Source organism: Ylistrum balloti, unplaced genomic scaffold (assembly GCF_031769215.1).
Source record: "Ylistrum balloti isolate Yb309-2 unplaced genomic scaffold, AGI_CSIRO_Ybal_v1 Utg370578, whole genome shotgun sequence".
NCBI classification, from domain to species: Eukaryota; Metazoa; Mollusca; class Bivalvia; order Pectinida; family Pectinidae; genus Ylistrum; species Ylistrum balloti.
In genome coordinates this window covers 40947-112211 of record NW_026782360.1, presented here as the reverse complement: position 1 = coordinate 112211, position 71265 = coordinate 40947, and the positions used below count along the sequence as shown (strand labels likewise).

The 71265-nt window shown below is 34.4% G+C and overlaps 3 protein-coding genes across 3 annotated transcripts in view; 2 read left to right on the top strand and 1 right to left on the bottom strand.

Annotated features, from left to right (window-relative positions):
- LOC132556550 (hexosaminidase D-like) overlaps positions 1-2534 on the top strand; it is a 4287-nt gene extending 1753 nt beyond the window's left edge. The window contains exon 2 of the mRNA XM_060220961.1: positions 1038-2534. Coding sequence (XP_060076944.1) covers positions 1038-2534 — 1497 coding nt within the window. The remainder of the gene's footprint in view (positions 1-1037) is intronic.
- An 8264-nt stretch (positions 2535-10798) lies between these two features.
- Positions 10799-32215, bottom strand: LOC132556570 (transcription elongation regulator 1-like). Its single transcript, XM_060220982.1, has 21 exons — positions 32070-32215; positions 30734-31049; positions 30483-30641; positions 29228-29396; positions 28523-28576; positions 27845-27978; positions 27004-27133; positions 26540-26712; positions 25862-25956; positions 24874-25013; positions 24646-24691; positions 24197-24356; positions 23676-23884; positions 22120-22270; positions 17019-17186; positions 16398-16607; positions 15664-15840; positions 14955-15038; positions 14310-14410; positions 14104-14164; positions 10799-13605 (listed from the first exon to the last, which is right to left on the bottom strand). The coding sequence occupies exons 1-21, from the start codon at positions 32213-32215 to the stop codon at positions 13465-13467; spliced, it is 3024 nt and encodes a 1007-aa protein (XP_060076965.1). The 3' UTR covers positions 10799-13464.
- Positions 32216-32495: 280 nt separating this feature from the next.
- LOC132556565 (phosphatidylinositol 4-kinase type 2-alpha-like) lies at positions 32496-53164 on the top strand. Its single transcript, XM_060220977.1, has 9 exons — positions 32496-32923; positions 43901-44101; positions 46971-47102; positions 47626-47779; positions 48902-48966; positions 49386-49485; positions 50662-50795; positions 50910-50969; positions 51236-53164. The coding sequence occupies exons 1-9, from the start codon at positions 32588-32590 to the stop codon at positions 51404-51406; spliced, it is 1353 nt and encodes a 450-aa protein (XP_060076960.1). The 5' UTR covers positions 32496-32587; the 3' UTR covers positions 51407-53164.
- The last annotated feature ends 18101 nt before the right edge of the window (positions 53165-71265 follow it).

The following is a 71265-nucleotide window of genomic DNA, read 5'->3' as shown; positions in this document are numbered from 1 at the left end:
TTATTAGCCAAGATATGCTTGTTTCAGTAATGCTGCCATTGTTTATGGCTATTTTCTGGAAAATATTTGGCACTGAGCTGTATATTGTAAGAGATATTTGGCGCTGAGCTGTACATTGTAAGAGATATTTGGCGCTGAGCTGTACATTGTAAGAGATAATTGGTGCCGAAAGGGTTAATGCTACCTGAAAAATTGCTTTTGAAAAAATATAGTAATTGTTTGGTGCATCCACTGATATGTCTGTTGGAGCTGCTTGTAAAGGTAATTAATTTTGAATCAATACAAATGTGTGTTGTAAGGCAGAGTAGTACATTGCATACCAAATACAGTTTTATTCAGCCAATGTCAAGTTCACAATAAGATCACTGATCAAATTTTCATTGTACAAGCTACTCTTTCTAACCAAGGCAGAGGATGCATGTCATGAAATTTCACCAAAGGTCAAGGTCATATAAAAGTCATTCTCTAAATTGTATATCATGTTAATACAAAATATGTGTGATAAAAAAGCATGCTGTTGGGTCAATAGTCACAGATTTTAATTTTTTTTTTCTTTTTTTTTTTTAATTATTTTGAAAAAGTCTGATGAATTTAGTGTTTCTTAAGCATTTCCCATAAATTTTCAACACCATTTTGAAAATTTAACAGAAATGGATGAAGGGTTTCAGTTCATTCATATAATTGACCTTGACCTATATGCAAGATCTCTTTGGTCAAATGAGTTGAGATCTTGAGATCTTCTTTTTCAAAAATCAATAGGTCAGGACTTATGACACTTTTGTAGTAACATGTATAAAGAATGTGATTCCAAGTTTTGCAGAAAATGTTTTTATGAACCAACAATATCATTTTTCTGAGCTGTAGAGAAGTTGAGCAATTTGTTTTAGGCCTATTTGGCCTCTTTAATATACAGTCTATAGTTAGGCAACCGTTAAGGCCTATGGACCTCTTGTTATTTTTCTTACTGTACATGTATATGATGTTTATAAAAATCAGTTTTTGGTCACTCTTTAACCAGTATCCTTTGTTATCTACAGGAATCTCAATTGGGTCAGTATGTACAACCAATGGTTTGGAGTTCTATGACCGACCCAGCTGAAAAATTGACCACAGACATATGGAGTAAGTATAGGGTCATCTTCAAGTATATATGGGTAGCATCTTCATTTAAAGGTTCCAGAGGCAGTGGGAAGGTGATGACTGATGCTGTCTATCATCTGAAAAATAACCTCAACTGGATTCGCTTGATTGAGTCTGTAGGTCCAGGTGCCAGGGACCAAGAACAAGCAGTTAACATTATAGGTATAGGAATCATTGGTCGACAGCGGTACAATCATTTCAGCACACTGTGTGAACTCCTTCCTGCTGGTCTTCCTTCTTTGGCTGTTTCCCTCAAGGTGATGCAGCTAGGTGGATTTAACCAACCCATACACAGGCTTGTCTCTAAACAGCTTCAGTGTGAAAAACCTGTCAGACTTGAATTGCTTAAAAAATATGAAGATTATGATGGATGTAAATTCCCAGGGTCAGTCATTTACTACAAGGTGCGAACATTGTGGGGAAAGCTTCAGACTTATGCTAAAGTCCAGGAAGATATAAATAGCTTTGCCAGTGAGATAAACTATAAACATCAGTTCTTCAGTCCAGATCTACTGAAGGGCATCAACTCTACTCTAATGATGTTAAATACTAGTATAGGTAGCATGGATAAATTCATGAAACATGAGATCGGTACATATTTTGACTCCATGACAGCTAATGAGTGGGTGGAGATCAACATCAGGCAGGTTGTACAGGAAATCACACAAGAAGTTCAGGAAATTGCTGAATTTTCTAAGAGGAAAACATGGTCCAGTCGTCCAGGTTATGAGACAAGAGCAACTGTTAATACCAAGGATGGTGAGTTAAATACTGGAAAACGTGTTGTGATAAAAGCAGGTCCAGATCAGGATGCGAAAAGGAAAGAATACTTGCAAAAACTGTCTCCTCTTCAACAGCTTATGAAGATTAGAAGAAGATTTAACCAGACAAATCTTCAACAAATGGCACTTGCGTCCGCCAGACTCAGGGAAATTGCTAACACACAAAAACAGATATCTGAAACAAATTTGAAGCCAGGCATAGGTAAAGTATCGGTGAAGAAGGTTGAAATTGATACAGAGAGAAAGACAATGGGACAGAAACCTAGTGTAGAGATTAATAATGTTGACAGGAAGAAGGCTGCAACCAGTACAGAGGAACAAATATTGAGAAAGGAACAGAGATCTGGGATGAGGATGTATGATGGACAGTGGAAGAAAGATAAAACAGAGAGACAATGGCCAGAAAAGGTAGTGGAACCTGGAAAGGGGACAGGTAATCAACAGTTTGTAGATGTCAGCAGTGCAAAGAAAAACATGCCAGAAATGGGATTTAAGTCTGGCAATGTGATGGATAAGAAGAGAACCCCAAAATCTATGCAGAATCAACCTTTGGGTTTGTTAAAAGATAGAAATCTGGACCGCTTTCAATCATCTAATATTGTACAACATTAAAACAAAAGTTTTCACTAAGGCTTCTTCATCTGTTAGGGACAATATCGCATTGTACTGTGCAAAATAGTCATAATTCAGCTAGATATTCACAATTTTATTGAATTCTGATCTATGTGCCATAGATTTCCATGGTTTCTAGAATCCTGGAATGATTTCGTTATTTTTTTTATATTAAAGAGCATTTTTACCATTGTAAATACATGTAAAATGTATGGTCAAATTTCAATCTGGAAAGATCTCCAAAATGCCCAAGAATCAATTATTTTTTCACAATAATTTAGTCAGACTTCTAACCTTTTCATTTCTTGATGTAGTGTGTATGGGCGAACTTTTGCACATTTTGCCTTTTTACCAATAGGCTTAATGACATAAGGTGGTCTTAAGTATGATGTTCAAGCAATTTTTTTTCTTTTTTTTTTATGTAAATAAGGGCAGTTTTGAAGCTGGAGTCCTATGAAGAGCTTTTATAGAAGGTGAAAATAAATCAAAACCAATGTTTTTCTGTATATGTGATGCCATGACAGTCAATTGTCCAAACTGAAATTTTATCAAACCAGAAACCAAGCCTGGCAAAAGTTCGGTGTATGTGATACATTTATTTGATGTGATTCTGCAAGTTTATATCGTGTCAAAAGACCTGTTATTTCATGTTATACTTCACATATGCCCTGAAGATGATATTGTATACAAATGGTTTCTGATTGTCAATGTGTAAAGTTTCATTGTGTTTAACTGTCAGAGTTATTTTTATTTAATATTTTTCTCAGTACATGGAGAGATTTTCAGTCATAAGGCAATTTTGTATCCCTTCAATATGGTGTCTTTGTGTATCCCTGCATTTTGATGTCTTTGTATATACCTACATTGGATGTCTTTGTGTATCCCTACATTGGTGTCTTTGTATATCCCTTCAATGGTGTCTTTGTATATCCCTATATTGGTGTCTTTGTATATCCCTACATTGGTGTCTTTGTGTATCCCTACATTGGTGTCTTTGTATATCCCTTCAATGGTGTCTTTGTATATCCCTACATTGGTGTCTTTGTATATCCCTACATTGGTGTCTTTGTGTATCCCTACATTGGTGTCTTTGTATATCCCTTCAATAGTGTCTTTGTATATCCCTACATTGGTGTCTTTGTATATCCCTACATTGTTGTCTTTGTATATCCCTACATTGGTGTTTTTGTATATCCCTTCAATGGTGTCTTTGTATATCCCTACATTGGTGTCTTTGTATATCCCTACATTGGTGTCTTTGTATATCCCTACATTGGTGTTTTTGTATACTGTATATCAGCTTTTGTCATGGCTACAATGTGGTTACTTTCATGAAATCTACATTGCAGTAATTTATGGTTTTAAACTATTCATTCTCTAAATAGATAATTATAGTTCTTATTGACAAAGAGTATTTACAAAAATAATCCCTGCTCACAGTGATGTATGTAACTTTTGTGAATTCCATCAGTCATTAGAAAAATTGGTTTAAAGCCTCGGGTCTTTGCATATCCTTATAAAGTGCTTTCATTGTAAACTGATATTTTGTAACTGATGATTCACTACATAAGACATTGGTACTGGAATAGAGGCTTGAACCAGACATGGTCACACTTACGACAACAGATTGGTTGTCGCATGTTACACTGATGACAACAAATTGGTTGTCACATGTTACACTGATGACAACAGATTGGTTGTCGCATGTTACACTAATGACAACAGATTGGTTGTCACATGTTTCACTGATGACAACAGATTGGTTGTCACATGTTACACTAATGACAACAGATTGGTTGTCACATGTTACACTGATGACAACAGATTGGTTGTCACATGTTACACTGATGACAACAGATTGGTTGTCGCATGTTACACTGATGACAACAGATTGGTTGTCACATGTTACACTGATGACAACAGATTGGTTGTCACATGTTACACTGATGACAACAGATTGGTTGTCACATGTTACACTGATGACACCAGATTGGTTGTCACATGTTACACTGATGACATCAGATTGGTTGTCGCATGTTACACTGATGACAACGGATTGGTTGTCACATGTTACACTGATGACAACTGATTGGTTGTCACATGTTACACCCATGAAGACAGACTGATTGTCTTATAAATTCAATTCATGGGTGCTTGATTTTAATTCACTAAACAGCAGAATTGTAGGTACAAGTATAGGCTTGCCCCAGACATGGTCTGCCTGATGAAAAGCTTATGTGATCTTAACAAAAAGTGTCTTAAACTTCATGTGATTGTGCTGAAGTGTCAAGCAACATACTCTTACTAAATTGTAAATAATTTTCTAAATCAATTGTATATGATTAATATATATCAATTCAGTAATATGTTTATATATTTGTGATTTTATACTTACATTCTTCATAAGTGTGTATGCTTAAGGTGATAAATTTTCCTATTACAGAATGATAGTGTCCTTTTCATACATATTTTGAAGCAAAACCATATCATTATTATTTCTTTATTTAAGACGTTTTTATAAAAAAAATTATACAACTTTGATTTCCCTGTCGTACATTATAACAACTTCATACCATAAGAAATCCTGGGAAACTGGCCCAGACCAGCTTCAATCCATTAACATTGTTTTTCATTGTTTCACTCAAATATATTACAAATATAAATACTGGTGATTGTGAAATATTTCCTTGCAGTGAGTGTGTAGAGTGAATCAAGATCATAGATTGAACCCAGAAATCAATCCATATGTGACACTGACTACACTCCCAGCACTTTCATTTGTCAGATAAAAGTGAAAGACCTCAGTCAAGGTTAGGAATATATATGTGACATTTCATTGACTACACTCTTTCACCTTCATCAGGCAGATGAAAATGAAAGAACACCATCAAGATTACATGGTTGTTTTCATAGCTTTTGTCTGTTAACTTTTTGACACGAAATTCATGATATAAATAAAAGCAAGATGTATTTCAACCAAATAATTCAAAGGTACAATGTAACTCACATACTTCTCTTTTTTATCAAAGTTTTGTTGGGAGTTGGTTAAAATCTCCATATCTCAAATATCAAAATAAAAAAATATGAGAATTTATTGCTGCCGTCCTTAAACTAAAAACCGATTGAAATTTCACAACAGGATGTTTTTTTCCATCCTGAATTCAGAAGTTTTGTGCAGTCTACATAACTTGACTGTTGTCATGATTACTATATTCCAGAGCTAAAGTAAACCATGCATTTAATGAAACTGAAACTCGTATGTGATGACTGTGGTTTGGTTATATAACAATACCAGCAGTATACCACTCGACCTTGTTCTCTAGACCTTGACATGAAGGGAGATCTACCTGAATAATTGCAAGCGACATGCTGTGTGGGATAAGATTAATGGAATTTGTACATAAAGAATTTTTTTTATTACCAGATAATGGAAAATAAATGCGAGTATTTACAGAAATTTTATTATTACCAGGTAATGAAAAATAAATGTGAGTATACTGAGGCCTGCGGCTGTCTCACATGATATTTTATTGAACGCTTTGTGGTTCAGTTGTAAACCCACTTTTCCGACTCAGGTCTATACATTTAGTAGTCTTCCCATTCAGAATGGTTCTTTTGTGACGTATAAGAGAGCAAGTGAGAATGGTATAATGAATACCTTGGTGGTGTCAGGATTGGTGTCACATATAGATTGATGTAGAAGTTTTACAGTTTAAATCTTTGACATTCTACAGTATAACTGACCAACATTTACATGTAACCATTACACCACCACCACATCCCCAAAAAGGGTGTTTAGAAGTTGTAATGGTAGACATTCTCAACATGATCACATGATCCGTCCCCCCAAAGGCTATAACTTCAAAACCATTCCACCCAACTCCACAAACCTTTCTGTATATATCAGGTTAGTGCCCTTGTTGAAATTTCTTTTTCTCAGCTACCAGGGAAACAGATAACCCTCATTACATCACTAAATTCAAGATAGTTACCTGGTACTCAAAACTTGTACAGGCATCAAGCTGGTACTCTAGAAATTCTCCATTTCAATACTTTGTATGGAACAATAAAAATTAACAAATAGAAATTAAACTTGTAATATTAACACACATATATATATATATAGATATATATGATTGTGTCTTTCTTTTAAACAGTGGGGCGCAGGGGATATTGTCAGGCTTTACGTCATTATGTTTATTGATATTTCGGATATTTTTTTTACTCTTAACCTGTCTGGACCTTGATTATACAGTCAACAGCACCAAATCACCTAGCAAAGAACTTTTTACCTGCCTGACAGTTATATCCCCAACAAGGATGTTTAAAGTTGTAGTGATGTACAGCTAGAAATTCTTCACATGTATATATAATGATGTTTTATGTAAAAAAGTTAAAGAGAGTTTTTAATTAGTGGTTTTATTGTTGATATGAGCGTATGAGGGGCCTTATGTAAATGTTTGATTTGTACATTCCTCAGTACAATCGTACCTGTATATACACATTCCAGGACTTTGAATGCTTTTCCAGTGTAGATATTTTAAGCTAGTTTGTGTTTATGAGCTTCAAGGATCTTGCCACTAAATGTATGAAATATTTTTAAAAACAGGAAACATGTTATAGTAATTACATAATGTACTATATTTCTTTGTTTACCATGTGAGCTGTTTCAGCTGTTTTTACTGATCAATAAATTAACATGGTGTAACTATTATTACAACTGATTTATTTTACTCCGTTTGTGTGCGTTTACTGTTGTGATTAGTTTAGAAAAGATCATGCAGTTTTGACTGATACTGTTGGTCATTATTTTTTTGCTGGAAGTATTTTCTCATTCAATGACCAACTCGCAGCCATATCTGGAAGTATTTACTCATTCAATGACCAACTCGCAGCCATATCTGGAAGTATTTACTCATTCAATGACCAACTCGCAGCCATATCTGATTTGTTATCTGATTGTGTTCAACAAGGACTACTAGAGATGTAGATTCTCTTCTTTTAGGACTACGAGGTACATGTTTGGTTGAAACACTAGAAATACTTTTGTATGAACGGTTGTCATTAGACTCCTTTCTTGAACTTTCAAATCTGTGAATTACACGAATTTTGCAGAAAATGCTGAAGGGATCTTCTTGATATTTTACATATGATGTTCCTGTATAATCATGCAACACATATCAACACAAGAACACTCAAACACAGTGCTGAACAATAAAACATCTTAAGTATTGATGAAGATCACGATTATAAATAGATGATATTCTTTGTGTTTTGACGAATATGTTATACTTCATTTAGTAGAGTGGAAAATTTATATATATCACAAGTGAAAAAAATATCAGAAGTGTCTAACAAGACGAGATATAACTATTATACACCAGGAAACAAAGTATGTTCTATCTATTACATTCTTTTACACTTTTAATTTGCTGTTTGTTCTTTATCTTAAATGCATGCTCTATTACTACTACCCCAGATCATCAGATTTATTTAACAATATACAAGTATGGATTCATTCGTATGAAATACTCAGATTTAATTCAGATTGACCAATATTAACAAGTTTTAAGTGATTAGATTAGCCCTCCCCATGTTGTGACTTTCACAGAGATATCTCATTTGGACATCAGATTCACTGCTCTGTGTCCTCACATAAAACATACAAGAATTTTGTGCCATATTTGTCGTCATGTATCCCTTACCATTTAGTTGTCCTTGCACATAATTGTAGATTTGAGGATATTTACTACCCGGATAATAGATATATTTTGGTATATCTTATCTGTGAAATCCAATGTTAAGTTATAAGAACATCGAACTGGTAATGGACATCTGATTGTTGTTTTACCGAGAAATTTTTTGAAACAGTGAGGTGTAAAAAAAAAAAGGGGGGGTTACTTTAATGAAAATCCAGTGCAACTGCTTGTTGTTTTACTCAGAAATTATTTGTAAAATTTATAAAAAAGTGAGAAGGTAAAAAAAAAGGTCAAGTTACTTTATTGAAAATCCAGTGTAACTGTTTTCTGTAGTTACATCCTTTTGAGTTACCAGGTATCTAAATTACTGTGTACTTGTTCAAAGATTTCAAATAGTTAGTATTTTCAGAATGTCATTTTTTTTAAGAAATTGTCCTAAAACCATGAAGTGTCATAATTAAATTGATGCGAGGTTATCTGATGGCACCAAAATATGTGGGTTTGCAATTTTCAGTTTGTTCTGTTGTTCTTAAGATAATTTGTGTTATCTTATTTTACATAGTACATTTGTCTACTCCAAACAAAGGTTATTTATTCTTTTATAGATTTAACCAAATTATTGTCATTTCACCTGGTAAAAACACACCAGGTACACTCATATATAAATTCAGTTGCAAAAAATATTGTATATATTTATTAATATATGTTACATAGTACTTTACTGATCATTTCGTTCATGGGGTTTTTTTGTTTGATAAATTTAAACTGTAGTTCAGTTTTTTTTTCTTTTGTCTTGCTTTTATGTCTCAATTAGTGTTATCTATTCACAATAAAATGACAGTAAATTGATACTGTGTTAAGTTTTTAATTCACTCTCATTTTTATCAAGGCCATTTTCTTCCTCCGACTTCTTCTCTGCCTACATGAATGTCATGACCTCAAATGTTTTCTACCATGCATGCAGTATGTATGTATGACAAAGACACTAGTTGTGAAACAAGAGATCTCAGAGGGATCTTGGCACCAATTATCGCTTAATCTCTATTTTGTTATTTAAAAATCGGTGTCTTTTCCCAAGCTCTTCTTCCCTGTTTTTGCTCCTAGTTAATTAAGGTATGTGAAATTTGCTAATTCTTCTCCAAGAATTAGTGATATTAATCTTTTACCATCAAATTCAAGATGGACACCACCCCTTTGCCCCACGGGTGTCAGCCAACTCATTTATACATCATTCAGCTTCAACCAAGGATGCTTCAAACCACATTTAACAGAATCCTGTAATTCCTACAGAAGCAAAATTTAAAGAATTTACACAATTTTCCCGACTGAGCACCATCCCTCCTGCTCAAGACCGAATATTTCAGACCAAATCGGGACAGAATCCATGCATTCCTATAAAAACTATGGTAAACTTTACCCCTTCCCAGGGGGAAATTCATTCTCCCCATGAACAGCTTTGATTCAACCATATCTGGGTGATGAGAAGAACGGTTTTGAAATGATGTCAACTGGACTCCTTTTGGCTCAACACATCAGTTTCTGGGGGTCAGCCAAGATCAATGTGTGAATACCAATAAGCCTTCATCCTTTGGTCATAATTTTAACCAAGTTTGAAATATTTCCAATAGAAATTAAACAAATTATGCTAAAAGATATACTTTTCCTAGATAAAGTAAAGCAAACTTTACCCAATGTGCATTTTATTTCTACCATATCTGGCTATTAAGATTTTTGAAATTTAAGTCAGTTTGACAGTTTCTGACACTGCCCCTCAAGCCCCTGAAAGTGTGGAACATCATTCACTATTTTGGTTCATCAGGGAAGCTTTCTGCAAAATTTCATGGAAATCAATTCAAAGGTTTTTGAGATGAAGTTGAAAATGTTTAAAGTTTACAGATGCAGAACGCTAGACAAACTGCAATTGCAATAGACCACCATATGACTTTGCCTTTGGTGACCTCAAGACCCTCCATTTATACAAAATTGAGTCCCTCTTCCGTTAAAGATACTTCTGACTGAATTTGGTCGAAATCCACCAAGTTGTTCATGACTAGCAGTGATTTCTACAACAATTTGATGAATAGACAGATGACACAGTACATAATAAGACCACTTGGCCCTTTGGGAGCTAAACATTGCAATCACAAACTTTCATAGTAAGAACAAAGATGGCTGCCTTTCAGGTATTTCTTCAAAACTCAAAAGGGCACAACCAGGGACTAAGGGGAACTTACATACAAATTTGAGCATGATCCATCCTGTTCTTCTCAAAAGAAAAGGCGATAATTAAAAATTATTAAAGTATAGACAGATTCACAGCAAATGAAAAGAAATTTAAAAAGCGCATCATCTGATGGTTGACTAAAAATTTGATTGCCTCTCTACCAATGTTGCTTTTGACTAAGTTTGAATGAATTCCATAAAGTAAATTTAACGGAAGGCAGACAAAACATGACTTATGTAAATAGGCACCTATAACTAAGTAAAAAAATGTTAAGAGAAATACATTTATTGATTCTAAATTTCAACAATATCCTTCAAAATGGTGAAAAAAGAACAAAACACTTTCATCAGACGGTACATTTATTGTGGCCCATCCATGTACACTTACATATTATTCATTCAATTGTACACATATTCACATATCTACAATATCCCTGCAACAATTCACAACATAGGATTATCAATATCATTCCATTTTAAAACTCATCTTGCAATGAGAGTCACCAAAGTTTGACACTTTAAGTCGCACTATGTAACGTGACACAAAACAGAAACATACTACAGTTATAACTACAAAGAAAGCATTACAGAGACATTCACAAGTGACAATTGATTGTAAAATATAAAACATCTCAAAACTTCTATTTTTGCAATAAAAGTAGAAGAAACTTCTACAGTAAAACTTTGCTTTCATTCTCTTCCCCATTGAAAACATCTTGTGTATATTTCCATGATTTTCCAAGCACTTTGGAACATACTGTTAATATCTGTTTTTTTAAATTCAAAAGATTCCGTCCTTACATCTTCTTACAACTTGACACACACCCTATCTTTTACAATTTAAAAAATCCTCCTTTCATCCTGCTACAAACACAAATACCTTTCTGCATGAGTGTTAGTCCTTTTTCAGTCGTATTCTTCATATTAGTTTTAGAACTGATTTTAAAATTCACTTGGTCAGTCAGCTTTTTACTTTTATTTGGACTGTATTCCACAAGGAGGCATGTAGTTACTTTATATCACTGTTAAAACCTACAAATTATCCTTTCTAACAGTGATGTCAGTAAAAAATGCATTACCTTATTCTATTACAAATGGTAAATAACGTTATCAGTTGTCTCATTTTGAATGTACAACATGACAACAATCACATCAATTTTAGCTTTAAATCGTCAATATTTACAAGACTGTCAAGCGTTCTTTACACGTAAGTTGTGTATTTACAAATACAATTTTACTAAAAATGTCTTTTAAAACATCTTGGATTTGGATTTCACTGCCTAGTACTTAAAGGAATATCACAATAAAACGCTTAAAACAATGGCCTAAAAAGGATATATAATTTTGTGATCAGATTTGATTCGATAGATAGTTTAAAAAATCTTCCATGTTAATCACTGATAATGTTTCTGTCAATTCTTGTAATGTAACATTCACCATAAGGTATCGATTTATTACACCACTGAATAGCAATACTAAGAGATACCCTTTCTGATAGTACCAAATTAGTTAAATCTCTAACAGAAAATGGAAATCACTTCTGTTGTCAAAATCTCAAATAACACTTTTCGGTAAACCAATCAGGGAAACTGGCATGTTCATCCCCAGAACATAAAACACCAAAAATTTTCTATGCTTATCAAATAGAGACCTAATTGCAAAGTACAGACTGCGGCCAATGAAAAATTATGCTACATCTTGTCATGATCAATAGGTATGGCACTTGAATAATATCAGGCATGCTGTTACTGATCCACTAAATTTTTACTTTAGAATGGGCAAATTCAAGAAGTTTTTTTTCCTCCAATTTGAACCCTTTATTGTACATAACTTCTTATTGTCTAAAACCTACAATACAACAATCAAATTGGCTTGAAAACCTAGCATTTTCCCAGATTCATTTTACCCTCTTTATCATGGAATGTTTTATAATATATGAGAACATTCCAGGTAGAGATGACATGATGCTTAGTTTTTCAACCAAAACAAGTGGGACAACTCTCAATCTGACATATTAGCATGAAATGCAAACTGTGATGTGAACATATTATTAATGATTCTGGTGATGAACAAACAATAATCATGATTTCTGTCTGAATTACACATATACTTGATGTAGCAATGACTAAAACACTATCAGATCAAAATTATAGAACAGTAATGAGGTTACTCTATTAGATAATATACTCCATCCACTTTCTAGAGGAAGCAAGTTTAATTCATCATCCCAAAGTTTCTACCCACATTTTACCACAGAAAGAATATCTTCAGTGGGTGGAGCCATTAGAGCAGTCAGATTTTAAATGAACATCCTATTAAATAGTACATCAATTGACTAAGTGCAGCTCTCTAAAAGAAGCTACACTAGAACAAAAAATACATCATTCATTTTAATTTTGTATTATACAGTCACTATTTGTCCTGCCAACTTTTGGTAAAGTGAAGTTTGGCAATACAACAATGGATTCTTACAGAAGAATTGTGAAGTAAACAATGAAAAGCTTGCCTTGAAATATGTCAATGATACTAGTTCCCCTTGCAACAAAGGGTGGTATTTGTCTTACTGAATGGTATCACTACTTACCAGGCTGTGTTTTACTGCTGGAATAAGTATCACTATGTTAGGTCTAAAAAGACAAGATTTCTCAACTACCATGTCTGTGTGACTGGGTGAGTTAAAATCCACCTATTATATGTTAAGTCCGCTGACCATAAAACATTCTAAATTTGTCCACAGGTAAGAAATCTAAAAAAAGCAATTTACAACAAAAATGCTCATTACCGTATATGGACCAACAATGAATAATGATTAATGATTAAGCAGATACAAGAATACTCTGAAACAATTTGTTCATTAATGAGACCAACTAAATCTGTCTTCGTGAAGGCTTGTGTAGTTTCAGAATCAGTGGACCAACACAATGTATTTTGCAGACATGGCATTGTCAGTCAAGGTCTTGTTGGCTAGGTCTGTTACTCAATCCAGTAACTCCCATCAGGTATATGGATCACTTGGTGGACCTCCGGGAGGGTTCCGAGGCAGTAGGGGGTGGCGGGACACCTTTCCTGTCCAAGTCGTCAATATAGGACATAAGGATCTTGTTTCTTTCATCCTCCACACAGTCCAGGATCAAGTAGCGTTTGTCATTCTGAAACCACACAGATATCTCATATCAATATTACATACAGTAACACAGAAACGGATATTCTTGCATCTGAGATTCAACAAGGAAAACTTGAAAATTGATACTTAAAATAAACATATCATTTGCATTGTTTTGCTTTGTTTTCAGTAACTTTCATTTTAACATTTCAACAAAAGAGATTTGCATATTTATTAAAAGAATTCTAGATTGCTAACTCCTTAGTCAAAACATGCCTATAGGGGGAAGACATTCTATTAACTGTGGCTAGATTTAAGTTTTATTGTTGGATTACATCCTATTAACAGCCAGGGTCATTTAATGTTTGGGTGGTGTCAGAAAGCCTGAGGTCCCTGGAGATAAACCACCGACCTGCAACCTGTACCTTGAATCTGCAACCCAGTAGAGGGCTGTGATAAAGAAGCTCATAGGCCTTTTTGGCTTAATCACTTGGCCACTGTGGCTAACAGGTGATGTCATGAGCCAGACAAAACAAAGTCTTACCTGTAAAATAGTGATGATGTCCTTCATGTGTGAATCTGATTCTTCCAACAGCTTCTTAGATCTGTAAAAGAAAGAGAAAATAATGAAGTTTTAGTGCCCGCCAATCCCATTTCATTCCACTTCTTTGTTTTAATACACAAATGATTACAAGCATATTTATCACATTAAAGTACAATATATTTACCAGTATAGTCCTGTATTCTTACCTGTAAGTTATGAGTTTGGATTCCTTTAACAGTTCTCGGAAGTCAGCCTTAGCTTGTACATATTTTTCATGTAGATAATCATTAAATTCCTTTTCACGTTTCTATAAAAAGAAACATTAACTGTTAGTTGCAGGATAAAACATGTGACATTTCTACATTCTGCTGTTATTCTATCAGAGGGTAATTTCAGTATCTTACTCCAAATTTTATCACATGATTGCTGCTGCATTATTCAATAAACCCAAATAATACTTTTATTCTATTTTTGTATTGAAACAACTGTAATATGACATACTGAAATATCAAAAGGTGAAAATGAACTGACATCACCTTCTATAACAACATATGACAATAAAAATAATACAATTTATTGTAACCTTATGAGAAAGCATTTTAACAATATCCCTAATTCATCGAATGCATTATGACATCATAACAGAGACAAAATGATGCCAAAAATGACATAGCAAAGCATGGGTCTGTAATATCTCCAAAACTAGTTGTAATGTGATAAAAAGAATATCAAATTCCATTTCATATCATTTCTATAACTCTTGCCGCAAATTCCCAATAATCCAACTTTTGCATTATTCAGCATCTCTGTTTACAGACACCCATCACAACAGAAACACTTTGATATCTTACCCTGTCACTGGAGGAAAACTTCACATATCTTGGATCTTCTTTTATCTGCTTTTTTATTTCTTTCCATGTGGATGTAAGACTGGGCTGAAAGGAAATTTAAATACATGTAATCACAAAGATAAAAAACACTATCTTTACTCTAGTATTGATCATACTATTTCATGGGATGCAGACATCACACAAAGATAACACAGTCACATTCAGTCTCATGCATCCAATAACATATGGTAATTGTTTAAACTTCTAAGTGAAAAATAATCTAAAAACAGTTTAAATTTTCTGAAATTTAATATGACTGATTAATGTGGGAATGACAAAAATAATCTGAAATTAATCAAACTTCCAAAAAGATATGATAACCATTCCACTGATGAGAGACAATCATCTTCAGCCCATTTTCAGAATTTTGAATGAGGAAAAATATTTGTTGCTAATAAAGTCATCTAAGTTAACTTCATTGTATCAATGGGACATATTTGAGAACATTCCACTCAAAACTTATTTAAATGAAAAATACTTATTTTAGGATATCAAAAACATCTCTATTCCACATTCCAAATAACCTAGAAACAGTCTCTCAGTTACAATATCAGCATGTATAATGTACTACTGTATCATTCCTTCATCTCGAGATCCCTGAATCTCGGCAGATATAAACTTAAGTACCACGGTACCATCCCTTATTCGCGGCAGATATAAACTCAATTACCATTGTATCATCCATCAGTTTGTGGAACATATCCTTGTTTTTCTTGTTGAGGTTATCGATATGCTCCTCAAACAGTTTCTCCTTTTCGTCACGGTCCAACAGATCAGCCAAATCCCAGCGATGGTCCTTTCTCAGCTGCTTGCGTGTATCTCGCCAGGTTACTTCTGAGTTACGAACCTGAAACATTTGATATGCTCACTGTTGGGAGTGGTAACAAGATCTACATTTTTATGCAATTCTTTCAAGTAAAACTTAACATGTTTTCCACCAGATTCTGGTTTATTTTTTGAATCCTCAAAAGATGCTATAAAGTTTTTATATTTAACACAGAAAATGTCTGCAACACATAAATGTTCCTGCTTCCATGAATGTAAGTACCATTAAGGAGATAACGCTATTGTGTTTTGAAATTTCTTGCAGTATATTTTTATTATATTAGTGACACATAAAGGAGAGTAAAAAGATGTCTTCTGACATGTTCTGATGACATTGTTTCAGAACAGAACACACTTGGACTGGGTAAGACAGGAAGGATGGACATGGTAGCAATATATTATGCCTCCCAATACCACAGATTTCTGCTGTAGATCTTTACTATCATATCAATATACACAAATACTGCAGTTCTATAAGAGTATAGTAAGAACGGTTTCTCACTAGAAAAATGTCCACCTTTTTTCATCAATGGTACTATTGCTGAAGTAAAACATCTTTCTATATCAAAGATCACTTACCAGGTCAGAGAGAAGGGCATTAAAAAGCTGCATAGCTTCATCTTTCTTGTGCTGTTCCCTTTCCTTATCACGCTCACGTAGAGATGAAGATAAAGACCGTTGTACTTCTTCCTCACGTTTACGGATGCTTGCCTCCACTCGCTCCTGTTTCTCTCTCTCCTTCTTGTCATTTTCTCTATCTTTTTTGTCATCTTCATCTTCTGATACAGGCTGTACATAATACAGATCACTTATATGCATTATACAACACCACCAACTACACTGCAGTCTAAATCACTAGATGTTCATAGGATTTCAGCAGTAAACAAATCTAATATGTTTCAAATAAAGCAAAACTTTCATAGTTGAAGATGACTAATTATATCTAAAATGGAAACAATTATGAGCTTTATGAAAATGCATTAGATCATAGCAAATCAGTACAACCTCATGTCTTCTCTTTTCATTATCCTTTTCACTATCAACTTCTCCCTATCAAAACTTGAAACTTAACTAAGTACTTTCATGGCACATCACAAGAGCACAATATCAACCCTATATAAACTTTTTATTTTCAATCTAAATGTTGGTAAATATTTCCTTCTAATATCACTCTTCACAGCTGATGCAAAATCTACTCACATCTTCCAACTTCCTTGCATAATCCTTGAACCAATCCTCTCGTCGAGAACTGCTGTCCACTGCTTTGTATCGTGGATCAGAGTCAATCTTGCGTTTTATCTCACTCCAACGAGAGTGTCGCTCAATTTCAGAAGTTTCCCTCAAGAGTGACAAGAAGTCAGACTTCAGCTGTAAGGGACAAGACAACCATGTAGAAAAAGGAAGTTATAAATAGGCAGAAAGTACATGTTTAAGGTTTGTAATGCTACACAAATTACCTCTGAATTGTTCAACTGAACCAAAATAAAAAGACAATCTCCATGAAACAATGAGAAGTCCAGTAAGTGCAGTAAAGTGATGTCATTATGTATTTATTTGGAATTTGTGTAGCATTTCTAACACTAGCTGTTTGGAGTAAATTTCCTGAAAAGAAAATTTCATTACAAATCGAAACCTTACATTGCAAATGTTAAAATCCCTCTGAAGCTTTAAACCATTGATGATAAGGAAAACACAGATAATGTTGATATCTTTATCAGCAGAAGCAATTACCATACAAGAAATATTTTATTTAATTATAAAACAAGAAAGAACTATCATATAGCACAGTGTTACCATCATTTATAAGGATATTCATCATTACATGACTATGAAAGAAAGACGGCATAAGTGATCAAACGTTTTTAAAGACTTCATTCAAAGCTGAGAATTATATTGTCATTATGCTCTCAATAGGTAAACTTTGAACAGATGAGACATATGTAAAAGACAATGTTACAGGTGATATACAGATGTACATATGTTCTTTACATGTCACAAATGTATCAATGTTACCATGTTGTAACTGATTCTTTCAAAAGACAAGTAGTAAGATGCATTAATGTGTATAAATTGACAATAATACAATAGATGCATAGCACATTGAAATCAATATTTTTTTGTAAATGTCACATAAGTGAAAAGGGATTATAATTTACATATAATCTGTTAATACTGTTTTCGCAAATATGATCATATATCTTTAATAATGATCTCTATTTGTGACACAATGACAAAATTTATGTAAATTCATTGAGCCCAGTATTATCAACAAAAATACATGATATATGTCAGTGAATTGCTGCAATGATGTATCCTTTCCTTATCTATCAGCTATATGAGAAATCAAAGCTGCTCAATGTACTGTACACTACAACTTTGAGGGACTTCTGTCTGTGATCTTGTGATAGTTACTGCAGATAGAATCAATGATTGTGTTACAAGTACAATCAACGAACACCTTGACATATCAACAGCTAATAAATAAGTGTAAGTACACATGATCACATGTGGAAACATTTCATCACTGTAAGACACAGCTATCAACAGGTTCTTTATCAGATATTTGGTAATACTTTCTGGATCTGATACTAAAATAAGCTTGTTGTACAGTAATGAAACATTTCCAAACTGTATGTGTTACCAACACATTTAACTCAGCAGAATCTGGAATCATCAAATTATAAAATATTCCAACACAGACTTTCTTTTGATAAAGATAGGCATACAGATCTTCAAATGGCTGTTCACACCAGTTCTGTCAATCCTCAAACATAAGCATGTCAGTTTTTTTTTGGTTTTTTTTTTTTTTTTTTTTTTTTTTTTTTTTTTTTAAATATTTTAATATAATAAATAATATATTTTTTCATCTAACACTGAATAAGTGCCTGAGCTTTGTGTTGGCACCACATACCTACACAAATATAAATGCAGTTGATACTTTCATCTATTGATATCACAAATCTGTCTCTTCTCCTCTCATGTGATTTATTTATAATATCTCATTTTCATTCATTCTAAAACAGAAGTTTGTATTCTCATCTACGAAATCAATCTATGATTATTTATCAATGAATAAAATGGAAAATAAAGGTTTTAACAAAATCCTTAACATTTTAAACATAGCCATTAGCCTTTTCAAATTGAAATCTGATTTTAAATTTCAATAACAAATGCTGAAGATGAGACACAAAAATACTGTTATCAATGGTTTGACTTCTATATGCAAGGAACAATTCACTTTTTAACTCCCTTCATAGCACAGGAACATTTCAAAATAAGGAAGTAATAATGAATTTTTTCTTTTCTCTTTCAGAAATAAATTAACAGACAGAAACCCAGTACTGCTCTTCAATCCTTCAAATAAATCCCAGTTACACATTAAAAACCTCCCCATCAACGTAAGCTAGTATCAGACTAGATTCAAGATCAACCTATCTAGACCAGAGAACACCTTGCCAAAATCTACCTCTCTTCTGAAGCCAAATAAAAAATTAAGCTATATGATCGTTTTCAAAGTCAAGATAAACCATTCCCATTACTGTCTTTAGTTAAATATGGGTTTCTACAGATTTCGTTATATTTCTCAAACTTGATGCCGTAAAATGTATCAACTATCTAGAGAAACACATGCTGGATCATTCAATATATAATCTGAATCAATTATCACTAAAATAATTGAAAATCGGTAGAAATACATATTCAACAAAAACCTGTTTTTATTCTTATCCAACTATTACCTAGTTCCCAATCATGAAACAATTCTAAATCATTTCTCTATATCAAACACCTTGGAATTTACAAATTCAAATGAAAAAAGGAATCCTCCCTCCCTGATCACATATTGTCTTCAGGTTATCAGATGTGTATAAATGGATCATTTTTCCAAAATTTTCAGAAATCTATTTAATCAGTATAGCAACATTATGTAACAGGCAAACTTTAAATAGAAACTTGATCAAATACCATAAGTCTCATAAAGTCTTAGTGTCAGACACCAAAAAGCTGTTCTGGGTCGAGTGTCGGTCACGCTAAACACATAGGGGTGAGATTTCCTCACATTTCAACCTCCAAGTTTAGAGCTTGGCTCTCTTGCCGATATCAGCCTCTTTCGAAAAGGGACAAATCAAGGAATTAAAGCACATTATGTCATATTAATAATAGTTATTAATTCACAGCCTTGTGGCTCTCTTTTATCAGAATATATGGAAAATTTATGCTTTATAATCATAAGTAGACTTCAAGATATTTATATTGATATGAGATCCATTTAAAATCATCATTATATTTTTATCATCAAAAGACATAAATGATGTTTATAATAACATTTGAAAAATTATAAAAGTACTTTACAATTATCAGATCATATCGGAATTATAATAAATCAAAATAAAATTATTAAAATTCTCAAGAAACAATACAATTACAGTAGAACAAGGTAGCAAGAATGTATTCGAATTATCAGGAAATCATATAAAACATTTCAATATGTTACCAAATAAAACCATAGTAATCAAAGCAGCTTATATTATTTGAAATTGTATCATATTATAGATGCAAATATTTTGTTATATGGTCATCAATTAGGAAATCATATTTTTATAACTGATGGAAACTTTTCAAGAATAAATCTGTTGGTCTGTTATTCCTTGATAATAGCCCCAATATAAATTTTCAAAAAAATGACTGCATTTAGTTTTCCCTGTTCTAAATCTTCAATTAATTTCTCATTTTCCTTTAATTCCTTGGGGGTGTTTTTTTTCAAGAATATCAAACCAACAGAATTATTCCTTGCTGAAATAAAATTGTGTATCAAACTGAAAAGGAAAAGCATGTGACATACAAATCTGAATGATTTAGTGCTTTGTAATATCTAAGAAAAAGTTGAAACGACTATTCCAAATGTTCTCATACTTTGATCAATAATTTGTCAAACTTCACTTCAAAATAGTAATCATGGTATTTACAATATTCATTTAATCATACAGAATTCATTTCTTCTATTTCTGTTTCACATATTGAGCAGATCATTTAACAGATTTTAACCAGCAAAATGCAATACTAGACACTGATAGTAATATTAGATATTTTTGACAAAAGATTTTGAGTAATTCATTATTAACAATAGAGATTTCAGCACAGCCTTTGACGCTACAAATATTTCTCAGTTCCTTTCACAGGGATCCATCACATATATACCAGGAATTGTCACAATAAACACAAGAGAAATAATGATATAATATATATATTCTGTGTAATAGATGAAGTATTCAGAGTTCTTAGCTTATCCTTAAAGACAGGAATGTGATCTGATCAATATTCAGCTTATATCATGCAACTCCTCTGATATGTGGCTCTAACGAAGTGATATATTATCAAGTATGAAACCAAAGAAAAAGTATACAAGGAAAGACTCAGACTGACTGCCATTAAGTAAGTAGACTTTTCCCTTTTTAATGCAAGTTTAGATTAATTAGCAAGAAGATCCTTTTACAAATTCTAATCTTTTGTGATTATTCCTATCAATGACTGGCACTTTTTGAAACAACTGGTCTGTCATAATAGTGATTTGACATGATGATATTTTTGGTCAAGGTGTGTAAGAAAATATAAATAAGAGGGCCATGGCCCTTAACAGTCATCTGATGGATGGACAAACCACGGAATTCATTGATGGTGGTCAGACAAATCTGATGAATTAGAATTTTGAACATTCCTTGAAATATCAAACCTCGTAAATGGTAGGTTCTGTACATGAAAAACAGTTGCACCACCATGTTACAAAATAACTACTGTGGTTGCCATGTTGAAGTTTTGATCACTGAAAACTAACAAATAATCATCTCTTTCCTTTGTTTAAAAAAATGTTAAACTTCAAATATTTTTCTCATGGGTGTGAATGAAACATGAGAAGAAGTTCAGACTATCTGTTCTAGATGAGTAATGTTGGATTTTAGCACAAAGCGTAAAAGATTTGATAAGGACAATATCAGGATCACTTCATGCATCTTTGATATCACTGCCACTCCTTGATAATGTTTCAAGCCAAATTTGGTTGAAATCCGCCTAGGCATTAAGCAGGAGTAGTATTATAAAGGATGGACAATAGTAATGAGTCATCTTGACCACTTGGTTCAGATGACCTAAAAATCAACAACTGATAGTTAAAGGAGACTTGTGAAGAGTCCTGTGAAAGTTCACATGAGAAACAGCTTTAACAGTTGGCACAGTGCACATCTTTGATTAATCATGATCTAAGTATCATTTTGTCCCTGGTATCCATGTTTCATCTTTGTATACATACCCTTTCTTTTTGGAGTGATTTTTCTTCCTTCTCTTTCTTCCTCAGGTCAGAACAGTAGTCACTGAAAATGGACTCTCTTTCTCTCATTTTGTCGATAGCTTTAAATCGTTCATCTTTGCCATACTTTGCAGCAAAATCACTGAAGGAAGATCTACAAAACCGACATCAAAAACCATCACAAATTTGCTTATGCAAAACACAAGCTCAAGATATATTATACCTAGAAAAATCCCTATACAGTCTTAGGACCCAAAGTCCTTTTGACTATGAATCCTTGACTGAAAATCACTGGCCTTCATCATCATATGAAGGGAAATCAGTGTAAAGATTAATTACTTTTCCAAGGTATGGGATTTCCTGTGTTGTGCTGACATGTTTTGCACAGAACAGAATTCTTAAATAACCTAAGTGACCTTGACATTTATACAACTGATTTGGAATATCACTTCAGATCTATCTTTCTTTATGTAGAACGAGTTTGATGATACTCTATACCCTAGTTTTCTCTGAATCATGCTGACGTTTTAACTGGATAGGTGTACACACCTTAAGAGTAGATTAATGTAAATTTGTTGTTTTCAAACATAACAACTTAACTTTGTTTAATATAAACAAGTTTTTATTAATGTTATTTGTTTGATTCAATATTTGAAATACTACCACAAAAAATATACTACCACATAACAAAATGCAAAACGATCACATTAACAAGACATTATGTCATCAAAGTATCTACACCGAAATTTTTTCACTTAAACCGTGTAATTACAATATCTATATTCAACTGATTACAGTATTCATATTTTTTTTACTTAATATGATACTTAAAATGTAGAGTAATTTAAGTACTTAAGTAATTGAACATGTCATATCTCAACATGAAAAAGTTTTCAAACATATTGTGATTCAACAAATAAAGCAACTGATATTGTTTTCAGTCAACAAGGAATACATCTTAATAGGTCACACAATTCAGTTATTCAAATTTCCTTAACATTACTCAACAGTACTATTTAAGCTGTTCTGTATAAGGCTTTTCCTATCCTGTGACTTTAGCAGGCTTACTGGCTGCATGGTGGGACTCCAGTATCAGTCTCATTGCCCTGTCACATAACAGAAGGCTTTCTGGCTAGGGGATGGCTCTCCACTATCCTTCATATTAAGTCTTCATACATGACATTTTAGCATCATCATAATATTCTTATATCCTACCATGGAGCATTGGATTGATATCAAATCATTTACTAATAAATGCATTTCTCTTTAGCAGGATGATTGATACATAAATCATGATAATTTTTACAATACTCACTGCAGACTTGATTCATTTTCACAAACATGATGAACATATGATGACTTTCCACTTTACCCAGAAGATTAAACTACACAGAGTGATATATATATGATTTTCTGTTGTTAATATTCATCGATCTAGTTCTTATCATCACAGGAATATGTACGTATTATCACCGAGATATGCTACCGACTCCCTAACAAGAAAGTGATCAAAGTTTTCTTCCCAAATATATCACAAGTATAAAAACAATGATACATACTTTCCATGAAGTCTCGCCTCTTCAAGCAGTTGGCGGAAGGAGTCCTTCCTCTCGCGTAGTTTTCTGTGCTTCTCTCTTCGCTCCTCCTCAGCTCGCTCCTTCACATATTGTTCAAATACCTGTTTACGTTCCTTTGAGGTCAGCAGCAAGTAGCGGGGGTCAAACACTATCTTGTGGAGCTCCTTCTCCCAAGTAGAAAATGCAGACACCTGGAAAACACCGAGTCAGTAAGGTCAAACACACATATATTATAAAGGAGAAATTTTACTTACTCAAAAAATGCATACTATTATGCTTTTCAGTAGTATCCAGGTTTGGAAAAAAAAATCAAGAATCTTTGTTAATACTGTAGTTGTAAATTTTAGAAAGTGTACAAGATATATAATTTTTCTTCAATAAAAAAAAATGTGGTATTTCATAATTAGGACAAAAATGACCCTGAAGATGTTGTAGATCTATGTTTCTGAAGGAAAACATTTTAATAATATTCTTGTCATTTATCACTCCAAACTATGACTTACCTCCTTCTCTGCTAACATGTCTCGGAACTGCTTCATGCGGATATCCAACGGCACCACTGCTCGCTGTCTTGCTGCCTGTACTTCTGCCTCAATAGCTGCTTCCTTACCTACATCTATCCTCTTCACTTCATCCTTCTTGTCCTCTGTCATCTCATCCATCCTACAAACATTACATCACAAACATATGTACAACACAAATTTTTAACATTTTTCAAAAGTTCTCTTTGATGTGTTAATATTATCAATTATGGCATTTGTACTTCCAATATCATTCTTTTTCTAATTTTCTTATTTTCATTTTAACTGCTATGATTTTTCCAATCATTTTTTCTACTGAATGATTCCCCTAACAGCCTATTACATGGGACTAAATGTACATCTAGTACAGCCCTGTATGCAATTTCTGTTAAAGAAATAAAAAATGGTAGCTATAATAACTTTACACTTACTTCTGCTTCTTGGCCTGGGGTTCTCCTTCCTCCTCCTTCTTCTCAGCTACAACGTCACAATGAAATATTTGTAAATAATTACATGAAATACTTGATAAGGTCAATATATAAGTAGACTGCTTTGCTCTGTTTTCATTAAATACCATACATTTCTTTAACATAGATCATTTCCTGATATTACGTTCTCATGTTTGTTTTTCTCTATACTTTATTACAAATCATATTTACTCTTGGCTGCATCAGGGGGTGCCTGGAGCATCTTCTCCACATCTGGACGTCCTTGGATCTCCTCTGGTTTTTCCCACAGAGAAGTACGCTGACTTGGATTGTAAAAAAAGACACGACCATCCCCAGTCCACACCACACACCTGCCAATACATAGAAATCTACCTATCAGAAAAACTCCTTTGAAGAGCAGAGCAGAGTTCTAAATAGCATGCTATATCTTTAATCAAACTTTCGACCTAGATAAGTCAAAGTAATGAATCATACAGTGTCTTTGTAGTTTATGTTTGGAAATTGGCCTCCTGATCTGTTAATCGCTAGCTGCATATATGTAAGCCTGTTAGTTTGTTGGGTTAATTGCCCATGTACAACCAGGATCTGTCTGTCATTTTGAGGCAGAGTCTCTGTGTAGTAGCTAGTGGCTACCTCATTGAGCAACATACACCCATGTCACATGCCATCTAGAGCAATTACATTAAAGTTTCTTGTCCAAGGACACAACCACAATGTCACAGACTGGTCCATTTCTCAGCTTCCTGAGAAATAAACCACACTGGGTAAGGAGCATTGAATTATGTACCTTGGATCATCTCACAAGGTTACGTACCCAACTGACTCAATTATGGTAACCCCTGCATAAATATAAACAAAGCATCCAGATCAATATGACAGTGTCAGGATCTATTATCGACTTTATATTTAACAATATCATAGGAATTGTATTGAATCTGGATACCTTTCTATGATTTTATTGTAAATGATTCACGGCTTACATAATTTGTATATCCCCTTCAACAGAAACCTTAGTCTTCCACATTTCTGTGAGCTTTGTAATTCATACTACACCGCACAACTTGCATGCTCCATTTTCACTTTAAGCTAAATATAAATCCTCTCCAAAAATCAACTTCTTGAAACTAAATGTTCTGTGTATAAATATAGACCAATGGCTGAAGATTTTTGAAGAGAGTCACAATAAAATGTCACATACCAAGGTGTTCCTGGTACAGGTGTACTGGACACAGGACGTGCCTTCTCTGCTGCCTTCTGTTCCTCTGTCTTTTCATCTTCCTCCTCTTTTTTCTCCTGAAAATACATAAACAAAATTGGTAGAAATCATGATTTATCTGATGTATTACCGTATTGACCTTTGCATCCTAGACCTTTGCATCCTTAACCAACAATCCCTGGGATATCTCAAATGTAACCATCTAGTAAGAGATCAAAGTCATATGTAGGTAAAGTCAATAAGACAAGATATGTTTAGTTTCTTCACACTTCTGTGTTAAGTAAATACAAGACTGTCATTTACTCAATCAATTTCATAATCAATCTTTAGTTTAATTAAGTTATCCATGAAATTTGATGGATATATTTAAAAGCCATGACAAGTGTTCATGAAATTGACATTAAACTTCTTGTTTAACCAAGCAGAAGTTTCTACCAGATGACACAGAGATTATAGTAAATCATCCATTGATATCTATATAAATACAAGTCACTAACTTTCCAGTTAAATGTTTATTCTTACACAACTATAAAGACAATGATAGTTTCCCACCATTTCATTCTACACCTTATCCTATTGTACATCTAACAGTGAGAAAGCCAGTCAGTAACATCACAGTGGTATAGTATTTCACCCCTAAAATCCAAAACCTCAAAGTACCTCTTCCTTTTCTTCCCCTTTTTCCTCTGTATCATTAGGTACTTCCTCTGTTGCCCCGTTGTAGCCATTGACTTGGGTAGTTTCTGTCTGCATCGGTTGAGGCTGTTGCTGCTGCTGTTGCTGGGGAGCAACTGGTGTTGGTAGCTGCTGCTGTTGTTTCTGTGCTATCTTAGCTGGTAAACATAAACAAGGCACTCTGTGAATTGTTATTACTGATTCATTACGGGTGCATAAAAACAATATGGTTTAGATTGCATTTGTAATGGTTATATTTGGGCTCAAATGGCACGAGACATATTGTTTAATTGCTGGTTCAAAGTAAAACATAAATAAATCAATTACATGAAGAGTGTTTATCAAAAGTCATCTAGAAAAAAGTAAAACTAATAAATCTAATGTCTACAGTAGTTTGAATCAGTTACCAATAGGACAAATTTGCAAAGAGACACAGACAAAATCCTTACCTTCCCAGTCAACTAATACTTGTGGTTTGTCCCATGTAGATTCCATAGAGCGTGAATTGTAGAAATATGAACGGCCATCACCGTTTTTATGTTCAGACCATTCAGCAACCTCTGGAGGTTTGGGTGGCATCTGAAAATTTTAAATATTGACTTTTTTGCATTTTGGAATCTTGCTCAGAAAAAAAAATTCTTTATCTTTTAGCAACAATACCTACTTATTGTAATACTAAGTTTCTAAAATCTATCAAAACAAGTATTGAGCCTTGAATTACAAACACATTTTTTTCACTTGAATTTAGCTTCTCATATTCTATGAAATTTGGAAATGTAGGAAATGGACTTTTCACAATCAATATATCTGAAAAATTCTATTTTGTTTACACTTTGCCATATCTATCAACAATAAGTGTTGTAGGTGTGCAACCAAATGAGCTTTCTTAGTGTGACAGAATTACCCATAAAATTACTACCAGTATAATCCAGAGACTGTCATGTATAACCCAGACACTGTCATAAATAATCCAGAGACTATCACATAAGATCAAAACACTGTCGCATTTCATCTAGACTGTTATGTACAATCCTGACACTTGTCACATACAATCCAGGGACTGTCAAACATGATCTAGAGACCGTCATGTATGATTCTAGAGTGTCACAAATGACTGGCACCATGGCACATAAGATCCAGAGACTTTCACATTTGATTAAGAGACTGTCATAAAATATAAAGATACTGTCGTTACATATCAAGAGACTCTCACATACGATACCAAAACCGATGCTTAAGATTCAGAGATTGTCACATTCAAATATCTGTGAGATTAATGTAAAAGTTCACCTGAGTGGTTGGGGGTTTCTGAGCTGCTACAGCATCAGCAGCAGGTTGCTGCGTCTCTGGCTGACTTGGTACTGGTTGAGCAGTGCTCTGGTTCATGGGGGCAGCACTGAAGCCTTGGCCCATCTGATTAAATCCTGTAAAAAGTTTTAAAGTAATTGAGTTTCAATAGTTATTAATTATAACATGTGATTTTCAAGGGTAAAAAAAAATCATTATTCTTCCTGAAGATTGTTGAAAACTAGAAAATGTTTATAAGACATCAATGCCCGAGCTCCTGTATAAACCAGAATATGATCAGGTGTAGAACTTAATTTTATGATACTATTGGCTTAATGTGAACCAAATCTAAAGAGAGGTTCTGATTGAGAACAATATAAAACTGATATTTTTACAATATATGCCCCTTCACCACCTTCACATGAAATGATAGCAGGGGCATACAAATTCTGCAGAGACAACTGTTACCCCCTTTCAAATCACATTCCTTGAAAACAACACAATTTCTCCTCATAAAATCTCTTCAAGACTATGTCTGCAGAGGCCAGACTACACCATGTTTATCATTAATTACAATTTTAAACCATTACTAATAATCAAATCAATCTCCTGGAACTACATTTTAAAGGAAGATATCTTTCAAGAAGATAAATAAAGCTCTTGAAATGAATAGTTTCCTACCTGTCATGTCTGGTGTTGCACTAACAGGGTTTTGGTTGGTGGCAGCTGCTTGAGCTGAAAGGTTAGATACAAGATTACTAAACACAAGATCAACAGAGATCTTTCCTTATTCAATACAATGGTTGAAGCTTTGATTTTATGATTTTATTCTTCACAAAGCAGTATTGCGAATTGGTGAGAAATTAATGTCATATACTCTTAAAGAAATCAGGGCTCTTGATCTGCCAGATTTGGGGCCGACCCCAATGCAAAATAGCATCTTTTTTTCCCAATTTAGACCCCAAGTTTTCCCAATTCTAAGGAAAACACTATTATTTTTCCCAATTCAAAGGGCCTTGGGCCCCAGTCCCAAATTGGGGTGTGAGAGCTCTGGAAATCCAGTATTATTTCTTAAGGTCTATTCAAGCAAAAACATCTACTCCATCCAAGGACTCCAGGTTTTGTTAAAATATACCACCCTACCTGCCACAGAAGTTAACTGATAATTTACTAATAAGTGAGAGGCAGGAAACTGTACCAAAAATAGAAAAGATTTATTTTGGTGTCCTGGAGTAAGTGGATGTTAAACCTATTAAATAGATAAATAATTGAATTTGGAGTCCTTGAGTCAAGAACAGCCCTAAAAGGAATGAACGTTATTTCCATTATTCCACTTCACTAGAATTTCATCTTAATAAAGAGATATGTCTGGTAGAGTTATCTCACCCTGTGCAACTGCAGCCTGTGCAGCAGTAGATGTACCACCTGCAGATGTGGGCGTGTTTGTCTGCAGGGCCTGGGAAGCCATTGCCTCTACATCAGCCTGTGTAATGATCTTCACATTCTCTGGTTTAACCCATGCTGACTCTCTGGTGCGAGCATTATAGAAGTATGCCTGTAAAAATGAAAGCATCAACAAGAGTATCAGTGAAACTGATGAATGCTTCCTGAAAACAGCTTCATTGGACATAAAATATAATCAAAGGGCAATATTTCTGTAACGTAGAAGTTGCAGTCCCTGAATTTGGTATACTGCACATTCTCTTATTATAACCCATGTATACACCAAGTTTCAATAACTCATCAATTATTCAAAATAGAGTTACGGTTTTTGTACACTGTTCTTTTCCTTAATGAGATCTATCTACCTATGAGGTTTATTGTTGATACATCTTATGTTTTTAACGATATGCTCTGAACAAAATTATGACAGCAGACAAATGGACAAACATCAGCATGTAACTAAGTTATGTATGCTAGTTGTTTTCCCGTCCTTTTGTCAGACTTATAAACCAAGCTTTCACAAGTTGCCTGTATAAGACAGCATTTCACTAAACCTTTCCTAAGAAGGGTTCATCACATACATGTACCTAACTAAGACATACTATGTGCTACACAATGGAAAACTCTAACGTTACAGTTATCTTAATGCCTTTGAAAACAGCAAAATGGTGTCAAGTGAACACTGAGAGTAGATAACGGTTCTTATACAAAATACAAACAGGCATGTCATTTTTAATGCAGATACTGTAAGACTCTGTACAGGCCTGTTTTCGTGAGCTCTGTAGGGCTGAATATGGGTCCAATTCCCGAAAGAATTATTTCATAATATTGCCAAATTTCCAAAATATATAGTTCATTCTTAAAAATTTCTTTCACAATTGATCATTTTTTTCCTCAATGACAAAAATGCCCATTCCCAAATGAGCAAAAAAGACAAAAACAAGAAAATAAAAAACAACTTATTATTGAGGCCTAATGATTTTAGCAAAGATGGTATAATAAGGTATTGACTATGTCAGTCAAGCTTTCAAAACTTCAAATTACTAATTCAGACAGAAATTTTTCTAGTTTCAAACTATTTAGCTACCTTTATGTTAAGGCTGAGAATAATGTCTGTTTTATTCAATGGTGCCTACTTTAATGTCTTTGATAGTAACATCTAAATCAAAGTCCACAGAGAAATTCTAGATGGTTATACCTTTCCCTCAGCTGTCTTAGTCTCTACCCAAAGTTCCTGGTTCAGATCTGACCCTGGCACTGCTTGGCTACCTCCAGCAGAGGTTGGTGGCATAAATCCTGGAGGGGGCATTGAAAAATTTGGTGGAGGCATATTTGGTGGTGGCATCATTGGTGGTCGCTGCAGAAAACAGACAAAGTTAAAAATATTCAAATTTTAGATAAAATAAATCAAATTGATAAAACATTTCTTAGATGTACAAAACAACTTACCATTCCAGGCGGAGGCATCCCTGGGGGTGGCATACCAGGAGGCTGCATACCTGGAGGAGGAGGCATGCCTGGTGGATGCCCCGTCCCCTGTGGTGATCCCATCCCAGGTGGGGGTGGACCATAATTAGGATCAAAGGGAGGTCTACCTGGCCCTCCAAAATAGGGTGGAGGTCCTCTGGGAGGGCCTCTCATTCCAGGAGGTGGTGGACCTCGCATTCCAGGAGGAGGGGGGCCTCTCATACCTGGAGGTCCTGGGGGTCCTCTAAATCTAGGTGGACCATGTCCTGGTCCAGGGGGTCCTCTTCCAAAAGGTGGCCTATTGAATAGAAACAGGATCAATAAAAACGGTTCAGCTTGGAAAATGCTCAGCTAAGTTCCCAAACTTTGATGGTAGTATGGTCATGGTATAGTGCATAAATAAGCATGTGGCTCCTATATTTAGCATACTCTTTTTCATCAAGAAAGTGTCCATCATATTTTAATGTGGAAACTTGCCATTCTCAATGTAGAGCATGTAGGGGCTGCTAGATCACAACAGCATCTTGGCACTATACGATAATAGTCATTGTGTATATGCAGGAATACTCCAAAATTATTTTACACTTGCAAGACAACAGATGGAATCATGTCATCAAATTTGCTGTTATTGTCTAATTCTTTGAGTGCTTGTGTAGTTAGATGGGTTTTTATATGGGGATGACTAATGTAGCTGATCTTTATATCACAACTGTATTGTGGTTGTTGGACTGCTTTCATGATACAATGCAGAAATTGAACCCATTATCACAAACAACTACCCTTGTACATTGGTCGTTTTATCTCGCATTAGGGTAACAAATGTAACTGACAGACCATTTCTTATAATTGAGAATCCTTTTTTCTGGAAGCAACCACATGATTCGTAATTGTGTTGATTTTGACAAATCATCGTGCATTTGGGTTGCAAAAGACTTTTCGTGTAAATGCACCATGATTACTGGCTAACTAGTCAAGATCTGGCTTCGACTAAAACGGACAAGTCAGTGTTACCTGATGTGTTTCCGTCTGCAGGACCTACTGGTCCTCTATAAGCAGCTCGGAATTGTCAGTAAATGAAGGGTAGTGAATACTGGTGTTAGCCGACAACAATGAGTGAAAAGGTCACTTTGTACTTTGCTCAAAAGACATTGTTGTGCATTGTTAGTATTGTAAAGAATTGCATATGCATATTTCAAATATTCAAGTTTGTTTCACTTCGAAAGTATGAAATGTTCAATCAATCACGTCGGCACGAGGCCGTCACAATAAACAAGCGGTCGACAGAATGTGGGAAAAAAATATCATTATTTGCAACTACCTTGGACCCCTCATGAATCCTCTTCCTCGAGGAGGACCAGGAAAGGGAGGACCCCTATGCATTTTGTAATTGTCCTGAAAGTTTTCTTGATCACCCTTAAATCCATCCTGTTCTCTTGGTTCTGCATTCTCACTTTCGTCCGCCATTTTCCCACACGCTTCGTACAGCGTGCCTCGTTTTCAGAATGGGTTCCGACTAAGCAAATTAGTTTCGAATTTGGCGACACCAAATTATCTTTAAAAATAAAAATTACCTCTTATTGTTATCGAAGTATATCGAAACAATTCGAAGTTTTAAGAGTTTGATACGTTTACCGTCGTTGTAGAAAAAAATAATACTAAACTAATTTCCCAGCTTTAATGTACAAAACCTGAAATGACGTCATCAAGGAAATCACCTGTCATGTGAAAACAACACACCGGTGTAAAGTGTTTTACTGAGACTTTATTTAATCATTATCATTGTGGTATTCTGTGTGTGAATTTAGATCTCGGGCTGCTAACTGAATCAACGGGTACATGAGCGACCATACATGTACCGAGTCACACGACTTGATAGTGCTGGATAGTGATACTGAAAAGGAACTCGATGAAATGAGTCGATCGTTACCGCCTGATGTTACATTTGCCCCAAGTCGTTCTCCAACGAGAACTGGACGAGGAAACGAAGAGCATTCTCCGCTTTTAGCATCTAGGGTGGAACACGAGTATGGACTATTTGAGAACAATTTCCCAGATGATCCAGATTTTCAAGAGGTGATTCGAGTTGCGGAATCTGCCATTGAAGAAGGATTTCTGCCAGAAAGAATCTTCCAGGGATCAAGTGGAAGTTATTTTGTCAAAAATCAAGATGGGGTAAGAATAAGTTATTTGTAACAGTATAGATTAATGTAAAACGTTGCCTTTAAATGTTTGCGTGTTTGTTGACATTCCTTTTAAACTTGGCAGAAATCAGACGTTTTAAATGAACTAAAATAACAGGACTAATGTTTTAAAGCATTCCTCCTCATCCCTGTAGAGGTTGCTATCTGTGGTAACAATAACATATACATTTCATATTGAGCAAACTGTTGATACTGACACTGTCTTTTCAAACATTTATTATTAATGAGTGATAGTGGGGTAATAGTTAAACCATATATATGTGCATAAAAGGAATGAGTTAGTGTGGATTGTATATAGTGTGTTGAATACGTTTTTGCCACTCACCTCATGTAGCAAAGAGAGGTGGGCTTTCTCACCAGGGACCCAGGTTCAATTCCTATTGAGGGTCTTCGTAGAAATGTTTGTCACTGTTCTGTTATAATGGAACAAACAAAATCATGCATGTTGCGGTATTTAATCTCGGGTAGAGATTAAGGAAATCTCAAAAATAAAAAAAATACAAATTGTGTATAAGGAAAGAGTTGGTATGAATTGTACATACATGTATATGCTGATGGAGCATGGTTCTTTTGCTTTGGATTATTATACAAGAGAGTGGGTTTTTATTTATGATTATATGTCACCATTGTCCTCCAAGCAAGTTCTCTTCTGGAGCGGAGTATACTTGTCATCTTGATGACTCAAATTATCTGACTTGTATGCTGGCTTGTTTCACACGCACATACAGTGTTAATCATGATTACAAAGAGAACATATAATTACATTGATTGTGTAGCTTCTTCCCACAAGCTCCGTGTTACATCAACATGTGAAATATTTATGTGACAATCAACCTGATGATGTATAGACTTTTTATGAGTATTCAGGTTTTTCCCATATACGGCCATATGCAAGTATGATTGTCCATACTACCATAAGTTTGAGTGAGAATTAATTAATAGTGATTAGTTGTTGTGAAATTGATAAAATTCTGGTGTAATTGTATTTACGTTCATTATCATGTGCTAACGTTTTTATCAACACTTACAATCATAATCTAGGCATTTAGAGTTGTGATTTTTTTCCATACACAACACAATATTTAATGTACTTTATCTTAGATTTGAAATTTTGATTGTGCCAGGTTGTTTATTTAGACCCACTATAAGTAAGGTAAAGCAATACATTTAACTGGGTCATATCGAATATAAATCAATACATGTATAATATAACACTGACAGCTTTATTTTGTGTGGTGTAAGAAGTTGCTGTACATTATAAGGAGAATTCAGGAATGGATACTGCTGTTGTGATTTTCATGATTTTAAAGCATTGTAGGCTGATAATGTATTTATACTTTTACTTGTTATTTGGAATATATATAGCTGGTAACACATGTATGTTTTAATAATGATTTTGAAAGTTTGGAAAATGTAAGTTTATGACCAGATGTGTATACAATGCTTCATTTATTTTTTATGATTAAAAAAAGTTCTGAATAAGAAAGAAACGTCTTAGTTTGCTATAGTCTGATCTGATCGGGATACATCCTGATATGGTTACTTGATGTTAACCTATCTGATGTACAATTTGCTTGAGGCACGGTTTGACATATCGTGGTTCCTGTATGTCAGACTGCTATACACTGTGTGTACTATAAACCTGTATTATAAGGTATTACAAGCCGATTCCTACCTGCATACTCAATATCCATCAAAATACCAAGGGATATTATGAAAATTGAAGAAAATCTTGTTTCAAAATTTTTAAAGAATGTGGATTATAAAGTTTTCAGAAATCATGCTAATAACTTTAAAAAAAAATTAACAACTGGCTTTAAAAACAAAAGTGTTTTATATTAGTAACAAAAAAAAGTTAAAAAGTCACAAGAATTAACTGAATTTCAATGTTTGATATATGGCAGCATATATATATATATATGCATTTATCTGCCAAAATGTTAGTTGCCTTGCTACCTTTAGATCTGGTGTTTCAATTCATGAAGACTTAAGCATTGTTAGAGCCAAATGATATCCAAATGCAAGATGACTATATATCTGTGGGCCATTAGAAGCTGTTGTTGTAAGGAATACACTTATCCATCACACGGCTTCTGTAGAAGTCACCTAAGTAGGACATCCAGTCACACAGCACATGACTACACTGAATGGAGGGGGCATACCCGTCCATAGCAATATCCGTTAGTCCAACAGAAAAATATCTCAATGAAAAGTGACCATCATTCTTTTTATTGTACTTTTTAGAAAAAAACTGAACCATTGAAAAAAACTACTTTTACAACATAGTAAAATTTTCAAGGACTTTGTTCAAAATTTATAGTCTGGTTATTAAGATACAGTGGACCATTTTCCCCCTAACCTGTCATTGTAAACTGTTGTCATTTTCAATAGAGAAGAAATCATAGTAAACTGTTGTCATTTTCATATAGAGAAGGAATCATAGCAGAGAGTTGTCATGTTGTTTAGCTGTTATAAACAGCTGTGATCAAAATGAAAGATGATACATGTAAATCCATATATATTTCCAACTGTTGTTTAGCGATTTTCTCCTTAATGCTGAACAATCGTATTTTCCACAGCTGCCAGTAGAAATGTTAAGTCCAGTAAGTCTAATCAATCTGTATCTAATAAGCACTGAACCAGAAGTATATCTTACAAGTCGTATCATACTGCAAGTTCTGTGGACACGGTGTTGTCTGCCTGGTATATCAGTGTTCATTCTCTTACAGGGTAGGTAGTTATGACCAGATCATAAGTGGAAGCTTCAAGTGTGTTCTTTATGTTCATAAAAATAATTACAAGTGTATGCTGTGTAACCCTGGACTTAATTACCAAATTGTATACTAATAACAGGTGTAAAATGAGTAAAAGATAAAGATGTTTTATAACCAAGTCTCACCCACACCACACCCCTATAATCAATAATCATCAATTACAGGTGTATAACTTCTATCATCAATTACAGGTATATAACTTCTATCATCAATTACAGGTGTATAACCCCTATAATCAATACTATGTATAACTTTTATAATCAGTTACAGGTGTGTAACTTTTTTTAAAAATCAGTTACAGGCATTTAACCTCTATTATCAATTACAGGTGTTTGACCTCCATAATCAATTACAGATATATAACCCCTGAAATCAATTGCAGGTAACCCCTTTAAGCCAAATACAGAAGGGGGACAGTGGAGGTTGTCATAGACGGTATAAATAGTGGGTATAAGTACCCAGTATATAGATTCCTGTGTATGTCATACATTGTATTGAATGGTTTGTATAAAAAATACATAGAACAAACAAACATTCTCACATGTGTAAATTTTGAAATTCTATTTTTATGTTGGATATATGGATATTTCCTAAAAAAAAAACCAAAAAAACAAAAAAAAAAAACTATGCGTGGCCAAATTGAAAGTTTTTCTTTTTTTATGACATTAGTATTGCTTTTTCTAAACTACAGTAAATTGTATTTATATCATTTCAGGGGAGAAAATGCAGTTCTCTTCTTACTCATTCACACTTACCTTGTTTTAAACAGAATTTGGTTATTAACATTTTAGTTAAAACTTAAAAAGTTTATTTTTTCTCTAGTCTTTTCACATATAGTACACTTAAAAAGCAATTAATAAAGATTGATTAAATCATAAAAAAAACACCTTTTGATGTTTTTAGTTATTGAATATTTATTTATATATGTATTGAAGTATTTATATAATAATGATAATTCTTATGTTAATTACCATGGCTACTAAACAACAATTGATCCGAGTACATCTGACTAAAGGAGATTATCTGACCATACAGGGACATTGTACTTGCCATATTTGATGTCCAATTTATGTGTCAGTTGCTTTTTGTTCTATAGTTATATTGGTTGTTTGTGATGTATGTCAATAGTTTACTTCTTTTTTCTTGCTCCATCACTGAATTTGATTCATTAAAAAAACAAGCCAATTTTTTTTATCTTCAACGAAATTTCCTTAATACAAAAACACAATTATGGGGAAATAACTTTTTAGGTTTGAAATCACGTTAAAACATCATCTGCTTCCTGGCTTGTAGTTACAAAATGGCAGCGTTGTTGTAGAATAGGTAGTGAATCTGCAACAAGTGTCTGTTGATCACAGGTATTTTCGGTTCATAAAACTAAAAATTGTGTTGTATAACCTTACCAATGATTTCCATGGGGCCTGCATCAATGACAAGGTTTGTTATTCTCAAAATGAAGGCATAATTCAGATAGAAGATACAAACTGTGAAATAGCGTGGACAAGGTAACCGGTTTCCACTCAAGAGTTCAGAGTTCAGTGGGATATTTCCTAGCACACAGTTTTATGTACATATATTGTTTATTAAAAGTAAATTGTTTCCCTGTGATCACTGTATTGTATGTCACAGATTCACAGGACCCCAATTTTGTACAGTTATAAATAAATACTTAGCTTAGGTTAAATATGTGTTTATATGCCTATAATACTAATATTTATGTTACTGATTGTAGCCACTCTACAACTGATATGAGTACATCTTGACTAAATTTGATAATGTGACCACAGGGGACAATGCACAAGATTTATTTGCCAAAATATATGCTATTTAAATACCTATCCGTGCTGTCTGGAGTTATCTCTTAAAGTCTTGATGATGAGTTGATTATGATCAATATTACCAGAATATGCTATTAAACACTTTAAATGGATATTGTCATCAGTTCCGTATGTATATTAAAAGATGGTGGTTGATTAAATGGTGTAAGAAAGACAATATACTGGTAACCTCAGTTCTTAAAATGTGCATGGACCTTGAAGTTACTGGCATGGTAGGGGAGACATCAGGAGGGTTGTGAATACTTTTCCATTCTATTTAAAAAAAAAAGTATTGATATTTAGCCAATACAAACAATAAAGCAAACAGGTAATAAGTTTTGTTTTTTTCTGAATCTTGTAATGAACACCGGCGATAGGTACAGCAACACTTCAAAAACAGAAATGAAATAATTAGTTGTTGGCTTATAAAAATAAACAGAGACATCATGCCACGGAAAGTTTAAATCACATGAAAAAAAAATTAAGATATTGCAAGCATGAAACTACTTCAGTATCACATGATACATGTACTTTGCAAAGTTTTGAGAAAATCACTCAAGGGGTTGTTGAACTCCAGGGACACTTCTGGTGTCAAGGCCATGTGTGTGTGTGGGAACACAGATGTGAGTGTGTACACACATTTACTTACAGTTTATTCGAGTTACTTCCCTTTATATGTGTTCTGCTCAGTATTTTGATAAGACTAAAAATAGATGTTGGTTGGAAGGAAATGTACACGTCAAAAGTTGGTTGTACTGATATACCAAAGAGACTTAGAAATACTGATCAAACATCATGTGACTTTCAGGAAATGTCACTGAGCATGTGTACTATACTTCTCAACATGGATTTATATGTTGCCAGCTAGAGACTACAGTTCATGGGTTTGATTTATTTAGATTTTATAAAGTTTACAGGGTCAAACTTTAAATGCCTGACACATGTTTGGTTTTAGACTTAGGTCTATATGGCAATATGTGTAATGGTTTAATGGTTATATTCAGCTGTTTTCCTATTGTTGTATGTGTTGAATGTGTTTATACAGGTAGGCCTTTTAATTCACACACGTGTATGGGTAACAGCACAACTTTATAGTTTTGACAGTTGTTGCATTGTGTCTTGTTTGACTTCAAACATATGTAGACATCGTGTACATGTAAGGTGACATAAGTATAAAATGTCTATTTTTTTAAATACTTTCCATTCAAATTAATACTTATTATTGTTCAAATTATGTTTTTTCCTGAAATTTGAAGTCGAGTTTTGTTCTAGAATTTTGGCTGTCTAATCTTTCCTGTAGGCATGAGAGGTTCTTTGTCTTAGAACATGCATTGATAATGTATACACGTCCTATTTATACAGAACAGGATATTCACAGGAAACAACGTACACACTCATCCTACATTGAATCAAGTGCAGATCCTGAAAGGATTGTCCTCTTGATTTAGTGTGAGTTAAGCAACTTTCAGTGATTGTCTGTGATTATGTTACATTTTTTGTCATCACTTGTCATTGTTGTACCTTAGTTTTTACTTAGATAATTAGCTATAAGACAGACACTGTGGCCATGTCAGAATAATTGTTTTAACAGATGTCAAACAGATAAGCTGTAAGATGGGTTCAGAATTCCATTTTATGTTGTTGGTAGAAATCAGTGACTGAACACCTGGTTACATGGTCTATTAGTTGAGATCACTGTGACTGAACTCCAGGTTACCTGGTTTGTTTGTGGAGATCACTGTGACTGAACTCCTGGTTACCTGGTCTGTTAGTGGAGATCACTGTGACCGAACCCCTGGTTACCTGGTCTGTTAGTGGAGATCACTGTGATGAACTCCTGGTTAACTGGTCTGTTAGTGGAGATCACTGTGACTGAACCCCTGGTTATCTGGTCTGTTAGTTGAGATCACCGTGACTGAACTCCTGGTTACCCTGTCTATTAGTGGAGATCACTGTGACCGAACCCCTGGTTACCTGGTCTGTTAGTGGAGATCACGGTGATGAATTCCTGGTTAACTAGTCTGTTAGTGGAGATCACTGTGACTGAACCCCTGGTTACCTGGTCTGTTAGTGGAGATCACTGAGACTGAACTCCTGGTTACCCTGTCTATTAGTGGAGATCAATGTGACTGAAATCCTGGTTACCTGGTCTGTTAGTGGAGATCACTGTGACTGAACCCCTGATTACCTAGTCTATTAGTTGAGATCATTCTGACTGAACTCCTGGTTACCTGGTCTGTTAGTGGAGATCACCGTGACTGAACTCCTGGTTACCTGGTCTATCAGTGGAGATCACTGTGACTGAACCCCTGGTTACCTGGTCTGTTAGTGAAGATCACTGTGACTGAACTCCTGGTTACCTTGTCTATTAGTGGAGATCACTGTGACTGAAATCCTGGTTACCTGGTCTAGTAGTGGAGATCATTATAACTGAACTCCTGGTTAACTGGTCTGTTAGTGGAGATCACTGTGACTGAACCCCTGGTTATCTGGTCTGTTAGTGGAGATCACTGTGACTGAACCCCTGGTTACCTAGTCTATTAGTGGACATCACTATAACTGTACTCCAGGTTACCTGGTCTGTTAGTGGAGATCACCGTGACTGAACTCCTGGTTACCTGGTGTATCAGTGGAGATCACTGTGACTGAACCCCTGGTTACCTGGTTCAACTATGGGAACGATGACTGAACTGAATAATTGTCCCTTTGTATGAGAGGTATTCATGATGACTGGCCCAATTTTAAATATCAGTTATCATCTAGATTGTTCATAGTTTAAAAAAAAATTCAGTTTGTCCAGAAACTTAAATTACCTTGCTTTAAGGTTGTTAGCAAAAGTACTTTATCTGAATGCTGAAGTTTTGAACGTGAAATTTGAAAAAAAGTTAATAACTATGAATATTTGATTGGTCATTATTCAAATCTATTGGATTGAAGTGAAAGTGATTTATAACATAAAAGCAGCCCGTATGTTGAAACTTTGTTAGATAAATCAATGTGTAGTACCATGACATTCCTGTAATAAGTGAAAGTATCACATGGCTACCGAACAGGTGGTTTGTAGTGAGTCATGATTCCTCAACATGTTACAATACATATTATTGACAGTTAATGCTCTGCAACCAACATGATAAACCTGGATTTCTCATTGTAGCTGATACTGATATGTACAGGCACTATATGTCACAAACAGATTGTCCTACACTTACAACAAATGGACAGTCTAACATTGTCGTCTTTCACCGACCACTTCCTCAGGACATGAACTGTGATCAGCAGTCTTTAATTTACATTCAATTGAGTGTCTGCACAGACATTATCAGTACAATCAGTAGATAGAAAGTGGATAATGTAATGGACTGAAGTCTACTCAATTTTATTGCCAATACATGCAGTGAGTTTCAGTCCTGAAAGCTTTTGATGATGGAGTTTCCTTCTGAAGGATGTTTGGTGTTTCAGTTTTAGTCTTGGAAACATTGGAAACATTCAGTGTTGGAAATTTGATCTTGAGGGTATTCTTCATTTAAATTTCAGTCTTGTGGATGTCCTGTATTTGGATTTCAGTCTCAAGGATTTTTGATGTTGGAGTTTTGGTGTATCTTACTAAACTAGAGATAGATTAGCATGGTAGAAACAGTCATTTGTGATATACTCTGAAATGATCGTATAAAACTGAGAATTTACGTATAAAGTATTTACAGATTTTCTACAGGACATTTGTGATCAGAGTAACATTATGAAAGCCTTAAATAACAAAGAAGTGGTACAGAATTGAGATCTTGAACATATCACCAATACTTCATCACCACTCTGAAGTCATACCTATGAAGAGAGGCCTATACTGTGTGAAATGTTTGTAGACAAAAAGGCCCTGATTGTGTTTTCATCATGTAAGAAATAGGAGGCCCTGATCTTGTATACAGCATATATGCTGTTTAAGAGAACTGTGATTTCTTATAGACAACAATGGCTGCGAGTTTGGATAAAGTGAAAATAATAGCAAATGAAGAGACACAAGTTAGTGAAGGGTATGGGGCTTTGGAAGGACCCGACTACAGTCGGTATGAATCGGTGTATGGAAATGCATTCCCAAATGATATGGAGTTCGCCAACAGAATTTATGAGGGGGAGTTAGCAATCGACGCAGGAAAGACACCAACATTATGTGAAAAGGGCACAAGTGGTTGTTACTTTGTCCGCGACCGACAGGGAGTAAGTTGTTTCTGGCATGTTAATAGTAAATACTGTAACTCACGACTGTAATTCTAGTGCAAAATGTAGGGGCAGTCATCTACACCCTAATAGGGTGGTCATAATAGATGAACAGGATGTCTACAGTGTTCTGTATAGTATATTAACAGAATATAAGGGGACACCACTACACTGTACTGTGTGGTACCTGTATGGGATGTAAGGGGACACCACTACACTGTACTGTGTGGTACCTGTATGGGATGTAAGGGGACACCACTACACTGTACTATGTGGTACCCGTATGGGATTTAAGGGGACACCCCTATTTTATACTATGTTGTACCGTTACAGAATGCTCAAATTTTTTGCCCTGGTCAAAAAGGTTAAAAGATACATCATAATGAACTTTTCCCTTGGTAACATGAATGTCAATGTGATATATGAACTTGTTTATACTAAATAACACTGTGTCCATTTATCTCAAGAGTATTATCAATTTCATTTATATAAAATATTTCAAATTCGGTTATATTGTTGTAATGTTAATTGCATGGTTACATTGATGTACAAAATATTGTCATACTTGCATACCTACCATTTGATACATTATAAACTTTATAGTTTTATACAGTTACAGCTGGTCGTCCCTCATACATATGTTGTAGATATGCTGATGTATAAATCTGAATCAATAGATCGCCCACTCTCTCTACTGCTGTACTCTATAACCTACTTATGATGAAGCCTTGACGGCATATAAGTACATTTATTATGACTTATCTGATTTTGCGTAATGGTAATAACCATGTATATACATATTTCACTATCATGTCACTTATTGCCACTTAAAAGTGAGTGCTTGATGGTATTTTGTTTGGAAATTCAAAGTATTTGGAAATAGAACCCAACAAAACCCAACAAACTGCATATGCAATCAGCATTGGACAGCTGACTCACTGGAACTTTTGCACAAAATTGAATGTGAATTTCTTACTAATCAATCAATTAAAAAATTACCCTGACATACAAAATATTCCTTTTGGCTTTCCGTAGGAAATTAAAACGTACCAAAAAGTTACCAAAATCCATGTAAACTCCAGAAATATATACATGTATGTGCATTTATAATTTGAAACTTGTGATGCCGGAAACTTACTTGAGGAAGTAGATTTAATAAATCAGAATCAGATCACAGTTTTGAATTCCTTTTGATTTACTTTCTGGTTTAAAATGTAGAACATACTGAAACATGGAACTATGGTGTGGCATTTCAACTGACAAATATTAATATGTTCACAAATGTCTCTATTTTGAGAAATTAAATAAAAAAAAAAAAATTGAAAAATATAGTTTTAATGACTAAAGAATTAAAAAAGCATCATGTATTACTACACCAGTCCCATCCATGTATTTTTTTTTTTTTTGCTATTCCATGGAAAAGAGTACAAAATGTAAATAAAATCATTGATTTTGTTTTTTCTATATGATGGCATGATGTCTCGAAACCTGTTTAAGAATGACATTCTTTCATTTAACTTCATAACATACTTTGATCCTGTAATTTTCTATTGATTACTGGCAAGTTATTGATTATAAACATTAAACTTAATGGTCATACCATCCCTATATTAAAATAAACCATCTAAAAAACAAGCCCAAATAAAGCCATTTCATATGAAAATCATGGTTTGTGACAAATCTTGATCATCAGCTCTAATTGAAGATTAATCCCAAAATGTTATGATAAAAAAAAAATACACATGATACTTCTATATTTATCCAGCAATAAGCCCAGGCCTGGCCATAAGCCCTCTCATCTATATTGTTGTTATTGTTGAAAAGGAGAATGTTATTAAATTTTTTCTTTATAAACAATATGTTTTCTGACATGGGCTTCCTGCCCAGAAGTTTTCACACTACATCAGGTGACAGGGGCTTACTTGGGTGTGTTAGGTGGTACCTAAAGGATATTTACGGTAGTTTGCGTTGCTTTTATTGAATTTACCAGCTAGGATCAGCGTCACACATGCATGTATAAAAAATGTCTCCACTACTGAAGTATTCCACGATATCAAGTAATAGTGTTTACTTCCACTCATCATACTTCACTTTACTAGTTGTACTTTAAATGATTAACCTTTGGTTTGACTTTTCTATTTTCAGAAGACAATTGGAGTTTTTAAACCAAAAGACGAAGAGCCCTATGGGCAGTTAAACCCTAAATGGACAAAATGGATGCACAAACTTTGTTGTCCATGTTGTTTTGGACGAAGTTGCCTAGTACCAAATCAGGGATACTTATCTGAAGCAGGGGCTAGCTTAGTGGATCAGAAACTACAATTAAATATAGTTCCCAAAACAAAAGTAAGTAATTGTGATAATTTTTTAGGTCATCTGACCCGAAGGGTCCGATGACCTATAGTCATCATGCTTCGTCCGTCGTCGTCCGCCGTGCGTCGTGCGCCGTGCGCCGTCCGTAAACTTTTCATTCTAACGACTTCTTCTCAAATACTAGAAGGTCTAGGGGGCTAATACTTGGCACAGAGGATACTGGCATGGAGCTCTACCAAGTTTGTTCAAATGAATGACCTTGACCCACTTTAAAGGTCACAGGGGTCAAATATGTTAAAATCTTTAAACAACTTCTTCTCATTAACCAAAAGGCTCAGAGTGTAGATATTGGGCCTGTGACATGCTGGGATGAAGGACTACCAAGTTTGTTCAAATGAATGACCTTGACTCACTTTAAAGGTCACAGGGGTCAAATATGTTAAAATCTTTAAACAACTTCTTCTCAATAACCAAAAGGCTCAGATTGCTGATATTGTGCCTGTGGCATGCTGGGATGAAGGGCTATCAAGTTTGTTTAAATGAATGACCTTGAACAACTTTCAAGGTCACAGGGGTCAAATATGTCAAAATCTTTAAATAACTTCTTCTCAAATACTAGAAGGCCTAGGGGGCTAATACTTGGCCCATAGCATGCTGGCATGGAGCCCTACAAAGTTTGTTCAAATGAATGACCTTGACTCACTTTAAAGGTCACAGGGGTCAAATATGTTAAAATCTTTAAACAACTTCATCTCAATAAGCAAAAGTCTATGAGTGCCGATATTGGGTCTGTAGCATGCTGGGAGGAAAGGCTACCAAGTTTATTTAAATGAATGACCTTGAACAACTTTCAAGGTCGCAGGGGTCAAATATGTCAAAATCTTTAAATAACTTCTTCTCAAATACTAGAAGGCCTAGGGGGCTAATACTTGGCCCATAGCATGCTGGCATGGAGCCCTACAAAGTTTGTTCAAATGAATGACCTTGGCCCACTTTCAAGGTCACAGGGGTCAAATATGTTAAAATATACAAAGGACTTCATCTCAATAAGCAAAAGTCTATGAGTGCCGATATTGGGTCTGTAGCATGCTGGGAGGAAAGGCTACCAAGTTTATTCAAATGAATGACCTCAACCCACTTTCAAGGTCACAGGGGTCAAATATGTTAAAATATACAAACGACTTCTTCTCAACAAGCAAAAGTCCATGAGTGCTGATATTGGGCCTGTAAGATGCTTGGAGGAGAGGCTACCAAGTTTGTTCAAATGAATGACCTCAACCCACTTTCTAGGTTTGGCTTGCTTTTTGTCAGATGACCGTTAAGGCCCATGGGCCTCTTGTTTTATTTCTATGACTGTAACATGTTCTGACTGTAGCTAGAACTCAATGTCCCAGGTCTATTGTCTAGGTAACTTACTTGATACGAAGAAAGTTCTGTAGCTAGAACTCAATGTCACAGGTCTATTGTCTAGGTAACTTACTTGATACCAAGAAAGTTCTGTAGCTAGAACTCAATGTCCCAGGTCTATTGTCTAGGTAACATACTTTATACCAAGTTCTGTAGCTAGAACTCAATGTCACAGGTCTATTGTCAAGGTAACTTACTTTATACCAAGTTCTGTAGCTAGAACTCAATGCCACAGGTCTATTGTCTAGGTAAATTTCTTGGTTCCAGAAAAATTCTTCAGCTGCAGAGAGTGTTGTAGGTTTAATGTTAAGTTAAGAAAATGATGCCAGAAAGTTGGTTGGTTAGGACTAAGTATTGTAATATTTAGTGTCTTGGTACAAGAAGAAATAGATAGCAGTATTGTAACGTTTAGTGTCTTAGTACAGGAATTGATACCAGTATTGTAACATTTAGTGTCTTAGTACAGGAATTGATACCAGTATTGTAACATTTAGTGTCTTAGTACCGGAATTGATACCAGTATTGTAACATTTAGTGTCTTAGTACCGGAATTGATAGCAGTATTGTAACATTTAGTGTCTTAGTACAGGAATTGATACCAGTATTGTAACGTTTAGTGTCTTAGTACAGGAATCAATACCAGTATTGTAACGTTTAGTGTCATAGTACAGAAATTTACACCAGAAAAGTTCCTCAGCTAGAACACAGTGTTGCAGGTCCAGTGTCATGTAAAAGGGTTTGTCGCCAGTTAATATCTTGGCCACAGACACAGTAATGCAAGTCCAGTGTCTCAGTATAGAACTTTATACCAAAAAAGATCCTCAATGTTTCAGGACTAGTGACTCAGTACAATACTTGATACCTAAAACCTCCTTGTCAGATTTCCTGGAAAACATATATATATGTTCCTACTATCAGAAGTGAGATTTGGTATTGTTTCATCAGCTGGATTTGGGTTTCTAGTCTACAAGTCTAAGATCAAGGTTACTGTAAAGGTCAAGGATACTTGAAATGAGAAAATTGCTTCCTGGATCAAAGTCATACTTCCTGATGGTTCATAATAGAAAATTTGGATTATTTTTCATGTCTAAAGGTCATTGTCTATATGTATATGTCCCATTGGTGGCAGAAGAATATCTGTCATACAAAACTGCATCTGTTATTTCATAATCACCAATTCAGTTAGAGCAGGCTACTTGTCTACCCAAAGGAATTTTTCATTATCACTCATACTCAGAAATACAGCACCTGGAACAAGAAATACAGTACAAACTTAAGTAATTGTATAACTCATTTTCCCGTACTGCTTTAGAGACTAGTACATCAACATTAATTTACAGAGGAATCCTGATATAACAATGAGTACTTTTGTCTGTATATATCTGTATTACAACAAAAGAGGAAGACTGTGTAATGTCTGATATAAATAATATATATATTGGACTAAACTGATACAGTTATGGTTTTAATAATGTTGTATATTTCTATTTTACAGGTAGTAAAATTAGCCAGTGATACATTTAATTACAATGCTATAGACAGAGCAAAATCTAGAACAAAGAAAAATATTCTGGAGAAACTGCCAAATGTGGGAAGACATTTTCACAGAATAGGCTTACCACCAAAGGTAAATTTTATGCATAGCACTGATTTATCTAATTCAGAAATAATTATCGTCAATCTTTATTCCTCAATAATGAAAGAATAAATATTTACATAAGTTACCAAATATATTTTGGAATCCCCATGAAATGATAAAACATGTACAATATTTGCCTATGTTTTGATATAATAGTACAGATTTGAAAGAATTAAGATAGGAGTTAAGACTTGTTTCCCCAATTTTATATAAAGCTTGATTTTCCACCCCAAAGATATGTATGTATTTACATTTTTTATTATTTTCACTGATAAAAACATTCTTTCAACTAACATTTTACACCAGTAAAGCAGTATTACCTACTGATTGCTTGCTCCAGTTTTGATAAGTGCACTGATTTGAAATAAGAACTGGTATGTAGGGTTTCACACCGTAATCAATAAATGAAACAGTTCCTAGTTTGCTGTCATCCTTACATTGGAACTAACTTTAATTTGATATGCAAATTTGATGATGAAGTTTCATTTCTTTAAATATCTTCTGCAAACAGACAGGATCATTCCAGTTTTTTGTCAACAACTATAAAGATGCAGATTTCTGGTTACGGAAGTTTGACAGTGAGGATTTACCTATCTCTACAGCAACACGACTTCAGCACTTATTTGAACGACTTGTAGTACTAGATTATATAATCAGAAATACTGGTGAGTTGTAATCACAGATTTACATATGTTTTATATTATCCTATAAAGATAATGGACTACTAAAGGGTTTTAAGTCTCCCCTATGTCCATTCTTCCTGTTATATTTTTAAAGGGTTATATTTCTATCCCAACAGAATCAATGTCAGATTCTTAGGGTGTGAAATTGTGTTTCCCCATGTATATCCTTCCTGTTTTGTTTATAGCCCCCTGCAACAAAGTTAAGAGGTGGGGGTGGGGGGAGGTGATATACTGGAAAAAGTTTTTCTGTCTGTCCGTCTGTCTGTCTGTTCCCAAAAATTTTGTCTGGAAAAATCTCTCAAAACTACTGGATACTGGAGACTACACAGGAATGTTGGGGACCATGTTTAGATGTGCATGGAACTCTTTTTAAGCAAAAAATGTGTAGTTGTCTCGGCAACGTGTCAATAAAAAAAATTTGAATTTTTATAGAATGTTTTGTGAGGACAACTCCACTTAACTACTGTAGTGGGTTAATTTTAATGAAATGACATATACTAATGAGAGTAACCATGTAGAGATGTGTATGCAACTATTTTTCCCAAAAAACATTTGGTTGCCATAGCAACTGTACTATAAAGTTGTATTTTGCAAATGACAGGGATCAAGGGTGTATTAGTAAGCCATTGGCTTACAAACTAGTTTTAAAGGGTTAAAATTCTTCCCAAACAGAGACAATGTCAAATTCTTGGGGAAAAATTATCAGTGTTATCCCATGTCCATCTTTCCTGTTGTGTTGTGCAACTTCACATAAGAATCTATGTCATATCTTGTGAATAAGAACCTCTCAAAAGATTTGGTTCAAATTTAATCAATGTTATCACAACATTAAGTTATCTTTATCTTCATATCAAAGTGGCCATAGGTCATGGGTAAAAGTCAAAGGTCACATTTTACAACTTTTTTACATTCTTATAACAACAAAACTTGTTAGCTAGGGTCTTCCTTCACCAATACATAGAGACCTTGTACTTTTGCTAATAAAGATTTAAATTGACCACTCTTTTCCATATCTATTTTAGGTTCACCAAATATATACTGGATTTGATTTACGCTGAATTGTATAAAAACCAATTCCAACAAAAATGTTCATTTTTGTTTCAGACAGAGGGAACGATAACTGGCTTATACGATATGAGCCTGCCTCATCACATGGGCAATCAGAGGAGGTAATGCTTCATTATCTGTCACCAAAATCCTGTACAGTGTATAAAGAAAAATGTGTCTTTAAAGTGATTTAATTGATTAATGCCAGTGAAATTTGTTGAATACAAAAAATTAATTTCTTCAAGCATTTATATAGTTTGTTACTGAAATTATCTATAGCTTATGTAGTGTGTGGTTAGTTTTACCTCTTATTATTCCATGCACAACTGATGAACATTTCACCACTAAGTTTTCAGAATTACTTATTCAGGGGTTAAATTAAGACAACAATCTAATTTTACCATAGTATTTCAGCTGAGGGATTATATTGAGGGAACAATCTTATTTTACTATAATACACTATTTTAGCTTAAGAAATGGAGTTGTAAGAATATTCATGATCTTGTTGCTGATGATGTTTAACTCTATTTATTTTTGACAGGAAAGTGAATGGAACTTTGTAGATAACCCAGTCATATCTATTGCTGCAATAGATAATGGATTAGCATTCCCATTTAAACACCCAGATGAGTGGCGAGCGTGTAAGTTTTCCATGGTCTTCATGCTACAGGGTTCAGATCTCACAGGATTTTGGCTGCAGTAACTTGTTCAGAACACGGAAAAGAATTAAGAAAATGGATATTGTTAAAAAGATCATTTCACTATTTCATATCAAATTAATTACAGTACTATAAGCACACTTTCTTTTGCAGCTACTAACTGCCACAATTTTTGTGATATAATAATATATTTTGGGGAACTCTGAGCCACCATCGTTAAATTCAAAGTGCATGGTCTTCATTTATAAATCCAGTAATTAGGAGCCCCTTATCTAGTCACAAAGTCATCATGCTTATCAAAGGATGCTTGAGGGACACAGGTCAGTTACAAAGTGACCGGAATGACTTTTGACACATTAATAGCAGCTGATAAAACCCCAGAGAAATTGACTTTCAAATTCATAAGATGCCTCATGGTTTTTGTTTAGATAGCAAGTTGAAAGTTAATCACAGTTATATAAAAGCTTGTATGGCTTCATATAATGGTGAGCCAGTCATAGAATTCAAACACTCTTCAGATCTCCATATGTTTGTCTCATCTACCAAACATAAAAACTCCTCTGAATCAAACACTCATTGGAATGAATAACTGAAATTAACCATATTTATGAAACACATTAGAACTGTATGAAACACATTAGAACTGTATTTAGGATAAACTGCACATCAGGTAAATAGTCATTTTTATAAAACACTAGATGTTAACAAGGAAAATTGGTCTCTGTCATCTATGTTTTACTGCAATCGATTTTGTTGGTTTTGCTTAAATCACAAAATTCACCGAAGTAAAATTTGCACAAAAGAAAGTAGGTTTACAGTACTTTAGTGAGATTTAAGGGATTACAAGTGATTACAATAAACATATTCTTGTTCTGTATTGTATTTTGAGACATATTATTCAGGAGCAGGTGTTCAGTGATAGATAGTAATTAGCCTGATTCTCTAACTCTGAATAAACGCATGATCTCTTTCTGTTGCTTGAATTCCATCCAGTGTTGAACCATCAAGTCAGTATATGATTCTGCAGTGTTAACACAATCCTTACAAACATACCTCAATCCATCATTATAATGTTTAACTGTGAAGCTTTTTCATTAAAGTATAAGTTCAGCCTCAAGACAGTTCAATGATTAATTTAGCCCAACTTTTTTGTTGTAGATCCCTACCACTGGGCGTGGCTTCCTCAGGCAAAAGTACCCTTTTCTGACGAGATCCGAGACCTTGTCCTACCCCAGTTATCAGACATGAACTTTGTCCAGGACCTGTGTGATGACCTCTGGGAACTGTTTAAGGTTATTTGAATTCTTATGTAGTATGACTCTTAATTAACACACTGAAAAATATGTGATCCTGAATTTACTCATGGATTAGGAAGTTATCTTATTTTCTATGTACTTGTGTTTCAGACTGACAAAGGCTTTGATAAAAGGACTTTTGAGTGTCAGATGTCTGTGATGAGAGGCCAGGTAATTACTTGTATATCTCTTATCTATTATGTTTATATCTCTCACGAAAGCAAAGTACAGTGAATTTTACTCATAGGTTTCGCACTAATCTTTTTGGATATTAATTAGATTGCTTATAGATAAATTAGAAATGGTTTATTCTGATTGGTCAGTTGTTAACCTGGTTAATGATCGACAAAATTGCTATAGTTTGTACAAATTTATTTGTCTATTGTCATTATGAATTGATGTGGAATGAATCAGTAAAACTTTCATGTTTGTTACAGATACTTAATCTAACACAAGCCTTGAAGGACAAGAAATCCCCAGTTCAGCTAGTACAGATGCCTGTGGTGACAGTGGAACGTAACAGATCTGGCAGTGGACGCTCTCGCACAGAGAGCGAGACATTCACACAGAGTTTCTCCCATAGAGCACCATTTTTTTCATGGTGCTGAGACAGAATTCTCTGAAGGCAAACATTTGACACACAAATGATGATGACCCTTGTTAGACACCACTGGGGACTAAGATGATAGGTCCTGTGTAGGGATCACATTGTATGAAGGAGTTCCATCAAACACCCGAGTGATGAGGCTGTTTCTTTGATAAAGAGACACTACTAAATATGGAAGTGATTTATGTCTACCCAGACAATTCCACAATATCCATATACCTGATTGTCAACTTTTCAAGGCATAGACAAGCTACACATAGAACACCCAGTGGCCATAATTGTGTCTTTACATCCCAAACAGTCAAGTGACTGTTATGATCCGATGGCATCATAGAGCAAAGTGGTTAGCCAAGAATTTTACCATCTGCTTTGTGAAATACATTCTCTCAAGGGATAAGAGAAATATAATCATTCCATACCAGATGTAATGGATGGAAGATCTCAACGTTGATGGCATAATGAGACGTACGATAGATTGAACCAGTGAAGTATAGTCATCATCTCCAGAAGAAATCTGCAAAGTGTTGTGGAAACTTAATTCAAACCTTTGTCATAGTTTGACTGATAATAAAACAGTATTATCAAAATTTATATGTACACCTGGTCGACAAGGACAACGGAAATGGAGTTAAAATGATTGCCTGGTAAGGGTTTTGTGACACAGAGTTTATGAGATAGCATCAGAGTTATCTTTCCTTGTATATAACAAATACATATAAATTTTATCTTCTTAAGGCTCAACATGTCCTTCAGGATAACATATTGATAGTACCATACCTACATGTCCATGTTCGTTTGTTCAGTGTGTTCTGATGCTCTGTAACATGTGTCGTAACTGCTGACTATTTTATCATCCAACATTTATTTGTTAAGTCAGTCATTGTCAGGTACTGTGTAAAAAGTTATAAATCTTGTTCCATGTTATCAGACAGGTAGGTAGTTAAATGTTTGGATGATTTCATATAACAAATTGGTCTCCATGTATGTATTTGCTCAAACACAGACTGGCTTGGGAGATGCACATACATCTGTATTTGTGATGACTGAATTCTTAGGCTGGAGAAAACCATTATCAATATGATACTGTATAAATACAAATTTTTCAGTATCATTAGATTTATGATCTATCAACAACAATATTTCCAGAAACATTTGAAATTTCGTCTGTAATCCTTAACATGTGGAATGGAAATTTTACCTATGTTGTATTGTTGTCATGGATTTGTCATTAAATTAAAGGAAAAGTTTATTTCTATCTCTCCCCCCCCCACCCCCCCAAAAAAAAAAAAAAATTGTAATGTTTTCAATTATAAGAATTGTATGTAATCCTGTTTTATGTAGCTGTTAGGGTTTGGGTAGTGGACCATATTTTTTGTTTTTCTGAAGTATGATGCTAAAGCAGCTTCTAGTTGGATCACTAGATGGCTAATGTGTTGAATATAGAATATACCTATAGAGTGTTCATGAAATCATTTTTCTAGACTATATTTGTAAATCTCTGCATTGTTTTGTTGAGATAAGACAGAAATAAAACACCACACATTCATGTTTCCTCATTACCATAAATTATACTAAACAATAAAGCCAGTATATACCACATGTATATATAGCTTCCTTATGCCAATCATTGAAAAAATGGATGAAGAATGTGTGTGTTGAATGGCAATATTGTAAAAAAAGAAAATCTTTTTCTTTTTTAAATTTTCTAATGAAAAATGTTTCTGATGAAATTTTTTCAGATGGATTCTATAAATCAATCAGTTGCATACAATTTGAAATAATGCATTGATTGCTGCATAATTTTGATATTTGTATATGATTTAAATGTAAAATATGTGCAATGTATGAAATTATAAAATGAGATTGCTTGTTGCTTCAATGTCCATCTAGAGAATGCTAATTTAGCCATGTATGAAATAATTGTCAGAAATCTTTGGATGAAATCCATGTTGATTGATATGTTGTGTTTGTGACAATCCTTGCACAGACATCTACTTGTAGTTTTGATCATAATTTATCTTTGTTTTATCATTTAATCACTGACAAAGTAGTCGGGCCATAGATAATGTTATTATATTTGTGATTGAACAATTTCTTGCACATCATTATTGCCTAAAAAGTATGAATATCTTCTTGTTGGAAAACACCTTGAATGATCACTTGAAAAATGCATCTTGTATAATTCTAATTTTAAAGGGAAAATGGAATGAATGTGCCATAAGAATGATGTTCTAATACAAACAAAACATGTACCTGAATTACCGAACAGTGTATGGTTTTTATGTCCCCTCCGTTTTATGGGGAGCTTGTAGTATTACTGATGTCCAGCTGTTCCGTCCCGTCGCATTCTGAATCGCTGTCATATCTTACAAAACCCTCAACAGATTTGATTCATATTTACACCAGATTCTGGTTTACGTAAGAACAGAAACGGTTATGTGTAGTTATACACAATTTCTACTTTTCAACAACTTTCTATACATGCAGGTTAAAATCAAAATTATAGAATTTCTTGGTCATTTCTTGATATGTGATGTACCAGTGTCAACTGATGTGTTATTGTTGAAGCTGATTAAGTGTATGGTAGGTTTTTGTGTGCGGTTCAGTGTTTCCCGATGGATGAAACAGTTTTGTTGTGGTAGCAAAGCTACCTGATTTTCTCCCCTTTTAGTTGTTACAAAAGCTTCTCCTAAAAATGAGAAATAATCACTCTGAATACATTAAATGACATCTGGAGCAATAGCTCTGATAAGTTTGAAATTACCATATTTCCATTTGGTGTTTTGAAATTGAAACATGTACACATTGTACACCATACTTGTATAAATAGCTGGTTTTAGGTTTTCTATTAGCTTTGTAACGTTCATCAAATACTGTGATTGTACACAAAAACAGATCATGATTAATTCTGTTAAAAAGTTGTTTTATGGTTGTAGTCATATTGTCTGATGTTTCTAAAGTAACAGCGACATTGATTTAAGTTGATGTATTTATCATGCCACACAGTGATACTAGAAAATACAAATATGAATACACAAATAAGTATAGGTCTCTTTCATTATTTAGAAATATCGTAACATACAAGTCTTTATCTTCACTGAGGTATTGTCAAGCGATTATACTAATTATACATCACAAAGAAGACAATTATGTTAACTGGGTTTTTTTCTCTCTAAAATCTGGACATGATATCCTCTTAAATAAGAAACCAGTTTCTGTTGAAGCTGATACTGATGACTAATTAATATTTTGAGATTTTAGAAACAGTGAGATAATCAAGATCAATGTGTATTTGCTCAATAATTTTGTCTATTTGTTCATTTATAAACAAGTACCATCCATTTGTCATGTAAAGATGACTAGAATTAATGAAACGATCTTCATTCTAAAACTGTCCTCTTCAGTTTTTACTGTCTATTAGAGATGATATCATGTGTAATTGGCTTGCCAACATAAAGTTGAGTTTTAAGATTGTTTCTTGGTCCCTAATCTTGGTATCATTAAATCTTCCCTTACAACACTGTTGTCAGTGAAGATTTGTCAGTATACATCCTAATACAATCAGGATTATAATATAAGCTGCTTTTTGTACATAAACATTTTTGGTATTGATAGACTGTTACCTTAGCTTTTGCATGTTGTCAGAACACTGACGTTCATCAGCAAAGTGTCACAAGGACAGAAAACCTGTAACAATCCACCAATTTGCTTTCAACAGTCGTATAGCAATAATTGCAAATTTTTATTCTTTAATTACCGGTACTATATGAATTCAATTGGATAAGTTTGATTGAGACATCAATACGTTATTTTGTATTAGGTAAGGTTTTCACTGTCTCATGATCCCGTTACGTCTGTTAGTATCATTACCTGATCATCAAGCTACAGTGTGGTGTTTTATCCACATTGTAATAATGCTTTGGTGGCGTTGAATTGTACAGTATCTTTTCTAACTTGTAGCATGTATTGTTAAATAACAATTATATTGCTACTATTTATCATACCATAACGAATCTGAACATGTTTTTGTCAGACATATATCACTGTCAAACAGACATTCTGTGCTGAGGGCAATGCACATTTTGTTTTTTGTTTTGCCTTTGACAGATTCAACTTAGCTTCAGTAACAAAGTCAGTCATTTTAAACAGAAATCGCTGTATTGTGATATAATTGAGAGAAAAATAATCCATAAAGTCACTGGCTGGATAGTGGGACACTACCCCAGGTATATCCTTAAAAACTGACTCAGCAGTGGGACACAATGTCCCTGAAACACTGGCTGGATAGTGGGACACTACCCCAGGTGTATCCTTAAAAACTGACTCAGCAGTGGGACAGTATGTCCTTAAAACACTGGCTGCATAGTGGGGCACTATTTCCCTTAAACACTTGTTATATAGTAGGACATAATGAGTATGTCCCTAAAACACTGCCTGGATAGTGAGTCACTACATCCTTAAACAGATTAGTAGTAGCTAGATGACTAAAACTACAAAGAACATATATTTTCCTGTACTGACAAATGTCTTTAAATCATTAATAAATACCCCTTTAATTATGACCATTATAATAGGAGAGTACAGGGTTCTTGTCATATCATAGGACATTTCATAAACACAATGTACCTGGTACAGGTATTGGAAGAGGAGTTGGGATACACAAATATGCTTGTTTTGGGGTTTTGCCCTCTGTAATATAAGGCTTCAAACATGAAGTATATGTTAGCATTTTCTTTCCTTTCCCACTCTTTCTGTTTTGTTTTCCACTCATGGTGCTCCTCTTGACATTCATCCTTATATGACTTAGGACATTAAATCTGTTTTTAAAAAAAACAAAAACAAAAAAATACATTGTCAATGATGATGATGGTGGTAAGAGTGACTAATATTGATTTTTCCAAGGGTACATATTAGACCAAGAATTGCTGGTAAAAGAGTTTTGAATTGTTTCATGGTGGGAAGGATGCTTTTCACTGGTGTACTGGTTTTAGTTTTCATTAGAAGACAAAGTTACATTCAAACACCTGACCAATTTAATTATCATTGTAGTCTGTCATGGTGTACACATATAGTGGTCTTCTGTACAATTGATGATAGTATGAATTGTCAAGGAAAATGGATGATTTTACTTTTTTAAACATTTTAATGTTTCAATTTATACTATTCATCAACCAGACTTTTTAGCTGGTTAATTCAGTTGTTGCCTTTACACAGATGGTGTCATTTTAAACTTGATTCTTTGATATATAAACTGTAAGTAAAATAGGTGGATGTTGTATATGTGCTCACTGTTACGATGATTTGTTAAATGTGAGGAGAATGAAAGCTTACAGTAAGACAAGGTGATTGTTGTTATTCTGGTACGACAGTATTTAATAAATTGAAACAAAATCAGATGTTCTTTTTTTTTTTGTTGTGGGACCCCTTCTGTTAGACAATATTGATCAGACTACAGTATATATAATCAAAGTAATAGATATTATTTCCTTGCTAGATAATAAATTGAAGTACTAATGAAACAGAAGACCAGTGGAACACTGCATGCTGACAAAGTATAAATCAAAGAAACATTTGCGTGCTGATCCTTTAGAAAAAAAGTGGTATAATACTAGTTGATCTGACTGAAAAAAAAAATTATTTCACTTCCATTATGAGCTCACCATGTCCGAAAGACCAATGAACTTAAGCTATGCCACAGTGTCTATCAACTTTTCTTACAAATTGCTATTAGTCAAAAACATCTGAGCAGATTCTGACTAAACTTGGTCCGAAGAATCGTTGGAGGAAGGGGAATCAATTTTGTATATATGATTGGTCTCGTTCCCTGGGGCATGACTGCAAATTCTTCAAAATCCTTCTTTTGTAGGAAAGAATGTTTTGTCCAAATTTGGACTGAATCATCCTTGGGTGAAAGAGGACTCAGTTTTGTAAATTCGGTGGATCTGACCTCTCTAGAGCTAGAGTGGCAGGTCCCAATAGGGGAAATAGAGGAATGGAGTTAAAATTGCTCTGTTGGGATGAAGTTATACTGCTCAGATTTGGTTTAAAAAAATATCTTTGAAATATTATGAAATGACTTCTATGACCTGAACAGCTGATTGAGACAAGGGAGATAATCTTATGACATATGATAAAATCATAATTACAGTAAGACTCTAATTGTAAGACTCCGAGCTGAAATTTCACGATTCATAACAGAACCTTATAGAAATGATGTCATACTATATTACGTCATTTTAGCATTAAATCAGGTAAATGTAACACATAATTTGTCAAGTACTAAGTATATCATGAAATACTTATGTTGTATATGATCATGAGCTATTGACAACAAGCAATATCATTGAATTACAAAACACAAAGTACTAAAATAATAAGATTTGAATTAATAAGCCATACCAATTGATACAATTAAACATTGTAAAATTTCAATTGATAAATCATACAATCAACATTTTCTATTACTTGCTTAATGCTTCATTCAGAGCCAGATTCTCCACCATGTTAAATACTAAAGACACGCATAACTAAAACCCATCCATTTGCTTCCATCTTCTCTTTTATTCCACCAACCCTTTTTTTTATCTCTTCAACGAAGAGTTACATAACTGTTACATGATAGGCGATTGGAGTTACCTACCCTTCCATCGTCTCCCCCTTACACACTATAAACCTTATGGCATATACATAACAGTCGGACACTTAGGAAACCCTGTAACATCAGTGTGAAGAAGTGGTGGTAAACTGTATGCTAGATTACTTACGAATCTATTGATATTTCAAGTAACCCCTTAAACACATTTTTCAATCAATCTCGCACATTTGGTATTTTTTCAGCAGATTGAAAGACTGCTAATGTGACTCCTCTGCACAAAAAGGGGAACAAGTCTATCTTAACTACCTACAGGCTTATCTCATTAGTATCTGTCGGAAAACTTATGGGAGGGTGCATATTTAGATATATCTACCATTTTTTGCACGCTCACTCCTTTGTATTTAGACATGGCGATTCAACTGTTAATCAACTTTTCTTGTCATCGCAAATGAAATTTATTCTGCTTTAGACAATGGTAATGAAATACCTATGATTTTATTTACTTTTTTGTGCGTGTGATATCAGTTAAGGGTTTGATCGCGTTTGACATAAGAGACTCCTATGTAAGCTTTCTTATTATGTTTTGGAATTCGGGGCTCACTCCTTAAATGGTTCGAAAATTATCTTAATAGTCGCAAACAACGAGTTGATATCAAAAGTAAATTCTCAAATTAGTCGATGTTCCCGAGGGTTGGATATAGGGTTTTTTTCTCCTTTTTATAAAGGACATTGTGAATGACATGAGATCTGACACCACATCAGATGCAGATGACACCTCATTGTATATCATTATTGACACACCCATGAGTAGCTTAGAAATGTTAAATTACGATCTCCGTGATATTCCTGAATAGTCCCCCAATTGTTCGGTAATGTTTCATCCTTCAAAATCAGAAACCTTACTAACATCTAAGAAAACTCTAATCCATCCTCCCCTGACCATGAACAATGCTTAACTCACTGAAGTTTGTGTGCATGATGCATCTTGGCGTATTTTCATTAAAAAATGGTGGCTGAACTGATAATATTTACTCTATCAGATCTAAGATTTCACCAAAGCTAAACATTTTACACAGATTAAAGTCCAGTCGTACTGCTGTTCAAACTCTGTATCTTACGTTTATTCGACCTAATTTGGAATATGGTGACATCGTTTGAGATTATCTTACAAATAGTCAGTCTGACATGTTAGAAGATCTCCAATTAAGAGACAGTACGGATAATTACTGGCGGAACTAGGCTAGCTAGTAGAGTGAAACATTATATCGAGACTGGCTGGCTTCCTCTAGAGCAAAGACGTAATCATCATAAAATCATTTATCTCCATAAACTGATCCATGGTCTCCTCCCTCAGTATCTGCAAGATATTCTTCAACGTAATAACAACATCCATCACTTGAGTTGGTAAGAATTTCCGACCCCTTTCTTGTCGAACAAACCTTTATATGATTTTTTCGCCTTCTGTAATCAGTCTCTGGAGGTATTTTTCAGATCAGATAAAAATAGCTGAATTGAAAAATCATTGAAATGAGTCAGGTCACAAAATTCAATCTTCTTTCTGTAGTGGTAGTAGACTGGGTCAGATCCACTATGCAAGATTGAGGATGGAATGTAGTTCACTTAGATTTTATCCATTTCGTATAAATCTTGTTAAAAGTCAACTTTGCATTTGTAATCAAGAAGACGAGACTAATGAACACCTTTCAATACACTGTCGACTTTATTCAGAAATTTGCTTACGTTTTTTTTTAAGTATTATTAACACTCATATTCCAACCGAAATACTCTTCAGTGACAACGGGCTTACGGATTATGAAAATTCGTTGATTATTTCATACCTTCAAAACGTCATTATTAGCTCCAAGACATTTTGATAATTGCTTTTTTGCCCAATACGCTGTAGTTACAGTCCTTGTATGTATAAGCATGGGCAATTTCCCTCTCTTATACCTTCAGTATCACACTCGTTTTCCTTATTTTCTTCTCTATCCTATGTTTTTCACGTACACTAGTGCGATCATCAACGTCTACATCTTCACTTTTCTGCTTGATGCCGTGTAACTTTAAATTGCGTGCCTCCGGATTTATGTAGGTTGCAAAATTTGTTTCCGATCCAATTCAGATGTGCTTATTCTAATACAATCGTGATGTGTATATATATATCAATGAATGGAATTAAGTTAATACTCGGATTGCTCACTAAGATAAGTCCATACTCGGTTGTTCAACGAAAATAAGTTAATGCTCGGATGGCTCACTAAGATAAGATAATACTCGGATGGCTCACTAAGATAAGTTAATACTCGGATGGCTCTCTAAGATAAGTTAATACTCGAATGGCTAACTAAGATAAGTTAATACTCGGATGGCTCACTAAGATATATTAATACCCGTATGGCTCACTAAGATAAGTTAATACTCGGATGGCTCACTAAGATAAGTTAATACTCGGATGGCTCACTAAGATAAGTTAATACTCGGATGGCTCACTAAGATAAGTTAATACTCGGATGGCTCATTAAGATAAGTTAATACTCGGATGGCTCACTAGATAAGATACTACTCGGATGGCTCACTAAGATAAGATAATACTCGGATGGCTCACTAAGATAAATTAATACCCGTATGGCTCACTAAGATAAGTTAATACTCGGATGGCTCACTAAGATAAGTTAATACTCGGATGGCTCACTAAGATAAGTTAATACTCGGATGGCATACTAAGATAAGATACTACTCGGATGGCTCACTAAGATAAGATAATACTCGGATGGCTCACTAAGATAAGTTAATACTCGGATGGCTCACTAAGATAAGATAATACTCGGATGGCTCACTAAGATAAGTTAATACTCGGATGGCTCACTAAGATAAGTTAATACTCGGATGGCTCACTAAGATAAGATAATACTCGGATGGCTCACTAAGATACTACTCGGATGGCTCACTAAGATAAGTTAATACTCGGATGGCTCACTAGATAAGTTAATACTCGGATGGCTCACTAAGATAAGTTAATACTCGGATGGCATACTAAGATAATACTAAGATAAGTTAATACTCGGATGGCTCACTAAGATAAGTTAATACTCGGATGGCTCACTAAGATAAGATAATACTCGGATGGCTCACTAAGATAATACTCGGATGGCTCACTAAGATAAGTTAATATTATTCCCTATGATAAGTTCGGGTAGGCTGTTTCAGTTTCATTTTGCCTTCTACTTATTATATATTCGCCTAATTTTACAGTTGCCTGAATGTATCCTTGTTTCAATATCTTTCTGAAGCCCGACACTATCCTGTTTGTTTTTTTATCATTATTATTTTAGATATTTTGGTATCGTCTGCAAATAGTACATATCGGAGTGATCCACTCCTGGGGAAAACATTCACAAAAATTACAAACATCGAAGGCCCTAGCACGGAGCCTTGAGGGATTCCTAATGTAACTGTAACCCTATCGGAACCTGCACCATTTACACACACTGTTTTTGTCGGCCTATCAGGGATGTTGATATCCAGCTTGAGGGTGTCATGCTGAATACATCACTTGCCTGTGTGTGTTTGACGATCTTATAACGAATGGACTTTCCATTCTTTTACCGATGACACTTGTAAGACTCGTGTGGCGATAATTCCCTGGATCCGATTTAGATTTTTATAGCTGTAATATCATAATCGTTTTAAGCTTGGGACGAGGTGCATTCGTTTAAGTGGCGGTTTAGTTATTTGTTGAACATTAAGGACAGCGGCTTGCTCGGGACATCTCCATTATTTAATTTATTTATTCAACGAGTTTTACGTCCACTTTTACGCCTTGAGACCTTTCAGCGGACGAGAAAAGATAGGAAAATCAGTAAAAAGGAAAAATCGGCAGCCATGGGAGAGAGAGAGAGAGAGAAGAGAGAGAGTGGGATACAGAGATGAGGTAGAGAGGGGCCGTCTATACTACTTGACCTGTTCTATAACTATAATTTTGAAGGCCTAATTGTAGAGATAGCCTAACACGAAGCACGTCGAGCAGGAGGACAGAGAGGAAAAGGATCCTACACTATGTAAATTTCGATATGTTGATAGTATTTTGGAAGTCCGTTCAATTATTTGAAATACAATCCCTTTTGCAGACCTTACCCTAACCTCTCGGCCGTTGTTATCACGCCCGCTCTTTTTTGAAAAGCCACAGATGAATCTTTATCGTGAGGGTAGGACATTCTCACACGGGCAACCATTTTAAGTCCCATCCGACGGGCTGTTGGATAATGGTTAGTTGTTAGTAAGGCGCTGGTGTTGATCTGTTTTTGGTTTCCATACAGGTGTAATTATTCTTTTCATTTCTCTCTGCCATACTGTACACTGTTCCCATTATCAATGTCTATAATTTCTGTAACCCACACTGTTCCTTTCTTTATGTAGCTGTTCCGACGTTTAAATGATCATATTTTGTGATTGTGATGTTAGTATTGGGAGAGGTTGGAAGTGTCATTAGAAATTTTACTAAGTGGTAAATAAATAGACTTGTTACATGGTCACTTATTGGCCGAATGAGTGTATTGGGATAATTTTAAACTTCGTGCGTGAAAGGGTAGGGATGATTAGGAAAGGAAGACTACTGGGAGAGGTAGGAAAGATGGACGGTAGGTATTGGGCGGGGTATAAAAATGGGGCAGGGGTCTTATTAATTGGACATACCTCCAGTCGTCTTTGTGCTTTTGATTGCATAGCATCTGGTCCACATAATTTGTTTCTGTCAACGTTTTAGACAGGTTTTCTAATTCGACCCTCGTGTAAGGTTATATCTTGGGATTAAGGTTGTTTTATTGTTCTATCCCTCAGGTTATGTACTTCCGGTTCTTTAGTAAACACGGTGGTAAAGAAATTTACCATCTACTGTTTCTAAATTACTTGTTGTGAAGTTTATTGGGGTGACATCAGTCCTTATAGGTTCGCTTTTTATTGATATATTTCTAGAAACGGTTTGGTATATTGGTGTTGCTATATTTTCCCGTGTCCTTTCTTTCTTTCTCGATCTCTCATCTAACTTTTTATTTATATCTATAAATATATTTATAAGATATGTTGTAATGTTTATTTCCAATAGACATTACAACCTTTATGCACGTGATAAACAAACACATGGTGAACCCGAATGTACTATACTATTAGAACACAGAAGGACTAGTATTCAGTAAAAAAAAAGCAAGTTTGACGTATATTATACTTTCGTTTAATTTCAGCCAACAAGAAAATGGTATATTGATGAATATAATTATTTTCTTCTCAGTATTTTGATAATTTCTAAGAGACAATCTTAGACATGAAGTACAATATTATTATAAAGTAAGCGTAGGATGTTGTACACATAACTTCATAGATTGGCTAAATACGCTTTCATTTCTGATTTCGTTTCCTTTGTAGTTGAATATGGTCAAATTTTTTAAAGGTTGTTTTATTTTCTGATGATATCAGATCTTTAAATTTTAATATATTCGGTCTAACATTTATATTTCGCATTAAAAAAGATTGACCTATGTTGTGAGTATAGTCAGCGGGACATTCTATAATTAAATGATTTCCATTTTCACTTTGAGTACAAACACTACCATAACTGATTTCTGGAGGCATTGGATTTAGACAATGTCACCTACCCGCTTCTATGTTTAATTTCTGAGAGGACACCCGAAACCTTGCTAAAGTTTTTTTTAATTTTTTGTTTTTTTTTGTTTTTTTTTTTTTTTTATTTTATTTTATTTTTTTTTTTCTGATTTTAGCACAATCAGGATATCTCTTGTAACCAAATTCAGTTGAGAAATAAGATCATAACAACTGGCTTTTGATGACTCTACATGCCCCTTACTCTACAATGAAATAATGTTTACAATGCATCAATATAAGATATATTCTTTATGGAAAAAATGACTGCAGCAATTGCTTTAAAAATATCTATTTATCTATCTATCTATTTATTCGCTTTGTTTCAAATTTTGATATGGTAATGCTGTCCTCATATGGATTATTCATCAGTTATGTCTGGTACGTCATACTAAATGTAAATAGATTTTTTTTTCTTATTTTGCAGTAAACACGTCAAATTTGAGAGTGCGTCTAGCTCGTAGCCGTAATATCGATCAATGTACGTCCCTGTTCTAGCTGTTATTGGTTTTTGTGGCCATTGGTTTGTTTGTTTTCACACTATTTCGTTTCATCTTTAATGTGGAGAGAGGGGTGTGATCTGGTGTTGTTTCATGGACGGAAAACCTCCACAGTTTTCAAATATGGTAAATAATTGAATAAATGGTGATGACTAATTGCAATACAAAGCCAGGTCCGAAAGGATTCAACGTCCTAAATGAATCTCAATAGTTGTCCAGTCCCTCCCTTCCACCAAAAATCCTCTCTCGTAATGAAAGAATCCCAATAACGATGCATTTTGAACCCTGAAAACATTTTTGAAAAAAACAAGATGTGACAAAATAGGAAAATACTTCTGTGCCTACTGAACTGCAAATCGATACGAAATTTGTAGCAATTACAAAATATAATAGCTAAAAATAAATAACATCTTATTTTTAATTCTAAGTAATTTCTTCAAGTTTATTGTCCCTTCCTTGAACTTGTGTAACGCAGTGTTAGTTATCCAATCAAATCATTCGTCCTAGAAAACAACCTGTACGCATAGCTGTGTTCCATGCGTGTTTCTCAGAACCATAACATATGACGAAAGTCTACCTTCACCCTTTCCGTTCGCTTAAAATAGTGCAGACGTCATCATTCTAATAATAGATGTTAGAAACGGGATTTTTCATTTTAAATATTTTTGGTGTTGAATTCCCTGACACGTCAATTCTCCGTTGTCACTAGATATAAACTCACAAAAGGTTGCTTTCAGCCATATGAGAGTAAGAAAAGATTAGTTAACCGCTTGGTAAACGATAGATGTAATGTTTTGACGACAGCATTCTCCCAACGTCAACTACCTGCAGTGGGCGGAGATTACTCTGTATTCATTGGTTATTTCTTTGGTTGACGTCAGAATCACGAGACATTTCCCGTACTTTCCACAGAACCAAAACAAACTCCATGTTGGATTGCAACTGATGTAAACATTGAAGATTTTTTTCATGATTAAGGCAATATTTTAAAGTGAAGAAGTGGATACTTCGGATAATATCGTTAAGGAAAAGGCAGGGAAGGTAATCGTGTCAGTTTCAGGAAGGTAAGCTTCTTCTAAATGTCACAAACTGACTCGAAATATTTCGAGCTATTGTGTAACTTTTTTTTTCTATTGCCCGTGCATTGATCACGGAAAGAACAACAGATACGGTCGAGGGATAAGACTTCTTGAACCAGAAAGCATTTCTTAAACTTAAACGTCAATATCATCGAGGCATCCTACTGTTTTTCAAAGTTGCTTGTTTGCAAATTCATAAATGATTATACTGGGTTAGCGAACTGACAGTATCATGACCTCTTGACCTTTCGTGGTTGAGTTTGTTTACGTCGGAGGGACGGGTCGTTGGTAGCCCGAGGGTAGAAAGTATTATTTATTTTTGGCATTAATTGTTTTATTAAGTAACTGTATGTGTGTGACATACGCAAGTGATATGGTAGTTAACGATGTTTGGCGATACCATCTGTCACTGAACTGTTGGGCTGTGAGGTAGACGGAACTCTGGTCCATGGGATTGGCACTAGTTAAAACTACAGATGACTAAGGATCGTGTACAACGTTGTGACTAAGGGTGTGGTAGATTGTTGAAACACGTGAATCGGCCGCCATGGGGATTACTTTAATTCATTAGTTTATTGTGATATTTTGTTTATAGAAGATCCTCGTGGTTTAGTTTGGGGTTTTCCCCAGTGATAAAAAAATCAGGGTAATTAGGCCAATGGTGATCCAATCTATTTGTGCTGAAGATTCCCCATCTTTGTGTAGTCTTATGGATAAAAAGTCCTCAAGTCCAGGAAAACCACCATGGGATGGATTTAACGTTTCTCGATGGAATTTAATTCGAAGATGGAATACTTTACCACTTTATCAGAGAGGGTGAGAAGTACAGCTTAAACATAAGGATTATTAACTTCTTGTCTCAAAATGGTAGATTATTAATGTCAGATAGTTAAAAGGAAAACAACTTGTACCTTAACAATACATTGTGTGTATTGAATGGAATAATTCCATATGCTTCACATCATATTCAGTCCTATATGGTACTAATTTTATAGATAACTATTAGTTATTTTATTGATAGCAACATACAGAGTATATAAAATTTTTAAATAATGCCATATGTGGCTCACCTCCATACAAACTAAAACAATTAATAAGTACATTTTGAATTATTTCTATATTATACTTGAACATAAATCATTTAATTGTCCTACATGCTTACAAAAAAATATTAGTTCTGATTAATGAAAAATCACAACCATGGATTTTTTTTCTGTTGTAAATTTGGGACATCCATTTAAAAAAAATGTAATGATGAAAGTCTCATATCAAATAGTGTACAGGTTTAGTGTTCCTGGTCAAGGATTAACCAATCAAACAATATGTTGATAGACTGTTTACGTGTGAATTCCTGGAATTACATCGAATAGGAGTTTATGTGGAAAATTTACTTTCACGAATCAACCAAATAGATCCCTAATCTTCATCTTAAATCATATCAATGTACTTAGTGCAAAGTGATATAAACTTCTCATTTTAAATGTGTGTTATTTAAAACTTCATTCAGAAATATGTAGCTAAAAAAATCCATCTAGGAAGAGTTTGAATATATCAAATTAGTTATAAATATACTTTACCAGGAAGTTGAAAATCAGAGAAGAAAACATATTGATAATATGTTATCATTGACTGGAAATATTTTAATTAAAGACTCCAATAAAAGATACCAACATAATGTAATAAACAACATAAATATGTAAATTATATTAAGATTAACTTTATTGCCTTGAATCAAGTTTTAGGTGTCATTATTAAAAAATATTTTTGGTCTAGAATTACATGAAATAACTGTTTAGAACATGCATATAGACATCAGAAACTTTGTCCATAAGTAGGGGATTTGTTTTTATATTAATACTGTTGAAAACATTGATTAATCAATTTATTGAATTTATTTAGATAATTTTGTGGCTTTAATTAAAATTAATTTCAAGTTATTTTGTCTTAAGTCTTAGTACTTTTGAAATATTTGATTTAAATGTCCTCACACATAATCTTGTGTGAAATGAAAAAAAAATGATTTTGGTTGGGGAGTAGATTCCCTTCACACCTGATGCAATATACACTTGTAATTATTTGGCATTGGCCTAACTGAGATATAAGAGTTGTCTCCCTTGGATTTCACCGACTTCTGAAATGAGTAAACATGTACACGTGCCGTACTTTGTAAGGTCAGTGTCAATTTTGTTTTTGTGGTCATTGTGATCACATATTTACATGAAGATTAAATTAATTAACTCAATATTCCTATCTAAGGTTGTGAATCTGGGATTTGTTACAGTAATCAAATCTAAAGTCAAAACCATAATAATTATTGTAGCAATATCAGAGCACCAAACCATTTTAGTAAACAATATGCTTCAAGACTCTCAGTAATGGCTGAAAATAAAATCGATCTTCTTAGGTTATCTTTGAGGTTTCTCAATACTATTGCATTTGTAAATTAACTTGTTGTGTTTATATTAAAGATAATGTACATGTTTGTATACTGCTACAAATTGTAACAATATAACATATATACAGAGAGAAGTAGATTTTAAGTGAGTGATAATTTTTTATACAACTGATCAATGATTGTAATTAAATGGTATTTTATGACAAATCACCAGTAAGTTGAAACAAGGTTGAAAATAAGATGTTTTTCAAAGTTTTGTTAGCTTAATTTTTTTTTGGAGACAAAAGATTCAGGCAATATCAGTACTAATGGGGTACTTTGGTTCCAGTGTAGAAAAGAGATTAAATTAAGCCAGCAGCAGTACATTGGATTGTTGGGATGTTGAGAGAATAGGAAAACTCAGTCAGGTTGGAGATGACTAAGTGTAGGAAAAGACAAACAGCATCCGAAGGAAAAGACTATAAACCATCATCAGTTGTTAGGATAGTAAGAATATAGTTTTCTCAGTGTAGAGGAAAACACATTGAAACAGTTCTTGGGATAGTCGGTAATAGTTAGTGTAGGTAAAGACTAAGCCAGCATCTGTACTTGGGATAGTTAGTGTAGGTAAAAACTAAGCCAGCATCTGTACTTGGGATACTGAATGTAAGAAAAGATCACAAAGTCCCCATGCCAGTGTTTAAGATAGAAGGTAACTGTTTATAGTGGAAGGATAGATGTCACTTTAGCTTTGATCAAATTTATGAATAGCAACTACAATATTGATTTTAGTTTGATTTGGTGTAATTTTGTGTGTGTATATACATTGTAACTTCTTATGTCTAATATCCAGTCATCCCATGTGCATAGAGCCATGCAAACTGCCATGTCGTTGAGTTGATAAGAAAATGAAATAACAAGCTCAATGGTTGCAGGTTACTTTCGGAAATAAAATATTGTGCACTGACATAGAAAGCTGACCTCACACTATATAAGCAATGCAGTGCTTACTCTGTACTAAAAGGGTTTCAGAGTAATTTGTGTGAGGATTTGCCATGGGCTGTGTTTATGTTGATCTTGTGATATTCCTATAGAGAGCCTACGTCAGCTTTATGTACATCAACATGTAACTTTCCTTCTTTTTGATCTTAGATGGGTGTGGTTAGATCAACAAATTGGTAGATTTCTCTCAGTCAGATGTGTATAACAATTTAGTCATACAAATTCATAAATGTGTTATCTTCAAACTGTTAGTAAACTTTGTAACAAGAAGACCTAATCCTGGTAAATACAGTTACATGGCCTGTTGGCATTTGGATGTGCTCTTGTCTGCTAAGATCGAGTTCTGATGAAAATTTTTAATGAACAAACCTCAATAGGCCCCAAAAAGTCTTTGTTTATGATTTTATCTGGGGAATATTTCACATCCACAGACCAAATCTGTTACAAACATGATGGTGTATAATATAGTGCAGGAATGCACTACATTTAATCATTAAAGAAAAAACCAAAGAGAATTTAGGTAGATACATGAACAGAATTTAACTGGTAATAGCCTTCCCTACTATGATGTAACGGTATTGATTTGATGACAGCCTCTGGGTTCAGAGTCATTATCAACTATCCTTTTAAGACTCTTCAAACAACTTCTTCTTTTGAACCACAGAGCATGATTTCACTCTGCTGTAAAAGGTAGTATGGAAAATAACTTAATCATAAATTAATAATCACTACCTTGCAGCACCAGCATAAGAGAAGTTCTCCCTAGCCGAGTGGTATATTGTGGCTAGTATTTACCAGGGGTACATACTCTCTAGCTGTGTGGTATATTGTTGCTAGTATTTACCAGGGTTACATCTCTCTAGCCGAGAGGTATATTGTGGCTAGTATTTACCAGGGGTACAGACCTAAAGAGAAGTTCTTCCTAGCGTAGTATATTGTTGCTAGTATTTACCAGGGGTACAAACTCTCTAGCTGTGTGGTATATTGTGGCTAGTATTTACCAGGGGTACAAACTCTCTAGCTGTGTGGTATATTGTGGCTAGTATTTACCAGGGTTACAGACCTAAAGAGAAGTTTTCCCTAGCCGAGTAGTATATTGTTGCCAGTATTTACCAGGGGTACATTCTCTCTAGCCAAGTGGTATATTGTTGCTAGTATTTACCAGGGTTACATCTCTCTAGCTGAGAGGTATATTGTGGCTAGTATTTACCAGGGTTACATCTCTCTAGCTGAGAGGTATATTGTGGCTAGTATTTACCAGGGTTACATTCTCTCTAGCCGAGTGGTATATTGTGGCTAGTATTTACCAGGGTTACATTCTCTCTAGCCGAGTGGTATATTGTAGCTAGTATTTACCAGGGTTACATTCTCGCTATCTGAGTGGTATATTGTAGCTAGTATTTACCAGGGTTACATTCTCGCTATCTGAGTGGTATATTGTAGCTAGTATTTACCAGGGTTACATCTCTCTAGCTGAGTGGTATATTGTAGCTAGTATTTACCAGGGTTACATTCTCTCTATCTGAGTGGTATATTGTGGCTAGTATTTACCAGGAGTACATGCTCTCTAGCCGAGTGGTATATTGTAGCTAGTATTTACCAGGGTTACATTCTCTCTATCTGAGTGGTACATTGTGGCTAGTATTTACCAGGGGTACAAACTCTCTAGCTGAGTGGTATATTGTGGCTAGTATTTACCAGGAGTACATTCTCTCTAGCCAAGTGGTATATTATGGCTAGTATTTACCAGGAGTACCTCTCTCTAGCCTAGTGGTATATTGTTGCTAGTATTTACCAGGGGTACAGTCTCTCTATCTGCGTGGTATATTGTTGCTAGTATTTTACTAAGGTCACAAACATATTATGAAATCATTTAAAACATAGAATGTTTTGATATGATTTTCATCAGCTGGGCATGGACAATATAGGACAATTGGGTCTCTTAAGATTCAGGTGTTGGGATTAAGCAAACCTCATATAAACAGACAGTAGAATTAGGACATGCTAAAATGAATATTTTCTTCATTATGTAACACTGATAGATTTTAAAAAGGTGAAGAATTCTCTTGTATAAATTGATGAGATAAGTAGTTTTCATGTCTTAGCTAAAGGAATCAAAGTGAATCATTGCCACTCATGCAGGTGTAAATGGAACACTAAAGATTCATTGTAAAATAAACTCATGATTAAAGGATTTAAAATAACCCCAACACCTTTATTTATTAGTTTTAGAAATTCTGTTTCTGGCGTCTTTCCTAAGTCACAAATACTTTAGAACCTCACATTAATTTTTTTCACGGTAATCTAAACCTGATAATTGACACATTTTGTGATAATATCTTCTCCTGAAGTCAGGTAATACAGTCTTATTAACCAATTAGGAACACAGACTTGTAATTATAATGGCGTCACTGATGACAGAGATTGCATTCCAAACAAATAACTTTATTGCTACATCTACATTTTCATCATGTTTTGTATATTCTGATAAAACTAATAACTCCAAGTCTCTATGTTAACATTATTCATCATCACTTGATTTGACAGGCTCTATGTCACATGTTGACGTACGTAGATGATGTAATAGAATTGCTAATTTAAGACAGGTAAAGATATTTACTTCAGGTATTGATGTACGGTAAATGTTCACCTGCCTGG

What these genes read in the sequence shown, in the direction of transcription:
- LOC132556570 (XM_060220982.1), bottom strand. Translation starts at nt 32,215, where the DNA reads ATGGCGGACGAAAGTGAGAATGCAGAACCAAGAGAACAGGATGGATTT. An exon ending in AATCACTCCAAAAAGAAAGG is followed by an intron (nt 17,187 to 22,119) that starts GTATGTATACAA and finishes TGTCCCTTACAG; the next exon opens with CTGAAGTCTGACTTCTTGTC. An exon ending in AACTGATGGATGATACAATG is followed by an intron (nt 15,039 to 15,663) that starts GTAATTGAGTTT and finishes ATTTCCTTTCAG; the next exon opens with CCCAGTCTTACATCCACATG.
- LOC132556565 (XM_060220977.1), top strand. Translation starts at nt 32,588, where the DNA reads ATGAGCGACCATACATGTACCGAGTCACACGACTTGATAGTGCTGGAT. An exon ending in TTATATAATCAGAAATACTG is followed by an intron (nt 47,780 to 48,901) that starts GTGAGTTGTAAT and finishes TTTTTGTTTCAG; the next exon opens with ACAGAGGGAACGATAACTGG. An exon ending in CACATGGGCAATCAGAGGAG is followed by an intron (nt 48,967 to 49,385) that starts GTAATGCTTCAT and finishes TATTTTTGACAG; the next exon opens with GAAAGTGAATGGAACTTTGT.